This window comes from Cynocephalus volans, chromosome 4 (genome assembly GCF_027409185.1).
Source record: "Cynocephalus volans isolate mCynVol1 chromosome 4, mCynVol1.pri, whole genome shotgun sequence".
NCBI lineage: Eukaryota > Metazoa > Chordata > Mammalia > Dermoptera > Cynocephalidae > Cynocephalus > Cynocephalus volans.
The window spans coordinates 51,827,112-51,899,200 of record NC_084463.1 but is presented as its reverse complement, the minus strand read 5'-3'; the positions used below and the strand labels follow the sequence as shown (position 1 = coordinate 51,899,200).

Below are 72,089 nucleotides of genomic sequence, written 5' to 3'. Positions count from 1 at the left end.
TCAACAAATACCCAACCATCCCTCACTCATACCTCAGTTTTAATAAACACATTTATTTTTTAATTGCTGTTTTCATACTTTTAGAAATTTTATGTCTTCTAGACATTTTATGCCATGTGAATGTCAGCACTTGTGCCTTTTAGAATTTTGGTGTTAACTTTGGGAATATTTTCAGTCTTAGATCTTTGCCAAACTATGTGATTCATCACCTTGATAAAACCCTAAAAAGACCCTCACTTGCTTTTCTGCCTCAGTTGTTTTCCCCAATCTTTGGCATGGCAAGACAATACATTGGTCAGACTAACTCAGTGTATAGCTGGGGGAGGAAATTTGACTGATTGCAGGATATGTCACAATTCCTAGATCTATTCATGACTAATATATGCCACTAGCAATATCTGCTGCTCAGTTTAGATGTTCCTGATGTTACCACTTATCTGGAGCAACACTCCTCAGAATTGCCCTTCTGGGTCCAAATATTTAATCACCCCATACTTGTACTTCATGCTTCAATCTATTTCAAACCATAAACCTTGTTTCCCCAGGCCCGAATTTTAAATCAGTCCTCACACCTAGGCCACCCCAATATTATTCTCATTAGAAATATGTATTAAAAAATTGAACAACAGATACTTTTTATCCCAACTATTTCATTCACTAGGTTAATAGGTAAATGAATTTAGAAAGCACATAATAGATAAGATCCATGGTTTGATTTAGTATTATCAAAACTTCCCCCAAACAAATCCTTTAATGAAATCACTTTCTGGGGAATTACATGTGCCCCTTAGTATGCATTTTTGTATGTTGTATTGGTACAAATTCCCTAATTTGAGGTTGGGCTTATCAGCGTCTTCATAGCTGGCAAAAGGAAGGGCTATGCCCATTTGGACATTCCATATCCTTTTATTTCTTAGATAAAACTACTACGGGTGCATCCTTTTCTCATTATCTACTAAAGAAGAAGAGGGTTAAGTAAGCAAGATAAAATGATCACATTGGTCATAATACATTGGGACTAGTGCAGAAGTGTATGTCCACAGAGACATAGTTTGATATCCATATGTTGTCAAAGGCCAAATAGATGAATATGCTGTCAAAAGCATTGCTGCTCAACTAAAATCTCTTAATTGTTACAGATTGTAACAGGTAATAAAAGTGCATTAGACTATTTGTTAGCTAATCAAATCCTGATTCCTTTATACATTTTCTAAATTCTCTTTGGAAATTGAACACTTTCTGTACTTCATCTCTCTCCTATCATGTTGTCTCAAAGGCAGAGAAAGAAGACCAGATAGCACTTTGTGTATTCTTCCCAGAAATCTCTTTAGTCACATCCCTGAGACAGTGAGAGGCCCTTTCAAGTTTTCATGTTCTTGCTGGCAGTAGTGTTGCCAGTTATCCTGCATGACATGATCCAGGTTCACATAAATGATAAAATCAACAGGTTAGAGGCAAAAGAAAGCATCTAATCAGGAACAGGGATTACAACCCAGGTAGCACTTTAAGAATGCATCATTACAGAAGTACAAAAATTTATTAATGTTACCAAAGTTGTTTGTCAGATTATCTCATTAGTTTGCTAAAGAAAGAAGACTTTAATCATTAGTAAAATGGGGCATTTCTGTTCATGTGCACGGAGAAGCGACACACATAGGTGTATACTTAAAGATTAGATCAGTTTCCTTGTATTATACATTGTGAGGAGTGCAGACGTTAGTGCAGGGATTTGATTTCTCTTAATTTCTTTGTGGGTTTCACTGTTCATAAATAGTTCAGCTAAAGTCAGCATATCCAATTGGAGTCCCTGATGTCAAGACTTCAATAGTGCTAAGCTGTCATATACGTGCCTTTTTCTTCAGTTTACACTTACATTTTCCTCACTGCCTTGCAGTTCTTCTCTTGGTGTCTTGACACACTTCCAATTTGTGCTAAAGTTTTCCTTTGAGGCCCAGGTTCTGCTCAATGTCACAGCCAATGCCACGTCTGGTAGCTATTTATTACAGCAAAATCCCATTTCCAGGTACAAAATTTGCTTTCGGTTACCTATTCTGCTCCCGTTACCTAATCCAGCTCCAAGACATGGCAGTTTATGAGAAATTATTACCATGTTTGGTTAACTGGCTTAGGAAATCTTGCAGGCTGGCTTATCTCCCACACACTTGCACTAAGTAGGGCAGCAGCTGAGAAGGATCATGTGGAAGCACAACTGGGCTTGTGTCTAAGGAGCATCACTGGTGGCTGGCAGCACATGCTACTGGAGAATCATGGGGGCTGTAAACGGGCACACCTGCTCATGCTCTCTCCATGTGATCCTCCACCAGGGTGGTCAGAGGGTAGTTCCTTTGGAGTGAGGTGTGAAGGTGTGTTGGGAGCATAAATTGTATGTGCTCTGGGCATATGTTAAAAGACAGTTGGGTTTTTTTCTCAGTGTACATTTTTCTGAGTTTCCTCTTTTCCAACAAGTACTTGCTATTTTGAACCCTGGTGATGGGGCAAGATCACACTATTTACATAAAAGTAAAGTTGTTTTCCATTTAGCCTGGACGTATAAACGTGCCACCAGACATGTACTATCCAGACCTTGAGAAAGCAAGGAAGACATCAGTCAAGCTGTGTTGATGCTACCCCTATCCAAAGCAAGATCCTGCAGGACCCTAGGAGAGTGTCAAGGAGGAGAATGGGGGCTGGACAGAGACTTGGCAAAACCATGTGCCGGGCTTCTTGAGTAGGGTGTACACAGTGCACATCTCTGTCCTTCCTGCTTGTCATTTCTCACACTGCATTCCCTCAGCCCTCTCTTTAAATATTCCTCTTTAAATCTGAGTCTTTGATATGGCTTCTGTGTGATGGTTTTCCTTCAGTTTTAGCAGGCAGATGTGTTAACCTAACATCTCTCATGTCACTGCTTTTCCTGAATGGAAGTTGACTTCCATTTTCACCACCATTTGACTTTTGAGTCCTCTGGTTTTTTTGGGGGGGGGCAGGCCGTGGACTTGGGTTTGGTAAAAGATTCTTGGACAGCATTCATCCAGTAGCTGAGTACTGCCCCATAATAGGTTTTTGTAAACAAAGCCAGAAGAAGAGGGCCCTGGGTGGTTTTTCCTGCCAACTTCTGTGGGAGTGAGTCTGGGTCCACCTGTGGGTTTCACCTGCCTGGGCTAGCTGAGCCCTGAGGCTGGGATTTTGGGGACTTTCCCTGGTCTTTTAGCAGTGGTATCAACCACCAATGTCCCAGTCTTTGTTTGGTAGTGGAAGGCAGCATTTAAGGGACTGATGGATTCTGAGCTGGCAAGTCCCACTGGTAGTCCTCTTTCTACAATGCTGGTTTGTGGGAGGTACCACTGAAATGTCAGAAATGACTCTTTTGCACTTTTCTTTTTATTAAAGTTACCACTTGGGTGTGAGAAGTTACTCAAGGTCTAATAATCAGCTTTCTCTTTCAAAGAGATTGTGAGCTTAGTCTGTTTGAGTTTGAGTAAGTTTGTGCCTCTTAGTCAAAAGACACCTGATGACCAAAAAGAAAAGTTTTTACTGAGTTTGTCTTGGCTAGAGAAATATAAACCATTAAAATTGGCTAAGTGTCTCAGCAAAATCTGTCTATATGTGTACAGAGTTCTGCAAGTGTTAAAACAGAACTCACTGTTAATGGCTATCAAGCCAAGACAAGGAAAAAAAAGAAACTCTTCATTAGAAAGAATTGAGGTTACTTGTAGATTTTGTTTTTCTTATACATTTCAGCCAGTCCTAGCTATGTGTAATATTTGAGAATTTAACCCCAAACTCTTTGAAACTGAAAGATAAAAAATGAGCAAAAAGATCTGATTCAGACTGCTAGGGAAATTGCTTTACTTAAGGTTTGTTCCACAGCCATTATTTGATTACCTATTGGAGCAAATAAAGTTTGGCCACGTGAAAAGTTCCCATTTTGTCTGAAGTATGCTTTGCATTCAACTCTATGTTATGAACTAGTGAGTTTGTATTATTATCTCTTGACTGAAATGAAAGCTTTAAGGTCTGTAAGTGTACGAATATGTGTTTAGGTTTGTTTACACATTTGTACATTTATTATATTGTGTGATGTGTCTTGGAATTTGAAGAAGTTGCTCTGGTGCTAATGCTGCAAACTCTCTTTTCTCATCTTTTGGGCTCTTAAGTCATTTGTTGGTACCATCTGTTTAGTAAACTTGTTCTACCCAGTATTACTGTTTTGTTGTCTTTGAGTGTGTATCATTTTGGGTTTTTGTTGTGTTCTGTTTTTTTATTTGTTTTGTTTGTTTTTTGTCATTTAAAAAATCATATGTTGAATTTTTAAAATGGGATAAACTTGGATAAATAAAATATTGATATATGACAGAAAGTTTAATATTTCTTGCTTCCTAGGTTTGCATTGAAAATTGTGGTTATTAAAAGTTAAAAGTCTAATTAGTATGTATACTTCTGTAGAGATGTGTATTAAAAATAATAAGCTGTGTTTTTGATGAGAAATGCATCACTGTGTAGGAGAAGAGAGAGATATGAATAAAGCTATGGATACAAAGGTGTAGTTCTGGTTAGGAAGGTTAAAAAGAAAAGAGAATACTTTTGTCTCAGAACACATCTTTTGTAACGAATCTTTGTCCTTAAAATGACTGGTTGTTTAGGAAGGAGGAAAAATAAGACAAAACAGAATGTCCAAAGCATGTTATGAAAATGTCTAAGTCATAATAATGTATTCTGAAGGGTGAATTTATGAAAGAAAAGTGAGTGTGATAACCTTGGATGCAATTAGAAGGGAATTATTTCTACTTTTTAAAGATTTAACTTTACATTACAAAGGCACACATGTGGAACTAAAATTTCCCCTATATTAGAACATAGTTTTTCTGATGTCTCTTCTTAGTAAGATTACAAGAAGTTCTGATTTTTCTCTAAAGGCATCTACACTCAGACCATCTAAAAAAACTATAACAAGTATTTTAAAACAGATTTTTAATAATTTCAAGATCGAGGACAAATGAAAGTTTTGCCAAACTCTGATAAAAAAAATCTACTGGATTAAAAAACTGCTACTTAAGATCAATCAAGGCAAAAATTAATTACATGAAGTGAAATAATAAAGACAAAATTTTGAAACTTCCATTTTTGGTTCTTTACTCAAATGTTTTCTTTTTCAGATTTAAGGAACTTTTCTCTTTTAAGTTATCTATAACTTACAGCAATTTGGTAAAATATACTTTTATGTACAAAGATGGAAACATTTCCTTTTTTAAAAAAAGTATTTGAGTCCTGCAAAGTCCAAAACTGTTTGTATTTGTAGGATTTTTATGGCAAAGTGTTTATTTACACAAATAAGTTTCATAAGCATTTCCCCTCTCTTTATAACAAGATATAATTGGAAATATTGGTATCTATTGGTCCTTTGTACATATTTTTTTTTCAAAAATGTATATTCTCAAAAATTTAGCCAAATAGGGTTGTTTGTTCTTTACTTTTAGGGATTTGTTTTGTTTTGCTGTTTGTTTGCTATGGACCCGTAAAAGAATTTTTGTTCTTGTTGATGTTGTTTTTGTATTTTTTACATCATTCTTTTATCAAATACACAATTTGAAAATATTTTCTATCCATTCCATTTTATTACCATTTCACAATGCTGATTGTTTCTCTCACTCTCAAGATATTTTGATTTCTCTTCTGATGTCATCTATTTATCTAACAGTTTGAGTGTGTTTTTACATTTTTAAATATTTGTGGATTTTTGAGCTTTTCTTCTATTGATTTTTATTTTAAATGTATTGTGATTAGAAAAGATTTTCTATTATTTTGTATTTTTTAATTTGTCATGGATTGCTTTCTGTCCAAACATATAGTTGATCTTAAAGAATATTCCATAAACACTTGAGAAAATTGTGTTCTGCTGTTGTTGTATGATGTGTTCTATAAATCTGTTAAGGACAATATTGTTCAATATTGTTGTTCAAATCCTCTATTTACTTGTTAGTGTTTTGGCTGATTGTTCCATTTATTATTGTAAGTGGATTATTGAAATCTCCTATTTAGATTGCTTTTCATTTTTAAAGAATCTTTCATGTTTGGCGCATATGTATCTCTTGTAAATTGAGCTTTTTATCTTTATCTATTTGTACTTTTAGCTTTAAAAGACCACTTAATAATCTTAAGTATTTACAACTCATGGATTAAAATATTTATCAATTTATTACCAATAAGTTATTTTTAAGGTGGCTGGTTGGGATTGGGATCTGAACCCTTGACCTTGCTGTTGGAACACAGCCCTCTAAGGGCTGGCCTGTCACTCACTAGGGACAGCCTGGTGCTGACAACACCAAGTCAAGGCTTAAGATCCCCTTAACAGTCATCTTAAAAAAAAAAAAAAAGAACACAGCGGTCTAACAAACTGAGCTAACGGGCCAGCCACATTTATATCTTTATATAATCTTTTTTTAGGAGGTCCCAAGTAAATCCACACTTCCATTGACTTTGATATAAACCAGTCTCTGAGCCTCTATGCTCTCACCACTTGTGTCACCTTCCCAGCATTTTGATGTGTTCACCAGCCCAGAATCTTCCTGAACCCAGTCCTTAGGGATACTTAGGGAGGTTTCACTACAAAGGCATTATTAACTAAACCATTGTCCATTAGTGACAGAACTCAATCTTCAACCTAACAGAAGGGGGATACTTAGGTTTCAGGCTTCTATTATATCTCATCAAGTTCGAAAACCAGGACTGGTCTTAGCAATATATGGTTTCACTCTCAGTCATTTCATATAGTTGATCTGGAAAACAATATCAACTCTTGCTCTGAGTCTCCTCCAAGGCATTGAGGTGATACTGAATTTCCCTCATCACATAATTCATTTCTCAATTCTCTTACTTTCAGCCACTATTTCTCTTTTTCTTCATTTATACCCAAATTTATTCAACATTGGTTAGTTCATTAGGTTTGTCTCCTGTGCTGCTCCACATTGCAGGCAGCGGTTTTAGTCTAATACCCACTCCGTCTGCTAGTCCATTCCCATTCATACAGGACAGGTTTACACAGGTGCAGATTCACTGGGCTGTTTTATCAGCTGGCAATACAGTTTCATTGACTGTTAACCCCAGTCCTATCAGATAGCTTCAGAAGACAACATGCTTTATCATTCACTTAGGAATTATGACACAAAGATTTAAAGATAATATAAGTTCCTTGCCTTGAAATAATTTCTGATTCCAGCACTTGCAGTTGTAGCTCTGGTCCTGTGATCATAATATCAAGTATAAACAAGAGAGCTGAAACCATGTGGGGAAAAAATCAAAAAGTATACTAGCACCATTGCTCACCCCCTCATCTCCATATATACTTAAACAAAAATCTATCTACTGGGACCGTCCCTTTCTTTGTCTAATGTTGAGTGTGAGCACATACTGTGTGTGTGTGTGTGTGTGTGTGTGTGTGTGTGTGTGTGTGAGCCAGCCCCTTCATACCTATATTCCCCTCTCAACCATTCTATTCACACTTTGTAGAAGACTTTGGGTTCTGAGTGAGGTTTAGAGTAAAAAATCTCCGGCTCCCTTTTCAACTTTTATCATCATTAAACTGCTTGACTATTGCCTTAATTTCAGAGTTGATTTTTTTATAATTTTTTTTTCAAATTTCTCCAACTGGGATAAACAGAGTGGACTTGTTTGAGGTCCTATAATGTTAGGAGACAAACAGTGTGTCCGTTTTGCCTGCCCAATCTTTGATAGTGTCAAATTAAGCCATTTTATTAACCACACGATGTTCATTTTATAGGCCTTGTTTCTTAATTATCATCTAAAGATTTCTACCCTCCTGGGATGAGACTTTCCCCTTTGGTTTTCACCTTAGTTTCACATCTGTCAAAATTTTCTTAATTAATCTTAGGAGTATTTGTTAATAACTATTTAAAATTTTACCCCTTCCTGGGATGAATAATTATACTCTTCCCTCTCCCTTTCCTTATTCTCTTGTTAATCAATTTCATGATTTCTTTAACCTCTGTAACTCACATTAGGGAAAACTGAGACATCAAAGTCAGTATGGCTTCTGGGACGGTTACCAAATTTTGGTGCAGCATGTTACACTGGGTGACTATGCAAAGGGGGCCATGTTCACCACAATGTTTATTACAGCTGGATGCCAGTCATGTTACGCAGGTTAAGGCACACTAACAGAGTGCTCTGGCATATTTCAAAATGTTTTGCTTTTTGTTCTTCCCCTGCTAGAAACACGAGGTCCCCTTTATTCACTGGGATCCTGGTCAAGGTCCTGGAAGTAAATTTTACAATATTGTCGTGGCCTGCTTATGACTGGGTCCCCCTGGAATTAACTCTCAGAGCTGTCCACACTGAGCCTTCAGGAATTGGTCAGTCACAATGTCACATCAGGTCTTCTTTCTCCTGCACTCGTTCCCATGCTGGATTCCCAGGTGAGTCTCTACTCCTGTAAGGTGTGAGTGCCTCTATTCATTCCACTCTTTCTCTGAATTTGAGGACAGCACTTTTCCCTGTGTCATCTTCTCTCTTATGAATCCAAGAAGAGTTTTTGATTTTTTAATTTCTTTAGCCTTTACTTTTTGTTGAAGGAGAGAAATTACTTTTAAGCTCCTTACATGTGGAACTAGAAATGTGGATGGTGACTTATCATTCTATGTGAATAATCAAATATGTTCTTCACGGCATTGTAAGTATAATAAATTATATTAATAGCATTCTTAACATGGAGATTTTTTTAATTCATGGAATGAACTCAGAAAATCCTTGTCAGTCTTTACAATCTCTTTCTCCTTTTCTATCAGTAAATATTAGTTTTTCTTATAGCCAAATAGGAAGAATAAGTTCTAGAGTTCTATAATACAGTTAGGTGACTATTGATTAACAATAATTTATGTTTTCAAATAGCTAGACGAGAGGATTTTGAATGTTCTTAACACAAAGAAATATAATAAGTGAGGCGATACATGTACCAAGTACCCTCACTTAATCCATATACATAGTATGTGGTACATGTATCACAACATCATGCTGTTTCCCATAATATGTACAATTAGTTTTTGTCAATTAAAAAAAGAACTAAGAGAAAACATGTGTTTTTTCTCAGATTCTTTACTTGGTCTTTTTCTCTTTTTTCAACTTCTTAGGTTCTCTTAGAGCCATCTTATTCACTTGGATGACTTCAAGAACCACTGAAATCCTGCTCCTTTCCACATTTTTCATCCTTAGCTTAGATTTATGTAAACTGTGGAATTATATACCTATTGCCAGCTGAACATCCCATGTGCTGGACCACAGATATATCACGTATGGTGTGTCCACGTCTGTGTCAATTTTGTCCATCTTATTTTTTCATCTTCCAAATTTCATTTGAGAAGACCAGTATGTGTAGCTGTGATCATGCACATAGCCTGGAAATAAAACTTCTTACCTTCTGCTCAGCAAATTACTACTATATTCTGCTCTTTCTTTTTATCTTTTTTATACAATTTCTTTCCTATTCTGTAGGGTTGCTGCTCTGTGTCCTGACATAGGTGCTCATCTGTCACCTTGTCCTCTTCCCCTCTGACTTGCACATCCCATTCACTTTCTGGGGGATGAGTGTTAAATGCAAATCTGCTCATGTAGCTCACCTGCTTTTGCAGGACCCACTCATTATTATTGAAAAGTGGCACTCTTTCCAACCTGGGATAGCCACAAGCAATTATTTGGCATATAGAGAAAAATTTTCATCTGTCTATCTACATTCTTTTCATTTATAAGTAATTAAAAACCAACAATATGCACATGAAATGTTTTGCAGTTTGGGCGAAGTCAAATATTTTCATGTAGAACCACTACATAACTAGTTTCTTCAACATTTGTTCATTTCTTATCATGGTCCAGGACCATACACCTACACATGATGCTGTTTGCAGTTCTGTTAATGCAGGTTGTATTCTTAGTGCTCTTCTGATTGAACTTTTGATGTTGCCTCATAATCTTGAGAACACATTGTTCACTTGGAAGAATTTAACATCTTTGACATTGCAGTGAAGTGCAAACTGAATACACAATAGAATTGTATTCTTTTGCTCTTTCTTACATAAGTCTACATTGAAATTTTGTCTAAATTGGTTTATCTAACACATTATCCCAGGCATGTGTTTATACTTATGTCTTCATACCAGATTGTAATCTCCTTGGAAGAGCAGAATTGTATTCGTACTTTCATCTTTAGCAACTGGGATGGCTCAAGATTTATAATGTAAGTTTGTGATAGCATTGTTGGTAATTAATAAATTATTACAGTGGGTGGGTATTTATTCTGATTTTGCTTTCTCCCACCATATGATGTACAAAGAAGCCGCACTTTAAGTAAGATACATATAAGACACAGCCACACACAAAAGTGTGAACTTTCAGATTCCTGTTTTGGGCCCAAGGTTGGTGACTTGAGTTATGAAGAAATGTGCTGTTAGAGGGGTTGGTGTCATTTGAGAACAAAGCTGTGGGCTTCACCTGAGGAGTGCCACGACCTGGATTATGTTAAGAGAACCCTGTACAGGTTTGTGATGCTGGAGACCTACAGTGTGTTGTTGGGTGAATGAAGCTCATTAGTAAATCTCAGCAGCCACATTTCCCATTGGTAAACACAGGAATCATTTATAAACTTTAATGCTATGTGGAAAGATTCTATATCATGAAAAATATGACAGTCCCCCCTCTCTTACAAAAGGTTAAAATTGGCCTCTTTGAACAGCTTCTGAAGATGAGTTCATGTAACACAAGAATCCGACTAAGAAGTCTTACAGAATTCTACATTATTTTTCATTAACAGGGCACTGCATTAGCAAACTGGAGGTGATCTTCAAGTTGGAGCAAAAAGCAGAGCAATGGCTGGCTAAGGAATCTCCAAACCAGCACCTCCCAGCTCAGCCACCACACACTGGGCAGGGAAGCTGGGAAGTGTAAGGCCCAGCAGATGCTGGCCATGGTCAGCTTTTAACCAACTTTTTCATCAGTTCCTAGAGCTGACCATAGCTGGTCTGACTGTATCAAACATATGTGTTATGTAATCTCCAAAGTTGCCTCTCATATGTCTACCTTCACCTTGTATATTCCTGAAGTTCTTTTATACTTACCCCAAATCTAATTCCTACTTTCCTATTCTCAGGGTTTATTTATTTACATATTTTTGCTATTCACTCTCACTCATCTCAGTTGCTCTGTTTTCCTCCATTCTCATGCATATTTTTTTCAGACTGTGTAGGTTCATATTCTATTCCTCAGTAAAAACAAACAAACAAATAAAGCCCTAAGGCTGGGTAACTAATTAAGAAACAAAATTTATTTCTAGTAGTTATGCAGGCTAAGTCTAAGGTCATGCAGGTCTGTCTCCTGAGGGCCTTCTCTCTTTGGGGGCTTTCTGCAGATGTGATGTGTCACATGGTGAAAGTGGCCAAACTGTGTCCTCGTGTTTTTTCTCTTTTTATAAAGCAACTTGTCTATTTATGGACAACCCATAAAGCACTAACTCATCACTCCATGATCAATTAATGCATTTGTGGTGCCATAGCCCTCACTATCTAATTATGTTCCACATGCCCCATTTTCCAAATATCAGAGTTGAATTATCCATCTTCTTAACATTGCTACAACAGGGATCAAGCTTCAATCTGAGTTCTAGGGGGACATTAGAACTACACCAAGATATAAATTTATATTCTGCTGAAAACAGAGTGTCCTCAAGTCCAGACAGGCTGGACTCTTCTGAGGACATCACTACATTCCTCTTCCTGTAATTGCTACTGGACAAGTGTATTTTTCCTTTAAAATTTTTTTTTATTTTGTTGTGTTTTGGTTTGCTTACACTCAAATGGGAGGTGGGTTACTCCCATTTGTATTTAAGTCCTAAATTGACTGTATTTTTCAGGCCTTCCTCTTACCTGCTTTTTTTCTCACTGAAGTTCTTGCAGATTCTTTTACATATATGTGATAATGTCTGACATTATAGTAGCTTTCTACCCCTTTTGATATATTGTCAAGCAAATCTTTTCTTTTTCATTATCACTTTTACATTGATTCTTATTTTTATTTAAAAATCAGTGTCGGGCCAAGCCCGTGGCGCACTCGGGAGAGTGCGGCACTTGGAGCGGCGACGCTCCCGCCGCGGGTTCGGATCCTATATAGGACTGGCCAGTGCACTCACTGGCTGAGTGCTGGTCAAGAAAAAAAGACAAAAAAAAAATCAGAGTCAACTTCCTTTCCACATCCACAGATGCCTACCTGAATCTCATGTGATTTACATTCAGCTGAACTCTTAAAGGGCATCCACTGCATCTAGACTGTGTGGGCCATTCCTAGGACACCAGGTTAGAAATGCAGTGATGGGTGTACAATGTCTTACATCAAAAATGATGAGTATGAGAGGTGATAGACATGTTAATGAGTCTGATCTGCTCATTCCACAATGTATGTAAAAGATCATGACTTTTTTGCTTTCTATTTGTTTGCCTTTCATTTGTTTTCTTGTCCAATATCTCTGGTTAAAAATTTCTTCTGGAATTTTACAGGCTGTCTGGAAAGGTTTTAACTTTTCACTGCTTAGGATGGTCCTAGGTTTGGGCTTGTCATGTATGACATTTATTGTGTTAATGTACATTCTGTCAACCTAGATAAAATACAGTAGAGAAAAATACCTTCAAATCCGTCGTTTCTTTGTGAATATAAAATTAAATTAAAATCTGGAATGTATACTATGGCAAGCCACAAAGGCCTTCAGTAAGAGAAGGGCAAGAAAGAGCTTTTATCGGCATAATGTGAAAAGTTCACATAAGACAGAGTTCATTGTTTTTGGAGGCTCAGAGTCAGATTTGTCATAGGTTCATTGCTTCAGATGCCATTACTGGACAGATTCTTTTTGGAGCACCTTAACTGAATTACTGCAATGGCAAACAATGTCTAAGGATAAACTTCATTACAGAAATGTACTTTTGTATAAATCAAGAGATGCATTAAAAAGTGAAGGTTTTTGATGGGTTTTTAGAAGATCCCTGGAAACAACTCTTACCTCAGACAAGCAAGCATGAGCCCTCCTCTTGTGATTTTCCTGGCTCTTTTTTTCTCTGGATCTTACAGAAATTGATTTTATGAACTTTTACATTTCCCACTTTTGTTCAAGATCTTTCTTTGAAAATGTCAACAATAAATTAGACCACTGTCTGACTTTATGTGTCCCTTGATGCTGGGATGAACATGTTCCAGTCACTAGATCTGATCTCATATCAGGGGGAGGTAATGAAGGAGTGGAAGTCAGTGTCCTGACACTTTTAATTACATTTGACCAACAAGGAAGCCAGAAATAGGTGTTTTTTGCGTGCGTTATTTGGGTGTTATCTTTAAATTTGATTTACGTTTTGCAGTATTGGTTTTTATCTCAGAGCACTCACTGGGCAAACATTATTTTGTCAGTACTTGCATTTCTGCAGAGCTTTAATAGTTAACAAGCACATAGTCTAAAAAGGAAAGTATAAAGGAAAGATGTCAATTATGTGAACATTCTAGGTTGCATGATGGTTTTAAGCCATGAACCTACAGTAAAAGACATGCAATTAAATAGATCAAATGACAGTGGAGAACAAGGTGAAGCTTATGGTAGCCATGTGGCTTGTTCTATTCATTTGTACAACTGAGTCTCAACTTCCTCAGAGGAATTTATTTAGGTACATCTTGCAGTATTAGCAATAATGAAGGCATCACCTTCCTCAGTTAATAATCAAGAACAATTCTATCATCTGAGAATACCGAAACTAGAAGTGTTAACATGCTGTTGGGCAGCATCAGCCTTTGCAGTGGAGCCTGCAAAGATTCCTATGATAGCAGATAAGATTTCTTATTGTTTCTTCATTAGTGGCTACAACATACTTTGTTCAAGAGACCTGCCAAAAGAAGCAAATTCAACATTCCATGACTCACCAGGAAAGTCATGCTTGATGCTCTGTTGTAGTGAAAGGGAACTAGCCCAATATTATTCCAATGATTGCTTTTAGATCTGTTATGTATTGATAATAGAGGAATCCAATATCCCCATCCATATTGGTTGTAGGGCCCATTTTTAGGAGCAAACATTATCTGTGAGCCACATGGTGCCTATGGGTGGAGGATGAAGATGGCGCCCACGGGAAGTAGGAGAGCCATAACCCAAGATAGCGCTAAAAGGTTTCCATTGGTCCTCCAGTATTTCCGCACTCATGAACCCTGCGTGATCGCGATGCTCAACACGTTTGTACAAAATGCATGCCCATGTGATCCTTTGATTGGTTAGTCCATGGAGAGCCCCTACTTGCTTGCTTATATAAATTGCAGTGTAATGGCAATAAAGTGGAACTGCCCTGACAAAACCCCTGCCGCATCTGAGTCTCTCTTTCACGGGGCTGTGTTGGCGGGCAGCAGGCTCACTTTTCCCCGAGATCCCTTGGTCCCAACACCAGGGGTAATCCTGTCGGCTCCTTCTCCTTCCGGGTCTGCGGGAGGACCCCAGGCACCGCCCCGCACTTGGTCTATTTTTCAGCTGTTTAAACATCTGGAAGCCCATATTGATATATCCCACCTGCAAAAGTAAATGTAGCTGATAGAAGCACAGACAATTCTTTCATCTGTGAATTATTGCATGTGAAGGAAATAAATGAGTATGTTATATTACTGCATATTGCTAATGAGTCCTAAATTTGGGATTGGTTTCAGTAACATTTCACACACACACACACACACACACACACACACACACACACACACACACACACACACACACACACACACACACACACACTAGGGAGAACAAGGAATGATTTATTTTTATAAAGATGATGGGTAAGGGTATCTTAACCGTTGCTTTGCTGTTGTCAACACCAGGTAAGCCAGCAACTTGGTGGGGTTTGAAGAGAGAGACCAACCCATGCTTTCAGACTCCTGAGCATGGTTTCCACAAAATAATGGAAGAATGAGGCATAGTCAAAAAGTTTTACAACCAGTCTGAGGCCTCAAGCAACAAAACTAAATCTCAACCTCTCTTTTTTAAAAATACGATATAGGGAAACAACACCTGTGTTATAGGTGAAATCCTGACAGATGATCAAAATAATTTTACATTCAGTTGAAATTACAGAATACTCTGAATAACAGTACGGACATTACATGTAACAACTTCAATTTAGCTAATCTTGTGATTAGAAGAAATTTACAGGATCAAACTGAAAAGATTCTGCACAGAAAGTGAAACAAATATCGAACTGAGGAGACAACCTACAGATTGAGAAAATATTTGCAAGCCTTACATCTGACAAAGGCTAAATCTAAAGCATAAAAAGGACTCAAAATACTCAATAATAATAATAAACAACCCTACTCAAAAAGTGGTCAAAAATCTGAATAGACATTTCTCCAAAAAAGACTTCAAATGACCAACAGATGTATGAAAACTTTGTCAACATCACTAATCCACAGAAAAATGCAATTTTAAACTGCAAAGAGATCACATCAAACCTGTTAGAACAGGTATTATAAAAAAGATAAAAGATAACTCTTCATGGTGTGAATACAAGACTAGGTGGGAATGTAAATTAGAACACCACTTTCAAAAGTAGCATAAAGTTTTCACAAACAGCTATAAATAAAACTACCAAATGGTCCAGCAATCCCACTTCTGGGTATATGTCCAAAGGAACTGACATCAGTATGAGAAAGAGACATCAGCACTCCCATGTTTATTGCACCATTATTCACAGCAGCCAAGAAATCTAAACTACAGAGGTCCTCATCAATGAATAAATGGACAAAATAAATGTTTACATATAAAATAAAATTCTACTCAGCCTTTAAAGGGGTAAAAATTGTCAATTGTTACAACAAAATGAATCTAGAGTGCATCGTGTTAAGTAAAATGAGGTAGGCACAGAAAGACAAATACCACTTAATTTTACTTGGATGTGTATTATTAAAAGGTCAAACTAATAGAAATAGAAGAATGAAGTTTACTGAAACTGAGGGTTAGGATGGCATCAAAGATCAATGGGGACATGTTGGTCAAAGAGTACAAAGGTTCTATTCAGCAGGAGGAATGATTTCTGATTATCACACAGCATGGTGAATATAGTTCATAGTAATATATCAAAGTTGCTAACAGTGGATTTTAAATATTCTCTCTACAAAGAAATGTGTTACAGGTAATGCATATGAATCATTTCACAATGTATACATGTGTTGAAACATCAAATTGTACCTCATAAGCATATACCATTATAACATGTCAAATAAAACAAATTAAAAATTTTAAAAAGAATTGTCCATAGTATTTATTTTTTTGAAAAAGGACAAAAAAATCCCCCCAAAATACTATATACTGAGCACAAGAGAAACATGTTAAATTCAAAAACACCAACAGGTTGAAAGTTGGTAGATGGGAAAATATATATAACATAAACAGAAAAATAACACAGATTGACTGACCATACTAATATCAAAAAAATACAAAATAAAAAAAAATGAAACAAAAATGTTACTGGGAATAAAGAGGGTGATTTTATGACAAAAGTGTCAGCTATAAGGACACCATAATAATTATAGGTATACATGCAGAAAACAAAGAAGTCCAACATCAAATAAAAGAGAAATTAAGGGAGAGACAGACAGTTCTTATATTCAGCAACGCCAAGTGCAACTTTTGACTGTCTAGTCAAAAATTTCATTTTTAACTTTTGCAACTAGGCAAAAGACTGACAAGAGTATAGAAGTCTGGGACAACAGTATAAAACTTGATTTTACACATATGTATATGTAGAACACACCACCACCAAGAGGATACTAAATCTATTCAGTGCCCATGGAATATACTCCAGAAAAGACCATTTCTGAGGCCACAAACTATCCTCAATAAATTTGAGGATTCAAATCATAAGATGTATGTTTTCTGACCACACTAGATTTAACATGAAAACGATTAGCTGAATATTCCAGTAGTTCACAATGATGTGGAAGTTAAACAACAAACACCCAAACTGTCAGTGTGTCATTAAAAATGACACTAAAATTAGAATCATTTTGACATTGAAAACAGTAACACAACATACCATAAATAAGAAAAGGGTTAGAATAAACTTTACAACTGTAAATGTCTATATTTTAGAAAAGAACGATCTGAAATCAAAAATAACCTTCCAACTAAAAAAGTAGATAAAGGTGGAAAATTAAACCCCAAAAACAAAAAGAATAATGATTAGAGTGAAAAATGATAAATGATGGTGCGGTACTCTCTGACAACTTTCAAAAGAGATTTGGGGACACAATGGTGGCAGAAGGAAACAACCTACCTGTGCAAAAGGACCCCACAACCTCTGCCTCCAGCCACACCCCTCAGGATCTATGATGGACCCCATTTGCTCTTACTTGCTCTTACCTCTCCTTGGGTCCTGGGTCTCCCCCACCCCAAGGGCTCTGAGGGCAGATAGGTAGTCACCAAAGATTCTAGAAGACTCCTTAAGTGAAAACAGGCTCTGGGGCAATCTCTAGGTCTGGAGGCCTACACACAAACAGAGCCATGCACAAGGCAATACACAAGTGGAGTCAGGATTCACCTGCTAGTGGCAAGGTACAAAATACAAATCCATCACTTCAAGTACTAACACAAGAAATTTCTCAGGTACAGTGCGTGTGGTACACACAAATATCTGTGATTTAGCCCCATTTACAAATATGAGGAACAGGGATAAAGGACAAATATCCCTTCCAGATACCGCTTTTCCCTGACTGGAATAAGATAAATACTATTGCTTACAGCTGTGTAAATATGCTCAGACAAGATATTTACTATTTTGTGCATTCCCATGGAAATGTTTCTATTCAACTCACTGACTGGTTCTGTGTTAACTTCAAACATTAGAAAAAGTTACCTTTACTTGATAGTTTTGTAATACTGGTCACAGAAATTTACCAACAATAGGAGAGTAGAAAAAAACCTATGTAGTGCTGTACTTTACTTAATATATTTAACAAAATATACAAAAGTTAGAGTGGCATTTAAGGTCAAAAATCCTGAAGGATTCGAGAATACTATAAACAACTATACGCCAATAAATTTGAAAATCTGGAGGAAATGGATAAATTTCTGGACACACACAAGCTCCCAAAACTGAGCCATGAAGATGTAGAAAATCTGAACAGACCAATAACAATAAAGGAGATTGAAGCTGTTATCAGAAGGCTCCCAACAAAGAAAAGCCCAGGACCAGATGGATTCACAGCAGAATTTTACCAAACATTCAAACAGGAATTGACACCGATTCTTTACAAACTATTCCAAAAGATTGAAACAAACACAAATCTCCCAAACTCATTCTATGAAGCCAACATCCTGATATCAAAACCAGGTAAAGATATAACCAAAAAAGAAAACTACAGGCCGATATCCTGGATGAATATAGATGCAAAAATCCTCACTAAAATACTAGCAAACAGAATACAGCAACACACACATAAAATTATTCACCATGATCAAGTGGGATTCATACCAGGGATGCAAGGTTGGTTCAAAATATGCAAATCAATAAATGTGATACACCATATTAATAAAGTCAAACACAAGGACCATATGATCATCTCTATATATGCTGAAAAAGCATTTGATAAAATTCAACGTTTATTCATGACAAAGACCCTCTATGAGTTAGGTATAGGTGGAAAGTATCTCAACATAATTAAAGCCATATATGATAAACCCACTGCCAATATCATCCTGAATGGGGAAAAGCTGAAAGGTTTTTCCTTTAAGAACAGGAACTACACAAGAATGACCACTCTCACCACTCCTATTCAACATAGTGTTGGAAGTACTAGCCAGAGCAATCAGAGAAGAGAAGGAAATAAAGGGCATCTAGATTGGAAAAGATGAAGTCAAACTGTCCCTGTTTGCAGATGACATGATCCTATATATTGAACAGCCTAAAGTCTCTACAAAAAATCTCTTGGAGTTGATAAAGGATTTCAGCACAGTAGCAGGATACAAAATCAACACACAAAAATCAGTAGCATTTCTATTCTCCAATGGTGAACATGCAGAAAGAGAAATCAAGAAAGCCTGCCCATTTACAATAGCCACCAAAACAATAAAATACTTAGGAATTGAGTTAACCAAGGATGTGAAAAATCTCTATAATGAGAACTACAAACAACTGCTGGAGAAATTAGAGAGGATACAAGAAGACAGAAAGATATCCCATGCTCTCGGACTGGAAGAATCAACATTGTGAAAATGTCCATACTACCCAAAGTGATATACAAATTCAATGCAATCCCCATCAAAATTCCAATGACATTTTTCTCAGAAATGGAAAGAACTATCCACACATTTATATGGAATAACAAAAGACCACACATAGCCAAAGCAACGCTAAGCAAAAAAAAATAAAGCTGGAGGCATAACACTACCTGACTTTAAACTATACTACAAAGCTATAATAACCAAAACAGTATGGTACTGGCATAAAAAGACACACTGATCAATGAAAAAAAAAAAAAAATCCTGAAGGAAGTCAAACCAAACTATTTATTAGACTAAGTGTACATATTTCATTTGCAGAGTTATGCTGGGTTCCGTTAAGATAAATTGTCAATGAAGAACACATTTATGCATAAATGTTGCATACATGAGGAAGCTTTTTGGTGCACTGTAGGCTGTTTAGCGACATCTGTGCCTTCTTTCCACTAGACGGAGAAGTGCTTCATAACCTTCAGTTATGACAACCAAAAATGTGTAAGCCAAAGGTCCTGAGAGACAGTATCACCAATCATATTTAAATATTGGTATACACTCAAAACGTTAAAAATAGGTTTGATACTAATTTTATTTCTATTTCAAAATTTACATTAATTACATAAAATTCATAGTTTTCATTTCAAATTCTGACAAAAAACACGTTGAACGTTTTCTTGAAAGCATTAACACATTAAAGATTAGATGGATATTTAACTTTAACTATTCAATGAGGTGTCCCTGCCTGATACGATGTCCCATATTTATTGCATTGATTCTCCCCATAATTTGATTTTTCCATATACTGATTTGGTTATAAAAGGTGACAACACAGGATTCTCTTCCCATATACAAGGACTGGTAATGGCTCAGAAAGTTTGTAAAATCAATTAGCTGCAGTGGGATGGTTGTTTTGTACAAACAAAGCACACACAGAATGGCTCAACAAAGAGAATTTCTTATATAATGTATAAATGGAGGTTTGGGGATAGAGGTGGGAATATCTCTGGTTTCTTCAATTCCTTCTATTTTAAGTTAGGGTGGATTTTTCCCATCTGTGGACCCCAGCTCCACCCAGGAGTCATCTTCATTCAGTCACAGGGAACATGAGAAATCAGGAAAATCTGCATGGCATTTTTTTTTTTTTATTGCCTGGCCTGGAAGTAATGTTGATCACTTATATCTATGTTCCACTGAACAGAGCCAAATTACATGGTCCTCAACCCAATCACAGAAGGCTCAAATTGCAGGCTATGTATACAAGAGAAAAGGGTGGTTGTATTTAGAAAACACATAGCCAGTCTAATCCATGCCGAATTTCTCCACTGTGAAAATTCTCTAATGCTTGCATGATGTGACTCATTTTCTATTTTTATTTTTTCGTGAGTGGCTGCTATGGGGATGATTGTAATGATGGGGCATGACTGTGTCATGAGCACAATGCTATAAGCAACAGTGCTCTAACAATAGTCGGCCTTGAGACTTTGGAGAAAAGATGTTTTCACACTCATTACAGTCCTCCTTCCATGAGTATTACACATCGTGTTAGTCAACCTACTACTTATCAAATATCTTTAAAAATACAATTATGAAATAAAGGAAACAATTCTACAAAAAAAAAACAACACACTATAACAACTATTTACAGAGTACTCACATTTTCCCCAACATCTTAAGTAATGTACATGGCAGGACATGAATTGATAAGACACAAACACTGCACCATTTGAAGAAGGGACTCTAGCATCAGCAAATTTTTCTATCAATAGGGAATCCTCAAAACATTCCCCAATACCTGAAAACAAGTACATATTTGCAGGTCTCCTTAATGTAGGTTATCTGATCTATCTTGAGGTGTGACTTCTGGCACAATATTTTCCCATACAAATTACATCCACTGTGATTTTCCCCTGTGTGAATTCTTTTATGTCAATTAAGGGGAGTTCCAATAAAAGACATCATATTTGTTCCATTCATAAGGATTTTTTTCCTGTGTGCATATCCTGATGTCTTCTAAAGTGTGACTTTTTAAGTTTTCCACATTCAGTCCATTCATAGGGCTTCTCACCTGTATGAATTCTCTGCTGCAGGCTGACAGTTGGACTTTTTCAGTTAAAGGATTTTTCCATGTTTTTTACATTCAAAGGTTTTTAGTTTTACTGTGTGAGTACTCTGATGCACCAAGATGGATGACTTCTTTTTAAAGGTTTTTCCACATTTATGACATTTCTAGGCCTTCTCACCAGTTGGAATTTTCTGATGCCACCTGAGGATTGACTTTTGGTTAAAAGCATTTCCAAATTCTTTACATTCATAATATTTTTTGTGTTTGTGAGTACACCGATATATTCTGAAGTATGACTTGTAGTTATACATTCTTGGACATCAATTACATTCATAGGGTTTCTCACCTGGGTGCATTCTCTAATGCATGCTGAAGGTTGACATTTGGTTTAAAGCTTTTCAATATTCCTTACATTCATATGGTGTCTCACTGTGTGAATTCTGATGCCTGTTGCTTAAAACTTTTTCCACACTGCTTACATTCATATGTTTTGTCTCCTGTGTGAATTCTCTGATGTATGCTGAGGTTAGACTTTCACTTAAAAGCTTTTCCACATTCTTTACATTCATATGGTTTCTCACCCTTGTGAACTCTCTGATGCAAGTTGAATGATACCTGTTGTTTAACAGCTTTTCCACATTGTTTACATTCATGTGGTTTCTCACCTGTGTGAGTTCTCTGATGCATGATGAGGTTTGACTTTTGGATAAAAGCTTTTCCACATTCTCTACATTCATATGGCTTCTCACCTGTGTGAATTCTCTGATGCATGCTGAGGTTTGACTTTCGGTTAAAAGCTTTCCCACATTCTTTACATTCATATGGTTTCTCACCTGTGTGAACTCTCTGATGCATGATGAGGTTTGACTTTTGGCTAAAAGCTTTTCTACATTCCTTACATTCATATGGTTTCTCACCTGTGTGAATTCTCTGATGCCTACTGAGGGTCGACTTTCGGTTAAAAGCTTTTCCACATTCTTTACATTCATATGGTTTCTCATCTGTGTGAGTTCCCTGATGCATGATGAGGTTTGACTTTTGGTTAAAAGCTATTCCACATTCTTTATATTCATATGGTTTCTCACCTATGTGAACTCTCTGATGAAACCAGAAGGATGTCTTTTGGATAAAAGCTTTTCCACATTCTTTACATTCATATGGCTTCTCACCTGTGTGAATTCTCTGATGCATGCTGAGGTTTGACTTTCGCTTTAAAGCTTTCCCACATTCTTTACATTCATATGGTTTCTCACCTGTGTGAACTTTCTGATGCATGCTGAGGTGTGACTTTTGGTTAAAAGCTTTTCCACATTCTTTACATTCATATGGTTTCTCACCTGTGTGAATTATCTGATGCATGCTGAGGGTGAACTTTCGGTTAAAAGCTTTTCCACATTCTTTACATTCATATGGTTTCTCACCTGTGTGAATTATCTGATGCCTACTGAGGATCGACTTTTGGTTAAAAGCTTTTCCACATTCTTTATATTCATATGGTTTCTCACCTGTGTGAACTCTCCGATGAAACCAGAAGGATGTCTTTTGGCTAAAAGCTTTTCCACATTCTTTACATTCATATGGTTTCTCACCTGTGTGAATTCTCTGATGCATGCTGAGCTGTGACTTTCGGTTAAAAGCTTTTCCACATTCTTTACATTCATACGGTTTCTCACCTGTGTGAATTCTCTGATGCACGGTGAGGGTGGACTTTTGGTTAAAAGCTTTTCCACATTCTTTACATTCATATGTTTTCTCACCTGTGTGAGTTCTCTCATGCCTGCTGAGATGTGACTTTTGGTTTAAAACTTTTCCACCTTTTTTACATTTATAATGTTTTTTTCCCATTTGAGTACTCCAATGCATCTTGAAGTAGGACTTGTTAAAGGTTTTTTGACATCCATTACATTTGTAGGGCTTCTCACCTGGGTGAGTTCTTTCATGCATGCTGAAGGCTGACTTTTTGTTATAAGCTTTTCCACATTCCTTACATTCATATGGTATCTTGCCTTTGTGAATTCTCTCATGCCTTTGGAGAGCTGACTTTTGGCTAAAAGCTTCCCTACATTCTTTACATTCATTTGAAGACTCCCCTGTGTGAATTCTCTGAGTTGTCTTCAGATTTGACTTTTGGTTACATTTTCCACATTCCTTATAAATTCTTTCATGCTTGCTGAAGTCTGAATTCTGGTAGAAGGTTTTTCCACATCTGTTACAATCAAACGGTTTCTCAGCAATGTGAATTCTCTCATGATTTTTGAGTTTTGACTTACTGTAGAAAATTTGACTTTCTTCAAGCTCATATGGATTCTCACTTATGTGAATTCTCTGAAACACAGTAAGGGCAGAATTATGGTAGAAAAATTTTCTACATTCATTACATTCATATGATTTTTCACTTGTGTGAATTCTCTGATGACAGCTGAGAAATGAATTTTCATCAGAGTCATTGCCACACTTAATAAATCCATAGGACATTTCCTCTGTGTGAATTCTGCGATGCACAGTAAGGTCTGACTTCTGATAGAAAAATTCCTCCTGTTCATTACATGGATAAAGCTTCTTCCCTGTAGATGTTCTTTGATATGAAGTAGCATGTGATGTCCTAATAAAAGATTTCTGACCTTTGCCATATTTATCATGTTTCTCTCCTGTGTGTGTAATCTGATGTTGAGAAAGTTTAATCTCTTTATAGAACATTTTCCCACATATATCACATTGAAAAATATTCTTTCCTACCTGAGTTATCTCTTGGGCAATGGCAGCTGACTTATCACAGGCTTTTCCATATTCATTATATTTACAGGTGGTCCCACCCATATGCATATTCTCATATGTACGTTTCATTGGCACTGTGTTGGAGAATTTCCCTTTTCCACTAAATTGAAAATGTTGCCCAGTCTGAAACCTGGAATGCTGACTTAGATTCTCATGATGTTTCTGTGACTTCCCAATTATATTATGCTTATCAGATTTCTCTCCAGCATGCATGGCATCAGTCTCTGTAAGAAGTGTACTCTGACATACATTAAACTCCTCATGGCCCATTCCTGAATAGTTTCTATTACTTATAACCAAATTTAAAATATGCTTTGAATTCAAATTAAATGATTTTCCTAAATCAACTCTCTCCTCAGTTGATCGGTTCCCATTGAGGATTACACCTTGCCACAAGTATCTACCATGACTTTCTTGGCTGCTTTTAATTAGGTCATTAACTACCTGGAAATCTGAAATGACAAAAAGAAAAAAAACCCCATATCAATATTTCATTGCATACTTTTGTAAAGGTAGAGAAGCTTCTCACAATCCTACTAATAAACAATTTTGTACAAGTCAATAATGGGTATTGGTTTCATGAGTATATAGGGTTTTTTCCTACTGACAATGTTATGTTGTATTTATTTTCAAAAATTGCATCATGTTTTTCTTTGCTTCTTTATTCACTTTTTTCTTTTTTAAATCAAGAAAAAATATTTGATAATTTTTACCATCTTCCTAATTGTAGTTTGGAAATACTTGGTTATCACCATCCATTTGTTTACACTTCTTAGACTGTTTTATTTTTGTAACAATAGTGGTTTTCTCCTGCTGCTCTTTTCTCATTACTTTGTTTTGAATATGGCTACATTTTCCTTCATTGGCTAGTTTCAGATGCAGGGGCAAGCCAATTTTTCATTACATATTGAGGAAAATGACTTAGGTTAAGAATTTTTCATTCACATTATCATACTTTTTACTCTTCCATAGGAAAGGGCTACAGGTATATGTGGAAGTTTTTCAAATAAGAAAATCTACTTTTCTCCACTCTAAGCATAGCCACCCACAAATTACACATTAAACCTGACTTCATGTGCTTCTCAGAACCATTACTATACAGGAAACCTCAGTCCACCCATTGAGACTCAATTTTCCTGCTGGTCTAAACTATTTGTTTCTGCAACCAAGGATATGCCCACCTCCTTTGAAAAAGCTTTTTTTTTTTTTGAATCCTAAAATCCACTTGTATTGTCTTCCCAAATTCTGAAATAAGCACTTCCACTTGATAATTGCTCATAAAAGCTTTAGCATTATGCACTAGAGTTTTGAATGATGTACTCTCATAAAAAATGAAGTCTCCTGTACACCTCTCAATTTCTTTGTTGTTTTAAAATGATTTATACAAAAAGAAGAGGAAAATACTAACTTCAAATTCCACTTCAAAACAGCAATCTTAGCTTCTCAACTTGAAACCCATGGTTCACCTGGCCCTGGCACCCAGAGTCCCCTGGTTCTACAGAATTTCTCATATGGTGGTATACAGGGCTCACAGGTGAACCTTTTTTCCCTAAGTGATACCCTGCACTACATTGGGATTCTGCCAAGAATCCACACCAGAAACAAGAGCCTCACCACATGCAGCCCCTTGACCTCGGAATGCCCAAGGTCCAGAGCAGAACTGAAAAAGACACTTTGTTTCTTTATAAATTACCAAGTGTCAGATAGTCGTTTTTAAGCAACACAAAAGGATAGAGTCTGAAAAACCGTATCCATGAGAGTGAGGACACAAAGGCAACTGACAATATTGAAAAAGTGACCACCAAAAATAAATGTCAAATCAGAGAAATGTAGGGGTTATAATTTAAGAAAATATATTTTTAAAATAGCACAGTAAAATATGGAGATATGTATGCGTGAGTCCATCTAAAAGATTATATATGTATTTGATGCATGATGAGCCAGTCTCCACTCAGGAATCTGGGGGAAAATTGCTAGAAACAGCTGACAACAGGCAGGATCTGCTGGGTTTTACTTTTCCTGGCCTCTGCCCAGGATGTGTTTACTAACCTGGGAGGCTCTGGTTTGGGTGTTCTTCTATCAACCGTGGCTCTGCTCCTTTCTCCAACCTGAGGATCACTTCAGGTTCACTAATGCAGTACCCTGTTAAGAGGAAGTAACACAGGACATTTATAAAACTGCAAAGTGAGATCCTTAGAAGAATGACAAGAGCTCAGCTACAGAAAGTATGCAATAAAGAGGCCAATTGAGTCTTTTCTGAGATAAGGATGACATGATTATCATGAAATATACTCTTACCAAATAGTGTAAAACCCTATAAATTGTTCCTATATTAATTTTAAAAACTGTGCCTCCTGAATGTTACTGAAGAGTTTCACTCACCCAAAGACACCAGGCTGCTGTAGGTCTCCAGCATCACATCCTTGTACAAAGTCCTCTGAGCATCATTCAAGTCCTGCCACTCCTCCCAGGTGAAGTCCACAGCCACATCCTCAAATGACACCAATTCCTGTAATGGCACATTGATCTCAATTCAAGCCACCAGCCCTGGGTCACAAAACAGGAATCTCAAAGTTCACACCTCTTTGTGTGTGTGTATGTGTGTGTGTGTGTGTGTGTGTGTGTGTGTGTCTTATGTATTAAACAAGATGCTTCTTTTTGGTACTCTATATGGTGGAGAAAAACAACAACAAGAGGAATATCCTGTTACCGTAATAATATAATAATTACTAAATATATGATTCCAAATCTTACCTTATAACTAAGGACCATCCCTGTGGCTAGTGACAAAAGTATGAATAGAATGCTTTTCCAAGGAGTTTATAATCAGGTATGAAGACATAAGTGTAAATATATAACTGAACCAGTGTGTAAGATAAACACAGAAATGTATTTTGAAATTCACTGAAATGACAAAGACATTAAGCTCTTCCATGTGAACCACATGTTTTCCTTAATATAAGACAACAGCAAAACTGCCATCACAAGACCAAAGGAAGACACCCCATGTTAGTGGAACTACACACAGCACCATGTCTAGGTGAATGCTTGTGAGCTGTGATAACAAATACACACACTATTTTAAAAACTCATTATGAAATGATTCTGCATTTACATATTTGTCTATTTCAAACAGTAAAGCATATGCAACTGTTTTTTAATTACTTATAAACTGAAGGCACACATAAGTGCTTTCCAAAATTTCCTTCCTACATATCAAAAAATTGCTTGTGTCTGCATGAGACTGAACACTGCCTCTTTTGAAACCACAGGGTGCAAATAATGTAACTGATTTGTATTTCCAAAATCACATAACTAGATTTACAATATAATAGCTATCCACTAGAAAGAGAATGGAAAGAACCTTAGAGTCAGATGGGAAGAAAACAGGATGATGGAAGACTAGCTACATTAGAACATAGAGCAAGTCTGGTCAGTTAGCTCACTATGGAGAGTGTGGTTCTGGTAACACTCAGGTCACAGGTTCAGATCCCAGCACTGGCCACCCAAGAGGAAAACAAAAAAAAAGAACAAAAAGAACACAGAGCAGTATGCATCCAGAAGAGGGATGCAATACTACAAAAAAGAAAAAGAAAGAGAAATAAAATGCAGGAAGACACTGTGGTATTAAATTCCTGTGCAGAAAATGAAAAAGTGTTTTACTCTCAGGCTCTCTACATAATCATAGTTAGTTAGGTAGTGGCACTCTAAAGTGTAAATTGAAGAATGGCAGAAAAATATGATGGGCAGAAATAAAGCAGACTTGAACATATTATACTTAAAATATCTGTGGGTATGTCCAAATTGCAGTCAGATACATGATTCCAGAGTTGAAGTGAGAGACCTAAGCTGAAGATAAAGATTTGAAAATTTGTTAGTCCATTTCCAGTGCTTATAACAACATACCTGGAACTCGGTGATTTGTAAGAAAATGAAATTTACTGTTTGCAGACTCAAGAGCTGGAAAGCCCAAGGTCCAGGGAACACAGCTGGGGATGGCTGTGGTGGAGATGACAGTGACCCAGTGGTCTCATATGGCAGAAAACGGCAGAGGGGAGACAGGCTAAGCTCTCACATGCTCTTCTTTTAAAACCCTCAGAAGCACACTTCTGCCCCCCATTATTAACTTGTTCCTTATGGCATGATCTTACAATCTAATCACATCTTGAAGGCCCCAACTTTCAATGACCATAATTGGATTTCCCACTATCTTAACACTGTCAAGCTGGGGGTCAGGTTTCGGGCGGACATTCAGTACAAGGAAAGTATGACAATTTTAATGTTACTTGAAGACATCAGAATCAGTGAACAAACCTAAGAGAGTCCAAATAAAAAGAAAACAAATCAAAACCAAAAAAGAACAAGGACAGAGTCTGCAGAAGCACTTTATTGTTAATCGTAAGATAGAGGAAATGAAAGACTGTAAAGAACAAAAAGAAATCTTCTAAATTTATTACACCATTAAAGGAAAGCTCTGTATTAAGAAGTCTAACAATAATATAATTCATCTTATATTTACTTTTATTATTGTTATTTTTTTGCATTTGGTCCATTTTCAAATCCAACATATTCACTGTTCTATCAATGAAATTCCTTTAAATAATTACACAGACATTATAAAGATACATGGTGGGTGGGCAACTGACCTGTATAGGGATCAAACTATGGTCCTTGATATGACTGGCACCATACTCTCATGAACTTCACAGACTGAACACAGCTGAGGAAAAAAATCTCTTGGCTTGAGGATACATCAAAAAATTAAGAACTGAAAAGCATACACACAAAAGAAAAAGACAAAAAAGAACAGAACATAATATCTGAGGACAGAACATAATCTCTGAGGACTGGTGGACAATGACAAGAGTTGTAACAAAGAGTAATGAAAAAAAAACAGCAGAAAACAGATGGAGGGGAAAAACATAGAAGAAACACTTAAAACAATAATGTCGAAGGACTTCCATAATTTAACATCAAGCACAAAATCAAACATCAAGGGAGTTAAACACAGAGCCAGATAAATGCCAAAAATCTACATTTTCATATGTAGTTCTCAAACTTCAGAAAATGAAAAATAGAGAAAAAATCTGACTGAAGCCAGAGGGAGGAATAAACATCTTGCTTAAAAAGCAGCAAGATAAGAATTACTCCCAGCATCTCCTGAGAATCCACAGAAGGAGAGAATACTGAAATATTCAAACTGTTGATTAAAGCAACCTACAGCCCAGATTTCTGTACACTATGAAATTACGCTATAGAAAAGAAGAAATACTTTCTCAGGCAAAAGAAATTGAGAGAATTTGTTGCCAATACACCTGTGCTGGAAGCAAAGTGAAAAAAAAAAAATTCTTACAGAGAAGAAAAAAGACATGCATTAGAATCTGCATATCCATAATGGGAATTAAAGAAATAAGTGAAGGTACAATAAAAAGCATTTTAAGTTTTATTATTGCAACATAGTTGATTGTACATATCTTTGGGGTACAGCATTGAATATCAATACCTGTGTGCAATATGTGACATTAAAATCAGGATAATTAGTTGAGGACTTCTGGTCAAGATGGCAGAGTAGACGGTCACCAGTGTCACTCCCACAAATCGACAAATTTACAACTATAAAAATGTAACAGCCAAGCTGGTGCTGCTGGAGCTCAGGTGAAGAGAAGGAGAGACCTATGGAACTCATGAAGACTGGAGAAACCATGAAGAGAGAAAGAAAAAACTGCTCTCAGTGTTTTGGGCCATGGCTGCTTTAATGTTGGAGTTCATGGAGCAGGAGCTGGCAGAAGCCGCAGCTGTGCCCTTTAGATGGAATTACTTGGAGGTGGAAGGGGAGAAGAGAACTTTGGTGGCCCCCAGGACAGCAAGATCACTAAAAGGGTTCCCATGGACCCACACAGGACTGAGGAGCCAGAACAGCTGAAAAAGGGAAGCCACTCACACTGGTGAGTCACCACAAGGGTCTGGTGCAGGGCCCGTCCCAGGGGAAGTGTTTGGAGCATGGGTGGTTGGGGAGATGGGCCCACTGGGAGAACACTGGGACACAGCAAGGACAGCCAATCTGCCCCCCAATGAGCACAGGACCACTCAAAGGAGACTGGTCAGGAATGCAGAATTGCACGGGGTGCAGTTCAATGAACTCAGGCCCAGATCAGAGTTTTTACACGACCCAGGTGCACTGTCTGGAGAGCCGGAAGCACCTGTAAGGTCAACCATTAAAGCCTGAGCTGCACAAAAATTCTTCCCTAGGAAACAGCAGCAAAGCAGCAATTTACCTCAATCACACAGCTAAAGTCCTGATTCCCACAGGAACTTTCCCCAGGTTAGAAGCAAGCAAAGGACAAAAACTTAGTTCTGGGCCAGGCACACCACGAATGCCTTGGGGTCCACCATAGGACATGAGGCATGGAGCAAGGGGCCAGTAACCCCACCCACAACCACACACCACCAGCACCTCACAGCCCCACCTAAGAACCCAAGGATTGGAGCCAAGAACTGGATCCCACTCCAATATACAGGCATGCCAACAATGCCTAGGGTTCTGCCTTGGTACCCGGGGTTAGCAGCCAGGGACTGCACCCCCTTCCCTTCCCACAACCAGACACACTCAGTGCCTAGGGGTCTGCCTGAGGACCTGAGGCATAGAGACCAGACCCCCTCCAACAATCAGGCATGCTGGGAAGTGCATCAGGGCCAGCCCAGGGGCCTAAGGCATGGATAAGGGGACCAAACCTCCCTCCCACAACCAGGCACCCTATGCGAGCACTCTGGGGCCCACCCAGGTTATGGAACGTCTCCACAAGCAGGCACCCCATGCCAGTGCCTCAGGGCCTTCCCTGGGACCTGAGGCATGGAGAAGGGGACTGGACCCCCCTCCCACAACCAGGCAACCTGTGCCAGCACCTCAGGGCCCACTCAGGGACCCAGGGTATGCAGAAAGGGACCAGACAGTCTCCAACCAGGCACACTGCCAGCAGCATGGAGCAGGCCAAAAACATCTCTTCCATGTGGGTGGCCCACCACAGCCACCATAATAACCATGGCTGCCATGAAGGTGGCTAGATGCCACAACCACCACACAGATGGTCTGCCAGCCACCGGAGAGAGTTGACACAAGGAAAGTCACCAGCAGAGATAAAGAAAGGAGGAGGATGTCTGTCTCTACAGAGCCCATTTCATAGTGACGGAAGAGACATCTGCTCTACGATAGTATTTGGGGACCTGATTGTGCCTCTCAGCATTGGACAGATCATTTGGGCAGCAAATCAACAGAGTAACCATTATTGTTCCAGAGGGAGAGAAGAAATCTAGGCTGAATAGAGAGGGGAGGGGGGAAAAACGGATGGGGATAGACTGCACAAGAGGCATAAAGAATAACTGCAATTTGTAACACTATATATGCTAGTAATATTGATTTGGTCAACATATCTCAAATGTTGAGCCTCCAAAATATGTATAATCAATTTTGATTCAATAAAAATTTTTTAATTTAAATAAACAAAAAGGGTGATTACTATATTCTTCATTACACAAAGTAATCGATTTGGGGGTCCCTTTACTCCCTTCCCACATACATCTTGCTGTTTTCTACCTCTGGTAACTACACTTCTGTTTTCTCTCAAAGTTCAATACATTATTGTGATTCTTGTGTATTTCTTTTGATGCTTTATTGTTTACTTATGTATTTATTTATTTTATTAGCTCCCACATATATTTGAAGACATGCAATATTTCTCTTTCTGTGCCTGTCTTATTTTACTAAACATAAATTTTTCTAAGTTCTTCCATGCTGCTGTGAATGGAAATGTTTCATTCTTTTTATGGCAGAGTAATATTCCATTATATAAATATACCACAATTTCCTTATCAAATCATCCAATGATGAAAATTTAGGTTGGTTCCAACTCTTGCCTACTGCAAATGGAGCTGCAATAAACATGGGAGTACAGGTGTCCCTCCTACATGATTATTTCCATACCTTCAAATATATAATCCACAGTGCAATTGCTGAGTCATTTGGCAGTTCTACCTGTAGTTGCCTGAGGAACATCCATACCATTTTCCATAATGGCTGCACCAATTTACAGTCTCATCAACAGTATAGGAGGGTTCCTCATTCTCTACCTTCTCATCAGCATTTGTTATTCTCTGCTTTTTTGATAATAGCCTTTCTAACTGGAGTGAGATGATATCTGGGTATGGTTTTGATTTGCACTTCCCAGATGCTGAGTGATATTGAGTATCTTCATGTGTCTACTGGACATCTATATACCTTCCTTTGGGAAATGCTTATTCAGCTCCTTTGCACATTTTTAAAGTCAGACTATTTGTTATTTTAGTGTTAAATTGTTCCAGTTACTTGTATACTCTGGGAATCAATCTTTTGTCAGGTGCATAGTTTGCAAATATTTTCTCCCAATCTGTAGGTTGTTCTTTTGCCTACACAGAAGCTTTCTAATTTGATATAATACCATTTCTTTATTTTTTTCTTTGGTTGCCTATGCTGTGGGGATCATATTCAAACAGTCTTTGCCAAGTCCTACTTCCTGAAGTATTTCCCCTATGTTTGCTTTTAGGAGTTTTATAGTTTCAGCCCTTATTTTTAAGTTTTCAATCCATTTCTTCCAATCCAAGAGCATAGAATATCTTTCCTCCTTTTTTTCTTCCTTGATTTTTTTCAACATTGATTTGTAGATCCCAATGTAGAGATCTTTCACATTCCTCATTAACTGTGACCACTGTAAATCGAATACAGCTTTCTTGATTTCTTTTTCTGTGGGTTCAAAAACATTACTGATCTTTGCATGTTGATGTTGTATCCTGAAACTTTACTGAAACTGTTTACTGAATCTAAGAGGTTTTTATGTAGACTATTTAGGCTTCACTATACATAGGATCATGATACCTGCAAACAGACTATTTGACTTTCTCTTTTCCATTCTGGATGCACTTTTCCTCTTTCTCTGGACTGATTATAGTGGCTAGTATTTCCTATACCACATTAAATAAGAGTTGAGGGTAGATATCCTTGTTTTCTTCCCATTCTTAAGGGAAAAGCTTCCAACTTTTCCCCATTCAGGATAAAACTGACATTAAGTTTGTCATATATGGTTTTTATTGTGTTGAGATAATTTCTATACCTAATTTGCTGACAGTCTTTACCATGAAGTGATGTTGAATTTTTTCAAGTGCTTCTTCAGTGTCTGTGGCGATAACCATATGCGTTTTGTCCTTGATTTTGTTGATGTTGGGTAACACATTCATTGACTTGCATATCTTGAACCATTCTGGTGTCTCTGGGATGAATCCTCCTTGATCACAATGTCTATTTTTTAGGATGTTCTGCTGAATTCTATTTACTAATATTTTATCGAGGATTTTTGTGTCTATATTCATCAAATATAGTGGCGTATAGTTCATTTTTTGTGTGCGTGTGGCATCTTTGTCTGCTTTTGGATCGGAATGCTGTCTCCCTCATAGAGTTTCAGAGAATAACCTCTGTTTCAATTTTTTGGAAGTGTTTCAAAAGAATTTATATTAATTACTCCTTAAAGGTTTGTTACAATCCATCAGTAAAGCCATCTGGCCCTTGGCTTTTCTTTGTTAGGAGATTGCAGATTACTGCTTCAATCTTGTTGCTTGTTATCGTTTTGTTCAGGTTTTCTATATCTTCTTCATTCAGCCTTGGTAGTTTTTGTGTGTTCAGAAATTTGCCCATTTCCTCCAGGTTTTCAAATTTATTGGTGTATAGTTGTTTATAACAGTCACCAATGATTTTTGGGTTTCTGTGGTATAGGTAGTGATGTCCTCTTTTTCATTTCTGATGTTTGTTATTTGTGTCTTATCTCTTCTTTCTTTAATTAGCCTACATAAAATTGTGTCTATTTTGATTATCTTCTCAAAAAAACAAATTTTTGTTTCACTGATCATTTGTATCATTTTGGGGGGTTTCTATTTCATTTAGTCCTGCACTGATCTTATTTCTTGCCATCTATTAGTTTTGGAATTGATCGTTCTATGGTTTTTTGAGGTATTTTGCTGTTTATTTTCAGTCCTTCTACTCTTCCCATTTAAGTATTTATTACGGTAAATTTCCTTCTTATTATTGATTTTGCAGTATCGCCTATGTTTTGGTGTGATGTCTTTATTTTCATTAGTTTCAAGAAATTTTTTGATTTCTTGTTCAACTTCTTCTTGGACCCATAGGTCATACAGGAAAATGTTGTTTAATTTCCATGTGTTTGTAAGATTTTCAGAGTTTTGTTTGTTATTGATTTCTATTTTTAATCCATTGTCATCTGAAAATATATATGAAATAACTTCATATGTTTTGGGACTTGACTTGTGACCTAACATATGGTCTATCCTGGAGAATATTCCATATACTGATGAGAAAATATATATATTCTGTGGTTGCTGGATGAAATCTTTTTAGATATCTGCCAAGTCCAATTCCTCTAAAGTGCAGTTTAAATCTTGTGTTTCTGTTGGTTTTTCACCTAGATGATCTGTCCAATGTTCAGAGAGGGGTGTTCAGTTCCCCAACTATTATGCTATTAGAATCTCTCTCTTTAAGTCTAATAGTGTTTGCTTGATATATTTGTTAACTCTAAAGTTGGGTGCATATATATTCAGTATTGTTAGGTCTTCTTTCTCAATATATACTTTTTCGTTATATAGTAACCTTCTATATCTCTTTTTATGGTTTCTGGTTTAAAATCTAGTTTATCCAACATAAGAATAGCTACTCTTCCTTGTTTTTGGTTTCCACTCATATGACATTTCTTTTTCCCTCTGTTTACTCTTAGTATGTGTGTGCCTTTACAGGGGAGGTGAGACAGCATATAGTTTGCTCTATCCTTTTAATCCAATCACTCCATGTCTTCTGAGTGGGGTATTTAATCCATGTACATTAAGAGTTATTATTAAACTATGTTGACTTACTCCTGACATTTTATTGATTTTTGCTTGGATGCTTTGAATACATTTTTTCCTTTACTTCCATTTCATAGTTTGTCTTCCATGTTTGTTGCTTTTCTGAGGTGATTTTAGAAGTTTCTTTCTCTTTAACGTTTGCATTTTTCTTCTATTAATGGGTTTTGTTCTTTCTCATGTATCCATCATAAAGATGTTTGTTGTTCAGATACTGGATGCAGTACTCCCTTGAAGAAATCTTGTTGGGCTGGTTGTGTGGTGGTGAGTTCCCACAGCATTTGTTTTTGTGGGAAATGTATTCTTTCTCCCTTGTTTCTAAAGAATTGACTTCCTGGGTATAGTACTCCTTGCTGGCAATTTTTGCCTTTTAGTATTTTGAATATATCATTACATTCTCTTCTGGCCTTTAGGGTTTCTGATGAAAAGTCTGTTGTCACTCTGATGGGGGCTCCCTAACAGGTGACTGGACACTTTTGTTGCTTTTAAGATTCTTTGTCTTTGACCTTTGCCAATCTGACTATGATGTCTTGGAGAGGATGTTTTTGGATTGAATGAGTTTGGGGATCTTTGAGCCTCCTTGATCTGAACATGCCTATCTCTCCCTATACCTGGGAAGTTTTCTGCTTTTATCTCATTGAATATGTTTTCAATTCCTTTTCATTTTTCTTCCCTTTTGAAACACCCATGATTCAGGTATTTGTGTATGTCAGGGTGCCTGCTTGTTGTCTTAGACTTTCTTCTTTTTCATAAAATTCTTTCTTTTTTTTTTTTGGTCTACTTTGGTTATTTCAAAAGGCTGTCTTTGACATCAAAAATTCTTTCTTCTGCTCATTCTAGCCTGCTGTTAATGCTCTCAGTTCTGTTTCTTATTTCATTGAATAACACTTCCAGTTCCATGAGATCTGCTACATTCTTTTTTAAGCCCAATAGTATCTTTGTACATTTCCTCCTTCAGGTCCTGGATACTTTTTCTCATTTTGTTGTATCATCTGATTCTTCTTGTATCTTACTGAGTTTCTTAGGGATTCTTGAAATTCCTTTTCAGTCAATTGAAGGACTTCTTCAATTGACTATACAGTCTGGTACTTGAAAATCATTATATTCCTTTGGTGGTGTCATCAGTTTTATTTTTCATATTTCTAGCACCTCTATGTTGGTCTCTAGTCATCTTGCACAGCACTTGCTTTTTCTAGTACTCTGAAGTGGGCTTTGAGAAGAGGGAGTTGCTTTTCTAGATGTGTTTTATATTGACCATTGAATGGGGAGTTTTAAAACTGGCTTCTGGTAGCCACAGTAGTGTAGCCTCCATGTCGGTACTCTGGTGAAAGTCAGTATTGGAACTGTATTTGTGTGGGCTTTTAAAAAAAATATATCAAGAAAAAATTTTTAAATATTTTTAATAAACAAAAGTGAAAATGCAACTTACTAAAATTTGTGGGATGCAGAAATAGCAATACTTTCAAAATTTTACAGTATCGAATGCATATATTTAGAAAAGGAAACATCTAAAACCAATATTTAAAGTTTTATCTTCAGAAAATAAAAGAAAATAAAGCAAATTAATTAAAAACAAGCAGAAAAAATTAGAGTAGAAAGAAAATTGAAAAAGGAAATCAAGAGAAAATTATCAACAAAAAAGTTGATTCATCAAAAAGATCAATAAAATTGATAAGCCTAAAAGATAGTGAAACAGGACAAAAATTACTAATATCAGAAATGGAAGAGAGGACATCACTAGAGCCTGCAGACATTAAAAATACAAATACCATGAACAGAGCTGGGCAAAAATTTGATAACCCAGATGAAATGGACCAATTCCTTGAAAGACAAAACTCACACATAGTAAAGTGCAGTATTACAATAGGATTATATCTATTATGAAAATTGAGTAAACTGTAAATAACAATCCTCAAAACAAAGCACCTGAGCAAGATGTGTTATTTGGGCTTTCAAACAAACATTTAAAAGGAAGAAATTATACCAACTCCCTACCATCTACTTCAGAGAATAAAAGATGAGATACATCACAACTCATTTACAAGGACAGCATTACCTCAATTCCAAAACCAGACAAAGATAATACAAGAATGGAAAACAACAAGCCATCATCTCACATGCAAATATATTCAAAAAAAGTATACACAAACCTAATGGAACAATGTTTAAAAAGAACTATGCAGCACAACCAAGTGGCATTTATCCCAAGTAAGCAAGGATTGTTCAATACTTGAACATCAATTAATTCAACCCTTCACATCAAAATACTGAAAAGAAATTAGATGGTCCTATCAATAAATTCAGAAAAAGCCTTTGATAAAATACAGCACCCATTCATCATAAAAACTCTCAGTAAACTAGAAATAGAGAGGAGCTTCACAACTTGATAAAGATTATCTACAGGAAACTGTAGTTAACGTTATTGTTCATGGTGAAAAACTCAAATTTTTTCCAGAAAATCAGGAACAAGGGAACACTAAAAGTATTTCATACTGCAATAACAGAAGAAAATGAAACAAAATTACAGACTGGGAAAAATAAATCAATAAATGGGTCTTTGGTTGCAGGTAATATGACTATCTGTGTAAAACATTCTAGTAAATAAATGGAAAAACTCCTGGAAAGAATAATGGAGTACAGCAAGATTGCAGCATACAAGGTTAATAAAAATTTAATCACATTTCAACACATCAGCAATGACCAAGTAGAATCTTAAAAAATAATTGAAATACTATTTGCTAGAACCTCAAAAACTAAAATAGCTGCAAATCATCTATATCATAAGAAATAAACACCAAGAATACATAAAGAAAAAAACCTTTCACACCCTATACAACAACAAAACAAATAACCTGTGTATAAAACAAGCAAAAGAGTAGGTTGGCTGGTTAGCTCTGTAGAGGATTCTTAAATGTACTTCACAGGGCCTGGTTTTCCAAAGCCTTGCAGTTTCAAATACTGATCTTGCGGAGGACTGGAAATTTTCCTCAGGCTATAAAGTCTCTGCTGTAAGATAAAAGATTTGTAACAGCAAGGTTGCTGGCTCAAAAACAGACTATTTACTGATTGTTATGCAAAGATACTGAGAAAGTGCTGTAAGAAGGAATGTTTGCTAAGCTCAACCTTTTGTTAATGGATCACTTAATCTTCTAATGGAATGTCATCTGACTTGTTTCACTAAAAGTTACCAGCCTATATTGTTAAACTATAACCCCACCTATGTTCTCTTCCTCTAACTTCCTGGTCTGGAAAATAAATGCAGGAAGAGAACCTCAATTTGGGGTTAATTTCCCAAGGAAGGGATGACTCTCACTTGAGGATTCTGAGGGAGATTAACCACTTCAGGGTCTCTCACTGCTTGAAAGAGATGGGATTTGAGTAATCCTTTGTGGCTCCATCACCCAGGGGAAGTGGGGTGACAAATCCATGGGGGGCAAAGCAACATGGCTAAGTTGGTTAGAAAGGACAATTGTAACACCAAGTTACAAGTTCAGTTCCAGGAGAGTTCCAGTTAAGGTGGCAGAATAGGCTGTCCCCAGCATCACTATCTCCCCACAAATCAACCAATTTACAACTATAAAAATGTAACATCAGCCAAGCTGGGGCCACTAGAGCTCAGGGGAAGAGCAGGAGAAACCTACACAGTCCATGAAGGTGGGAGAAACCACAATGAGAAAGAAAAAACTGCTCTGAGCATTTCAGGCCATGGCAGCTTTAAGGCTCAACTTGCTGAGCATATGGAGCAGGAGCCAGCAGAAGCCACAGCCGTGCCTTTCAGATGGAGTTACTTGGAGGCAGCAGGGGAGAAGAGGCCCTTGGGGGCCCCTAAGACAGCAAGACCAATAATACAGTTCCTGTGCACTCATACAGGAGTGAGGAGCCAGAACAGCTGAAAAAGGGGAGCCATCGAGAGGCCATTGAGTCATCCTAAGGGACCAGTGCAGGGCCCATCCCATGAGAAGAATTTGAAGCATGGGTGGTGGTGGAGACAGGCCCACCAGAAGAACACTGCGACACAGCAAAGACTGCCAATCTGTGCCTCAATCAGCAAAGGATCACTCAGAGGAGAATGATCAGGAATGCAGAATTGCATGGGGTGCATTTGATGAAAAAATTCAGGCCTAGCTCAGAGTTTCCACACAACCCAGGTGCACTGAGTCTCTGAAGAGCCAGAAGGATCTATAAGGTCAATGATAAAACTCTTGGCTGCACAAAAAGCCTTCCCTAGGAAAAGAGCAGCAAAGCAGCAATTTAACTCAAACACACAGCTCAAGTACTGGTTCCCACAGAAAGTCTCCCCATTTTAGAAGTAAGCAAAAGACAAAAACTTAGTTCAAGATCAAAAACACCACCAGTGCCTTGGAGCATGCCAGGTCACAGGAGGCGTGGAGCTGAGGACTGGACCCTGCCCACAACTACTCACACCACATGCATCTTGGGGCCTGTCTGGTGACCTAAAGCATGGAGAAGGGGACTGAACAACCCTCCCACAACCAGGCATACCACGCCAATGCCTTGGGACCTGTCTGGGGGCCTGAGTCATGGAGAAGTGGACCAGACTTCCCTCCCACACTCAGGCACACCATGCCAGTGCCTCAGGACCCACTAGGGGACACAAGGCATGGAGCCATAGACCAAACCTCCTTCCCACAACCAGGCACAACATGCCAGTGTCTCAAGGACTGCCCAGGGACCCAAGGCATGGAGAAGGAGACTGGACATCCCTCCCACAAACAAGTACTGCACCAGCACCTTGGGGCCTGCTTGAGGACCTGAGGCATGGAGAGGTGACTGGACCCAATTTCCATAACCAGGCAAACTGCACCAGCACCTCAGAGCCTGTCCAGGGACCCAAGGCATGGAGAAGGGGGCTGGACCCAACTCCCACAACCAGGCACACTGCCAGCCCCTGTAACCCCCACCTGGGGGCCTGGGGCACGGATCCAGGGACTGAATGACCTGCTCACAACCAAGTACACCACCAGCACCTTAGGGCCCATCCCAGGGACTCTAGGCATGGAGAAGGGGACCAGATCCCTTCCCACAACCAGGCACAGTGCCAGTGCCTCAGGGCCTGCCTGCAGACCTGAGGCATGGAGCTGAGGCCCGGACACTCTCCACAACAAGGCACACTGCCATCACAGAGGAGCATGCCAAAAACAGCTCCATGTGTGTGGCCCACCACAGCCACCACAATAACCATGGCTGCCATGATAGTGGCTAGATGCTGCAACCACCATGAAGATCATCCGCCAGCCACTGGACTGCACTGACACAAAGGGAGTCACCATCAGAGATAAAGAAAAGAGAATGTCTATCCCCACAAATCCCATTTCAGACTGACAGAAATATCTGCTCTATGATAATATTGGGGGACCTGATCAAACCTCTCACCATTGGACAGATCATCTAGGCAACAAATCAACAGAGTAACCATTACACTTTCAGAAGCAGGACATCTACGGTAATTAGAAGGGGGAGGGGGAGAAAGACGGGGAATGGCAAGAGATGGACAAGGGGCATAAATTATAATTATGATTTCTAACAATATATACGTGAGCAATATTAACTTGATCAACATATCTCAATGTTCAGCCCCAAAAATATGTATAATCAATTTTGATTCAATAATAATTTTAAAAAGAACCTATTCGTTGAAATATCACAAGAGATAGAAATTTTTTTAAAGTTCAGTTTCAAATACCAGGCAGCCAATCTGACCCCATGCCCCCAAATAAAACAGCAAAGAAATTGAATACGCATATCTTCAAAGAAAATATACCAATGTCAAACAAGCATATGATAAGATGCTTAACATCATTAATCATTAGAAAATGCAAAATCACAAGGAAAAATTACTCCACAATCAATAGAACATAACAGGTTTCAGTGAAATTGGAAACTTACAATGCCGTGGGTGGCAATGTAAAATGGTGCAGTGCCTGTACCATTTAAACAACAAGTACAGTGGCTTCTCAAATAATTAAAGATGGAATTACCACGTGATTCAGAATTACAAATTCTATGTATTTATCATGAGTAATTAATAGCAGAATCTGCAAAAGATATATCCACACCTGTGTTCATAGCAGCATTAGTCACGTAGTGAAGTGGTGCAATTCAAATGTACATCCATGAATGAATGGATAAACAAATTGTGGTATGTACAGAGAAGGAAATATTATTCAGCCTTAAAAAGAAATACAATCTTGGCATATGCTATAACAAGGAACCTTGAGGTCATTACACAAAGTGAAATAAGTCACTCACAAAATCACAAGTATTGTATGGCCCCACTGATAGGAGTCATATTTTTAGAAACCAAAATAGGATGGCAGACACCAGAGGCTACAAGCCTGGGAAAACTGACATATGTCATTTGATGTATATAGAGTTTCGGTATTCTAAGATAAAAAAAACTTCTGGACATCTCCTGCACAACACTATGAATATACATAACACTACTTAAAGGTAAAAAAATGGTTCAAATGCTACATTTTATGTTATGTGCATTTTTCTTTACCAAAACTAAAATTAAAGTAAATTATTTTTAAAATCTATAGATGGAACAAATTAAAATATTTTAAAATATTTGATTAATGGAAAAAATTTTTAGGAAAAGCTGAAAAGCAAAGCATTAAGAGGCAGATTAGACAATAACAAAAAAGTAGTAAAATGGCAGACCTAAATCTAACCCTATTAAGAGTTGAAATAGAATTAGATTAAATCTTCTACTGAAGGCAAAAATTATCAGATTTGATAGGAAAGTAAGACCCAACAATATGTTAACCAGAGACATATACTTTAAACATAAAGACACAGACTGAAAGTTAAAAAGTAAAATAAAATTTAAAATATTACACAAACACTATGAAAAGCTTAAGTGGAAATATTAATACTAGTGAAAAGAAGTGTCGCCACAAAATATGTTACCAAAAATAAATGGAACACTGAAGGATGTGGGCCACACTATTGCCTCCCAAAGCATGGAAAGTGGAAAACTATCTCACCCTCTCAGGGGTCTGCCAAAGGAGACTTCTTTGAACAATGGTAAAAGTGCTACATGGTCTCCTCTCTCTGAAACTGGTAAAATATAAGAAGGACAAAGTAAAGAAGGCTGGCTGGTCAGCTCATAAAGAAGGATAAAACATGGTTTTAATAAAACCAAAGTCAAGGGTTGGATCCCCATATAGGCCATCTGCCAATAAGTAAATAGTTAACAATAAAATAAAGAAGGATGGTCAATTTTCAAACAAATTTAAAGAGAATATAAAGGAGCCAGAACTTGCTGAGTTGGAAATAAAACTGCTTTTCAATCCAAGTTTTTTCAACACAATATTTTCAAAGACAGAAACTACTTTGAGGCAAGAATCAAACTGTTTTGTAAACAAACAAACAAACAAACAAATGTGTTTCCAGCCTTTTAAGTACCATAGGGTGTGATACATAGATAGCACCTGATAAACAATAAAACTTTTTAAGTAATAGGTGCCTAAGAGAGAATGGAAGGCCAGAGAAAAAAGGGCCTAACACAGAGGTAGGATTGGTTGTATGGATTTTAGTACAATGAAAGTCAACGCTTTTTAATGATGTACAAAGGGGAATTTCTTTGGCCAGAATCCAAAAACAAATATTTTTAAAGGTCTTTGGATTTGCAATGTATTATACCAAAAAAAAAAAAAAAAAAAGACATTGCTCCACTGTAAACCCAATCATTTAATAAAAATGAATATAAACAGAGAATGGTGAGAGCCCGCAGGGCACAGTACAGAAGCAGGAAGCATCATGTACAGAGACCAACACGGGGCCCTAATCAAAGAACTAAACCAGGTGCCCAGTGGGCATAACTGCTCAGACCAGACCGTGCTGGATGCCAGCCCTTCCGACCTACCCTGCTGAAGGGAAGTGCCCACATGCTTATGCCAGTCTCCTCACTGTGATCTGGCCATGTGTTGAGGAGATGAAGAAAACAGGCCACTGGACATAATTTAATTGGGTTTACAGCCAATTGCACAACAGTAGATTTCTAGAGCTCTTGAGAGGAGCAAATTATATTTTGTATATGGTAGAAACTTATGGCCAGAGACCAAACCATGTTCTGTTAAAGACTGCTGGAAATACTTACTATTCCTTTTATTGAGAGGTAGGATATAATTGCCTTCCTCTTGAATCAGGGCTGGTCTTAGTGATGTGCTTGACCAAGAGAATGTGGTGGAGACATGCTTTGGGATCTGAGTGGAGATAACAAGAAGACTTGCAGCCTCTGCCTGGGCCTCTTGGACACTTACCCTGAAGAAGCCAGACTAATCTGACTACACGGAGACTGCCAGACTCTGAGGAAGTTCACCTGGCCACAAAGAGGGCCTGGATGTCTGCCCAAAGTCCCCAGCCACTCGTGTTCTTCCACTTTAGACCAGACACATCATGCAGCAGCCAACCCACACTACCCTGAACACTATACTTACCTACAACATTGCAACATGGAGTAAGGAAAAAATTCTTATTCTAAGCAACTATGTTTTGTGTCACTGTGTCATGCAGCTGATCACCGGAACACCAGACCAGTCATTAGAGACCACAGACAGTACTCTCATATGCAACAGGAAGCATGTAGTTTCACATTGATCAATAGATCCAAAATAAATAAAGCCAGCATTTCACATCTTGTTACACCTCAAAGTCTAGTTGAGAATGTAAACTTTCAGTTAACTGGTATGTCATTTTTCTTTCTTAACCAACTGTTAGCTATGGTTCTGGTTTATAAACATACTGATGACTAATGCACACACCCATTTTTCTCATTGATTTCTAAGTTATCAGCTGATATAGGAGAAGAAGAATATACAATCTGTAAAAAAGATTAAAAACATAACGGGTCTTCTTGAAGTAGAAACAGAGAACTGTACAGTAAGAAAACTACACACAGAATCAGATATAAATTTATATATGTAAAATGTACAAATTATAAAAATTTGCCATTTCTATTTTTCTTCTTCGCATGCCTTTTTACTGGCCCTTCATCAAACATGTCCCACTAACTCCTGAAGGCTCTCTCCCCTCACACTCTTAAGGATGTCACCACAGGTGCTGACTAGAAGCACAGGTCACCAGGGATTGAATCTCATCACCCAGGAAATATGCCCTTAGGTTTTTACATGAGTATTTACACTGGAACAAAGTTACTGTCTTTATAAGAGCCATCATCTCCTACCCCTATACAAGCAGTGTATACGGAAATTAGAATAAAATGAAAAGAACAAGCAAACAAAAGGAACACGAATAAACACCAGAAAAGACTAGACCCCAGAAACAGGGAGGAATCCAGGAAAAATCCCACTTCAGTGGCTTGGGTCACCGGCTGGGTGGTACTGTTACCACAAGTAAGAGAAAAGAAGTAGACGTCATTTTCATTTTGGATTCATTGGCCTTAAGGTACCTTTTAAATAGCTAGAAAAACCAGTCAACAGAGAGTTCTACCTATGATCCAAAGAAAAGGGAAGAAATAGAAAAGAGAAGAAACTAAAGAGAACCAAGAGTACAAACTACAGAGGACTGAATCAGTCAAGAAAAGGAGCACAGTGACAATAGTGCCCAGAGTGAAGCACTTTGATGAGCTACGTTAGGAGGAAAAGAGAAGAATTCAGGATCAACTAGAGAAAGCCATCAGTAAGGGCTTGAGAGAAACTGACAAACCAACACAGTAGAATTTCCAGAAGTCATGAATAGCAGTTTCAAAGGTGGCAGAAGATTCAACTTAGAAAAAGACTAGAGAATAGGCACTGGATTTCACTAATTTAGGTGATAATTCAAGTTTTTATCTGTGAATCAAGTCTTCCAAAGCTGTACACAAGCCACAGGACATGTGAGTGAAGTTATCTTGAAGCAACAGCCTCAGTCAAGGCACCAGGTGACTGGAGCTACATTTAGAATCCAGGCATCGCTAGCAAGAAAACTGCCCAGCTGAGTAAACCCAACATGTGGATCCATAGAACTTCAAGAAGATAAAATGGCCTGATATTTTAAGCCATTTGGGTTTTCATTTGTTCTTACACAGTGAATGTTAACTGACACATCTAAGTCCCCAGAACTCAGTAGGCTTTAACAAAATTATGTAGGGGAGAAAGTCTTACATTACATGAAACTTTACAGACTGCTTATTCAGGAACACATGCCTTAGCACTCACTAACCATTTCTTGTGCAGAAAGGTAAAAGTGTTCATTTCCAGGTTGGCAGTCAAACACCTTCTAATAGAGACAGTGTTTCAGAATTTAGTGCCAGTAAATCTTCATATCCCATGAGAATTTGGTATTTTATCTTATTAGTTTCCATTCCAGTCATGTAAAACAAGTGTCTGCCTTTTTTGCCACAACATCAGAAAGACCAGAGACAAACTTTTACTGAACTTAGATGACTCTGAGGTCTTATAACTTGCTATATCTACATGCAAACGTTATCTTACATATGTGCATTTCCTTCCAGCTGAGTTTTATTCATTTCTACTTTTCCATTTTAATTCAGGCTCCCCACAATAACCAGGTAATACAGTGAAAAAAAAAAAGAGAGAAATAAATAAATAGACTACTCACCAGAGAATTATTCATCCTTTGTTGCTCTTCAAAATGCATAGGGCACTCTGGCAGCTTAGATGGGAGAGAAGAGAATGGAGTGGATTAAGGAAAGAACTGTTGTGCATTGGCCCTGGATTCTCCTGCCCAAAACTCTCTACACAATAGCCAGGAAAGAGAAACAAACAAAATCCTCCCTATGAGACAACAATCTTTTATGGTCAAAAAGGTGCAACAAAGACCCATTAAAGTTGCGTCTACAAGTACATTAATTGGTACAAAAGAGACACACAGTTTATTTTGTTGTTAATGAAAAGTTACGTTACCTACTGATTCAGCAAGAATCAATGATATCTAAACATACAACTTCATCATTTAAACCAAAGAAAAACAGGGAGTTCCAGTCAAGATGCTGGAGTAGTTGGTTCCTGGTGTCACTCTCTCCCACAGAGTGACCAATTTGCAGCTATTGATGAGCAGCAATGGAGGACCCGAGATCTGTGCTGGAGTGAATGGCAGCTGTCCATCATGGGACCCCAGTTCAGGTTGCTCTCCATTCTGTAGAGAGACTTTAGAGCTTCTGGGCCCACACACCCTGAGCCTGCCAGGCTGGAAAACGCAAGTGGGGCAGGACTTCCAGCCCAGGTCAGTCCTACCACCAGGAGAGATGTAACAGCCTCAGGGCTCCCACACCCCAAGCCAGCTATCCTAGAGTAGGCAGGCAGGGCAGGAATTCTAGCCCAGGCTGGTCCTGCTACCAGGAAAGACCTAACAGCCTTGGGGCTCCCACACCCCAAGCCAGCCAAGCTGGAGAAGGCAGGTGATGTGGGACTTCTGGCCCAGACTGGTCCCCATCTCTGAGAGTGACTTAACAGGCTCTAAGCTCCCAGACATTGAGCCAGCCAAGCTGGAGAAGGCAGGTGGGGCAGGAATTCTGGCCCAGGCTGCCCCACCTCTGAGAGTGACTTAAGGGCTCCAAGCCCGCACAACCTAAGTAAGCCATTCGAACCAGAGTAGGCAGGTGGGGTGGAACACCTGGCTCAGGCTGGTCCGTGCCTCTGGGGGTGACTTAAGAGGTGCAGAGACCCCACACCCTGAGCCAGCCATGTCAGAGAAGGCAGACAGAGCAGAACTTCTGGCCCAGGCTAGTTTCTGCTGACCAGAAGCAGCAGTCCCTTCAGGATCCAAGCCACACATCAGGGTGAAACAAGTGCACTGTGATACCCCTGGCTGCAATGACAAAACACCAAAGGAAAGATAACAGAAATATGAAAAATCAAGAAAGTATATCAACACCAAAGGAAATTAATAACTTTCAAGAGCTAGATGCTATAGAACAGGTTATCTTTGAAATGACAGACAAAGAATTAAGAGCAGCTATTCTGAGGAAATTAAATGAGATATAAGAAAACTCATTTAGACAACACAATGAAATGAGAAAAAGTATACAGGATCTGAAAGAAGAAATGTACAAAGAAATCAAAGCCTTGAAAAAGAATGTAGCTGAACTTGTGGAGCTGAAGGATTCATTCAATGAAAAACACAACAGAGAGTTTAACCAGCAAACTTGAACAAGCAGAAGAGATAATTTCTGACCTTGAAGACAGGCTGTTTGAATTATCACAGGCAGACCAGAAAAAAGAAAAAAGAAAAAAATTGAAGAATATCTAAGAGAGACTACAGACAACCTTAAGCATGCAAATATCTGAATCATGGGAATTCCAGAAGGGGAGTAAAAAGGAAATGGCATTGAAAACAGATTCAATGAAATAATAGCAGAAAACTTCCCAGGTACAGAGAAAGTCACAGGTCTCCAGATTCAGGAAGCCCAAACATCACCAAACACATTCAACCCAAAAAGGCCCTCTACAAGACATATGATAATCAAACTGACAAAACTCAAAAGACAAAGAGAATTTTAAAAGCTGCAAGAGAAGCAGCAAATCACCTATGAGGAAGCCCGAATCAGAATAGTATATTTCTCAGACAAACAAAAACTATGGGAGTTCACTACCATACGACCAGCCCTGTAAGAAATTCTCAAGGAAGTACTAGATTTGATACCACAAAAACAACCATCACTGCCATGAATATGCAAGAAAAAAGAATACCTACTAGCAAAATAAAAATGCTAGCAAAAGAAAAAAAATAGTTTATCTATAACCTCAAGAAACCAACAAATAGAGAAGACAAACAGAAAATTAGAAAGAAAGGAAAAGATACTTAGTATATCTAGACAAAAATCAGTAAAACCTAGGAGTAAGTCAACATCTTTCCATAACTCTAAGTGTAAAGGGATTATATTCCCCATTCAAAAGACACAGACAGACTGACTGGATTAAAAAGATGGATCCAAAAATCTGCTGCCTTCAAAAGATTCACCTCACCTGAAAAGACACACATAGACTAAGAATGAAAGGATGGAAAAAAGGGGCTGAGCCCGTGGTGCACTCGGTAGCGTGCTGCACTAGCAGCGCGGCGACGCTCCCGCCGCGGGTTCGGATCCTATATAGGAATGACTGGTGCACTCCCTGGCTGAGCGCCGGTCACGAAAAAAAAAAAAAAAGAAAGGATGGAAAAAGATGTACCATGCAAATAGGAATGGAAAATGAGCTACAGTAGCTATTCTTATATCAGATAAAATGACTTTAAAGCAAAAACCATTAAAAGAGATAAAGAAGGCCACTATATAACAATAAAAGGATCTATCCATCAAGAAGACATAACAATCATAAATATATATACACCTAATTTGGAGCAGCCAGATTAATAAACCAAACACTATTAGATCTAAATAAAGAGATAGACACTAACACCATAATAGCAGGGTACCTGAAAACCCCACTGTCATCATTGGACAGATCATCTCGGCCAAAAATCAACAGAGAAACACAAGATCTAAACAATACTACAGACTAATTGGATTTGGCAGATATCTACAGAACATTCCATCCAACAACCTCAGAATGTTCATTCCCCCCATCAGCACATAGAACATTCTCCAGAATAGACCACATGTTACGTCACAAAGCAAGTCTTAACAAATTCATAAAAATTGGACTCCATGTATTTTTTCTGATCACAACAGATTAAAATTAGAAATCAATAATAAACAAAACTCTGAAAAATATACAAACTCATGGAAATTAAACAACATTCTACTTAATGACATGTGGGTCCAAGAATAAATTAAACAGGAAATCAAAAAAATTCTTGAAATTAATGAAAATAATGACACACCATACCAATACCTGTGGGATAATGCAAAAGCAATATTAAGTGGGAAATTTATCACACTAAATGCTAACTTTGGAAGAATGGAAAGATGGCAAATAAACAACCTAACACTTCACCTTAAAGATTTAGAATAACAAGAACAATCTAAATAGTAGAAAGAAATAATTAAGTTCAGAGCAGAACTAAATGAAATAGAAACAAAAAACAATACAAAAGGTCAATGAAAGAAAAAGTTGGTTTTTTGAAAAGATAAATAAAATTGAGATAAAAAGATAAACAAAACCCAAATAACATAAATAAGAAATGAAAAAGGTGATATTACAACTCACATCTCAGAAATACAAGGAATCATTAGAGACAACTCTAAGCATCCATATGCCAACAAGGTTGAAAATCTGGAGGAAATGGATAAATTTCTGGATTTATACATATTGCCAAAACTGAGCCAAGATGATATAGAATATCTGAACAGACCAATAACACTGAGAGACTGAAGCTGTTATCTAAAGTCTCCAAAGAAAAGCCCAGGACAAGATGGGTTCACTGCAGAATTCTACCAAATGTTCAAAGAGGAACTGATACAAATTCTCTACAAACTATTCCAAAAGAATGAAACAGAGGCAATTCTCCCAAACTCATTCTATGAGGCAAACATCACCCTGAAACCAAAACCAGACAAAGATGCATCAAAAACAGAAAACTACAGGCCAATATAGATGCAAAAATCCTCAATAAAATACTAGCTAACAGAATACAGCAACAAAATTATACACCATGATCAAGTGGGATTCATCCCAAAGATACAAGGTTGGTTCAACAAACACAAATCAATAAATGTGATACACCATGTTAATAAAACCAAAGACAAAAAACACATTATCATCTCTATTGATGCTGAAAAAGCATTTGACAAAATTCAACATCCTTTCATGACAAAGACTCTTTACAAGTTAGGCATGGATGGAAAGTATCTCAACATGATTAAAGCCATATATGAGAAGCCCACTGTCAATATCATCCTGAACAAGAACTAGACAGGATGCCCACTCTCACCAATCCTATTCAACACAGTTGGAAGTCCTAGCCAGAGCAATCAAAGATAAGGAAATAAAGGGCATCCAGATTGGAAAAGATGAAGTCAAACTGTCCCTCTTTGCAGATGACATGATTCTATATATCAAACAGCCTAAAGCCTCTACAAAAAACCTCTTGGAGTTGATAAATGATTTCAGCAATGTTGCAGGATATAAAATCAACACTCAGAAATCAGTAGTATTTCTATACTCCAACAGTGAAAATGCAGAAAAAGAAATCAAGAAAGCTAGACTATTTACAAGAGCCACCAAAAATACACACACACACACACACACACACACACACACACACACACACACACACACACACACATAAATAAAATACTTAGGAATAAAGCTGACCAATGATGTGAAAATTCTCCACAAAGAGAAATACAAATGACTGTTGAGAGGAACTAAAGAGGATACAAGAAGATGGAACGATATCCCATGCTCTTGAATTGGAAGAATTAACATTGTGAAAATATCCATATTACTCAAAGTGACCTACAGATTCAATGCAATCCCCACCAAAATTCCAATGACATTTTTCTCAGAAATGGAAAAAGCTATCCAGACATTTATATGGAAAAACAAAAGACCACACATGGCCAAAGCAATCCTGACCAAAAAAAAGTAGAGCTGGAGGCATAACACTACCTGACTTTAAACTATATTACTAAGCTATAATAACCAAAACAGCATGGTACTGGCATAAAAATAGACAAATGGATAAATGGAATAGAATAGAGAACCCAGAAATCAATCCATATGCCTACAGCCATCTGATCTTTGATAAAGGCAGCAAATCTTCATACTGGGGAAGAGACTGCCTTTTCAACAAGTGGTGCTGGGAAAATGATACTCATATATAGAATGAAATGACCCATACCTTTCACCATATACCAAAATCAACTCAAAATGGATTAAAGAATTAAATATACATCCCGGAATAATAAAACTCCTTAAAGAAAACATAGGAGAAACACTCCAGGAAGTAGGAGTGGGTACAGATTTCATGAGTATGATCCCCAAAGCACAGGCAATCAAAGGAAAAATAAACAAACAGGATTCTAACAAACTAAAAAACTTCTCCACAGCAAAAGAAACAATCAACAGAGTGAAAAGACAACCAACAGAGTGGGAGAAAACATTATCAAAATATACACCTGACAAAGGATTAATATCCAGAATATACAAGGAACTCAAACAACGTTACAACATAAAAACAAATAACGCAATTAAAAAATGGGCAAACGAGCTGAATAGGCATTTCTCAAAGGAAGACATATGAATGGCCAACTGACACATGAGAAAATGCTCAACATCACTCAACATCCAGGAAATGCAATTCAAAACCACATTGAGATACAATCTCACTCTAGTTAGGATAGCTAACATCGAAATGGCTGAATATGATAAGTGCCGGAGAGGTTGAGGAGAAAAAGAAACTCTCACTCACTGTTGGTGGGGTTGCAAAATGGTGCAGCCTTTATGGAAAATGATATGGACTTTCCTCAAACAATTACAGATAGATCTACCATATGACCCAGCTATTCCACTGCTGGGAATATACCCAGAGGAATGCAAATCATCATGCCGAAAGGATACCTGTACTCCAATGTTTATTGCAGCACTATTTACAATAGCTAAGAGCTGGAACCATCCCGAATGTCCATCATCTGATGAGTGGATAAGGAAACTGTTGTATATCTAAACAATGGATAACTACTCTGCCTTAAAAAAAAAAATGAAATACTACCATTCGCAACAACATGGATGGACTTCAAGAAAAATATATTAAGTGAAACAAGTCAGGCACAGAAAGAGAAATACCACGTTCTCACTGATTTGTGGGAGGTAAAAATAAATAAATAAATAAACACACAAACAAGTAAAGGGTCAGGGGGAGAAAACAGAATAACCACAAAAATTCCATGAACTTTTAAGTCAAGTGAATGATGTGCAGGGAGAGGAGAGGGGGTGGAGAGGAACGGGTAAAGGGGCATGAAATCAAGTACAATGTATTTTGAGAAGTAAAAAAAAAACCAAAGAAAAACATATCATGTCTTTACTAAAACTGTTACAGAAATACAGTTAGGCTATATTAACTATTTTCATATTAATATAATGCCTACATAAACAACTCCAGTGATGGAGTTTGGATGTGCTGTCCCCTCCAAAACTCATGCGAATATTTGATCCCCTATGTGACAGTGTTGGAAACTGAATGAGTCATGGGGACAGATCCCTCATGATTGGATTCATGCTCTCCCTGGGGAAGAGAGAATTAATGAATGAGTTCTCCTTCTATTAGTTTCCTCCAGAGCTGACTGTTTAAAGGACCCTGGCACCTCCTCTTTCTCTCTTGCTTCCTCTTGCTGTGTGATCTGCTTGTACCCACTGGCTGCCTGCCACTTTCTGCCATGAGTAGAAGCAGCCTGAAGCCCATGCCAGATGTAGCTGTCCCAGAATCATAAGCCAAATAAACCTCTTTTCCTTATAAATTACCCAGTCTCAAGTATTTCTATTATAGCAACACAAATGGACTAATAGAGAAAATTGGTAACAGAAGTGGGGTGTTGCTATACAGATACTCAAAAATGTGGAAGAAGCTTTGGAACTGGGTAATGGGCAAAGGTTGAAAGAGTCTGGAGGACTTAGAAGACAGAAAGACGAGGAAAACTTTGGAATGGCTTAGAGACATATGTGGTGGTGAGCAGAATGCTGATAGAAATGTGGACAGTAAAGGCCATGCACATGATGAAGTCTCAGATAGAAATGAGTAACTTATTGAGAACTGGACAAAAGAACACCCTTGCTACACCATAGCAAGGAACCTGGCTGTACTGTGTCCATGCCCTTGGACTTTGTGGAAGGTGGACCTGAAGAGTTGTGAACCAGAGCATTTGGCAAATTTCTAAGCAGCAAAGCATTAAGGAAGTTGCATGGCTGCTTTTAAGAACCTAATCTGAGTTATGGCAGCAAAGTCATGACGTAAAGCCAGAATTTAAAAGGGAATCAGAGTGTAAAGATTTGGAAGATTTGCAGCCTGGCCATGGGGTTGAGAAGTGGAGAGCTGGAGAAAAACGCAAGGGTGAAGCAGATAAACTGGTTGCTAAAGACATTATCATAGTGATGAGGAGGCCAGATGCTAACAGTGGAGACAAGGAGAGGAAAGCCCTGAAGGCATTTGAGAAGTCTGGAAGGGTGCCCCACCTAACACAGACCCTGAGGCCTAGAAGGACTGAGTTATCCTGGAAGACAGACCTGGGGTGCAGCTGCCCTTGGGATCCTGCTCCCTGCATCCCAGCTGCTCTGGCTGGAGCAGCCCCGAGTGTGGTTCACACAGCATCCCTGGAGAGTAGTGGCCTGAAAACTTGGGGGCATCCACATTATGTTGTCTGCAGGCTGGCAGGACATGAGAGCAGTGGAAGGGTGGCAGCCTCCATCCAGATTCCAGATGATGTATGGAAAAGCCTAGGGACCCAGACAGAGTCTTCCCGCAAGGGCAGAGGCACTGCAGAGGACATCTACTAGAGCAGTGCTGAGCAGGAAAGTGGGGCTGGAGCACCCACAGGGAGCTCCCACTGGGGAAATGTCTAGAAGAGCCAAGGCAGCAGGACCACCATGGAGACCCCAAACTTATAGAGCTACCAGAGTGGAACACTGGTCTGGAAAAGTTGCAGGCACCAGCACAGCCCACTTGGCTGTCCCTGGCTGTGGGAGTGAGGCTGCCTGATCCTTTGGGGGCCCAAATGCCCCACTGTGCCCAGGATGCAAAACTTGGAATCAAAAAAGATTATTTGGGAGCTTTAAGATTAGTGTCTGTCCTGCTGGGTTTCAGACTTGTTTGGGACCTGTTTTTCCTTTCTTCTGGCCTATTCCTCCCTTTTGGAATGGGAATGTATACCCAATGTCTGTTCCACCATTGTATCTTGGTGGTAGATAAATTTGGCTTTGTTTTTCAGGTTCACAACTGGAAGGACTTTTGCTTTTGGTATCAGATGAGACTTTGGACTTTTAAGTTGGTGCTGGAACAAGCTAAGAATTTTGGGACTCTTGGGATGGAGTAATTGTATTCTGTATATGAGAGTGACATGAATTTTGGGGGCCAGGGGCAGAATGACAGTTTGGAAGTGTTGTCCCCTCCAAAGCTCATGTGGAAATTTGATCTCCAATGTGGCAGTGCTGGAAACTGATTGAGTCATGGGGGCAGGTCCCTCATGAATGGATTCATGCTCTCCTTGTGGGAGGGAGGATTAATGAGTGAGTTCTCACTCTATTAGTTCCCTCCAGAGCTGATTGTTTAAAGGATCCAGGCACCTTCTCTCTCTCTTGCTTCTTGCCACATGATATGTTTGTACCCACTGGCTGCCTGCCACTTTCTGCCATGAGTAGAAGTAGCCTGAAGCCCATGCCAGATGCAGCTGTCCCTGAATCATGAGCCAAATAAACCTCTTTTCCTTATAAATTACCCAGTCTCCTGAATTTCTGTTATAGCAACACAAACGGACTAATACATCCAGAGAAGTGTTTCCACTACAACACATCTTATTTATATATAACTAAATATCTAAATAGTATGCATCTTGTAATCCAAAATCTTTTGCCCATCATTATATAGGTAAAGTAACATACATAACGTATATTTCTCTTGGGACACCATCCCTGTGCCAGCGATGGATCTCCCTGCACCAAAACCCTCAGATAGTATGCTCTGACAATGGACTGGGCTTTGCTATGTGACTTGCTTTGGCCAAAGGCACATTAGAAAATGTTATGCAAACATGTTTGATGAGTAATGGCCACTGATGCTTGCTTTCTTAAACACAATCATGGTGTGAAAAAGCCTGAGGCTACACTTTTGGAGACAGGGAACCCAACCAAGAGTCAGAAGAAACCACAGGACATGTGAGTGAAGCCATCCTGAACCAACCAGCCTCAGTCAAGGGACCAAGTAACTAAAGCTGAATTTTTAATCCAGCCAACACTAGCTGCCCAGCTCAACACACCCAAAATGTAGATTCTTGGTACTTCAACATAATAAAATGGCTGGGTTTTTTAAGCTATTTGGGTTTTCATTTGTTCCGTATGTGACAAATGCAAAATGATACATCTAAGTCTCCAGAACTCAATATGTTTTGAACAAAATTATGTGGGTGAAAAAGTCTTATATTACATGTTAAATACAATCAATATACCTTCACAACCACAAGGAGTTTTGAAAATTTCAATGACTGTCAACTAAAAGGACTACTTTATTGAAGCCCCTGATGTTAATGGAGGCCATGTGAATCATAAAAAGCAATTTTATACACATCAGTGAACTACGGAGTAAGACTTTCTGTTATTCTTTTCTTAATATATCATATAGAAGTTGTTTACTTTAAAAATATAAAAAGGGTCTGTTTCTTATAAAGTAGTAGTGAGCCATACAATGGTACTTTGAAAAGTTCATGGGAAAAGATAACTAAAAGTGAAAAGGAATATCTCCATGAAGTTTTTGAAGCACACGAGTATTGTAATTTTCCCATTTAAGTAATGTAAAATTGGATCCGATATACATATATGCAACGTTTCTGATTTTCAAGAACAGAATACTGACATTAAGTTGGAAATACTTAATGTTATTCACTTTGTGGTGACATGATTCGCAGAAAGCACTGGAGATAAAAAAAGGATAGGGATGTTTTAAACAGTGTATGTTAAAGCAATGTTTGCTCTAAGTTGACTTCATTCAGCATTACAAAAGTAATTTCAATAGTGAACAAGCACTTGTTTTTGACTGAAGTGTGGCAAAATGGAGAACAGCCAAAAAGTCAGGAAATCTAACATCAATAAATCATGTGACCCTGGGCAAGTCACATTTCCTAAAATCTACTTATTTTCACTTTTCTTACAAGGTAGAAATACCAGACAAGCCATTCCTGAACTACCAGAAAAAAACAAAGCAGATACAAAACCATAAGTATATTTCTAGATGTCAAAATTGGTGATAGTCTAGGTTTGAGAGAGCTCAGACCCTGGGAACAATGAGGGAAGACTGAAGGAATGGGACTCTGTTCAGAGAGCACTGTAGACAGAGTCTCTCATCTATGACAGGTTATTCCTGTACCCCAAAGAACATCTTCAGACCCCTTCAATAAGTAACATTTGCTAGGTCCTTGCCTATACTCAAACTCACTCACCCTTTTCAAAGTTGGACCAAACCTTCCCATGTCACCAAGTCACAGATCGCTGCCGAATGCAGTATTATCTGTCAACTCTTGTGCATTTGTAAGCACTACGCTGAATAACTGCGTGGGCTGTGCAAAGCTACACCTGTCTGGGACTCTTCTGCCTCTGCTCTGAAGCAGTACTGAGAGGGTTCAGGCCACAATGATGTTCTCCCAGGCGGGATTCCTATTCATCGGGCGCCCTCCTTCAAACTCTTGTCACAGCTCTATTACCCCAAAGAAAATCAGAATGTCATGCAGAGCCTCAATCTCCCTCCACAAGTTACTGTCCCTGAAAACTAGGTCTTGTATTATCTTCTGTAAACTGAGACCAGGAGTGGTAGGCAGGCTACACAGTGCAGGAAGGGAGAGAAACCTGACTTCCTGAAGAGACATCAAGACTCCCCACAAACAAAACTGACACAGAGTATCAGCCTGCACACACTTCACAATTATTTCTATGAGAATCTGGGGGCATTACACTAACGTCAACACGCTCATGTTACAGACGGGTAAAATGAACGTCCCATAGGTCGGTACCAGGTTCCTGGACGGCGGAGCTGGAATGTGGCCTCCCGCACACCTCCCAGGCTCGCTGTCTTCACACCCCCCCACCCACGTTCCTGTGGCCACTTGGACCTGAGCCCCCGTTCTGGGACATCTGGAACCGGCTTCTGCACACCCGGCAGCGCACGCCCGCCTTCCCGCAGCGCAGTCCTCTGACGGGGCCGTTGTGGAAAGCGCAGCCCGGGCGCCCCTTCCCCCGCCCGGCCCAGGGCCCCGCCCGCCCGAGGGCCACAGCGCTGCTGCCCAACAAGTGCAGGGACACCCGTCCTGCCCCCAGGGTCGGGAGGCGTGCAGGACTCCTCTTTCACCCTCGAACCCACCTTCAGGGACGCGCAATCCAAACCCAGGCTCTGAGAAGCAGCGCTGGGAGGGCAAAAGCGACCGGAAGTTCCAGACAAAACATGGCGGAGTGGGCGTGGCAGCTCATGCGCAGTAGAATCACGGAAATGCCTGTCCCGTAGTAGTCCTCGGAGGGGAGCGTCATTGCTGGGCAAAACTACATTTCCCACATGGCGCAGTGAGTAAGGATGCGCAGGGGCAGAAGTACACCTGTGCCTGTGATGTTAATGGCCAGCGAGACTACATTTCCCAGAAGTCGCTGCAGCCCTATACTGGGAACCAACTGCGAAAATTGTTAAAATTTTCCCAGCTGAAATCTTGTTACTGGGAGATAAGGCCTTGTTGGATCAAGAGTGGTCTCTACACACGTGATAGACTAGTCTCCGTTCCAGTGAGGTTTAATTCTGATTTTTTATGAAGTCTTGGTTTGACAACCTAGGACATTGTGGCAGTAATGGGGAAACTCAAATGGGGCCCAGGTGTATGTGTTATAAAACCCAAATCTACTTTTAAAGATGCATTTTAAAGTATGAAAAAATCATATCTATTTTACTTTAAATGTGTTAAACAACAAATTGATGTAGTAATTTTCTTTCAAAATATTAGAAGATGTTTCTTCTCATCCAGCAAACTAATTTGTGAGTTTCAATGCATTTTATTACACAGTTAGAAAAACTGCTCTGGTGTTTACAGTGACATAAAGGAGCCAGGTCACAGGGTAGGTGCATTTCTTAAGCCTTCTTCCAATTTACACTTGCAGGGTCTGATAATTAATTACTCAGAAATTCCCGTGTTCCATGAACCTATCCGTCCATCTATTAAATCAATTTCAAGTAACTTGGGTGTGTGTGTGTGTGTGTGTGTGTGTGTGTGTGTGTGTGTGTGTGTGTGTGTGTGCGTGTGTGTGTGTGTGTGTGTGTATGGTGGACAAGAACGTTGCCTTTTCTTCTCTGGTTTCTGCAGCAAACTAGACAAGGACATCTGTACATGGGTTTATAAAAGTTTCTGCTACACTGAAGTTCCTTTTAAAACAGGGAAATAAAGTTGGCTGGTTAGCTCACTTGGGAGAACATAGAGCTCATAACACAATGGTCAAGAGTTCAGAACCCAGTATTGGCCAGCTGCCGAACAAGAAAACAAAACATGGAAAAATGCCCAGCTTCAGTAATCAGGGTTGATGCGGGTTGGAGTGTTAGAATGTGGGGCAGAGTGAAAGAAGGGCAAACGTTGGGGGTGTGTGGATGGTGCGTATGAGAGGCTGCAGTCATGCTTATATCCTATCTCTGGTTTTCTCTTTTCCTAATGTGTTTCCTGCCTTGTCGTAATTCCTGTGCTTTCCTAGATCCTTCAACTTCCCCTCAGTGATTCTATTTGCAGATGCAGGGAACTCAGCATTGATCTTCCCACAGCCCTCTTGTCTCGGATATTAGAATCTATAGACCCCCATCTTTGAACTCCTAAATTCCATGCCTCTCAAACCCTTATTGGTATGGTATGTGGGGATCCTTTAAACACAGCATGATTGGCAGGGATTGGGTGGTGAGAGTCACTGCCTGATCTTTCACACTCTGGCTAGAGTTTGTCATTCCCTCTCTTTCTATGTATGTCTCCTATCCATAAAAATGGATACACTAAAACACATTTGGATATGCCGAACTCACCCCGAGCCCACCTCTAATAATATAAAGGTCAAGGATGCAATCCGTTTTCTCCCCCATGAAGGTAAAGTTCTCAGAGCCAAGGAGAAGAGGCTCAGGGATAATACCTAAGTGTTTCCATGCTACCCATGTACTGTGGCTTTCCACGTTCAAGTACACACTTCTATTGTTAAACTTATTTCTAGGGATCTTATTTTGAGTCTATTGTAACTCAACTGTTTCTTCAATCTCATATTTGTATTATTTATTTTTGTGTACAGAAATACAATTGATTTTTGTATATTGATCCTGTTACTTCTCTGAACTCTAATAGTACTTAGTGAATTCCTTATGATTTTCTAAATACAAAAACATGTCAACTGAAAATAAAGAATGTTACACTTTTTTTCCAATCTAGATGCCTTTAATCTACATCTGTTGCCAATTTTTCCATCTAGTACAATGATGAAGAGGTGTAGTGAGAATTGATTGTTTATCTTGTTCCTGGTCTTAGCACATAAGCATATGGACTTTCACCACTAAAAATGTTACTGGACTCACGTCCGGCTGCCCACCCCTTTGAAAAAACCTCAGAAGTCAAATGGTTGGTGTGAGAAAAGCAGATGTATTCAGCTGAAGGAGATGGCAGACCACCCCATCTCAAAGATTTACATTTACTGAGGGGTTTTTAAAGGAAGGGTTGAGGGAATGGGATATGGAAGGTGAAAGTCAGGAGAACAGGAGATGTGAGTTACAACAGGTCTGTGTCTGTGAGTCAGGTAAAAGGTCTCGACAAGGCTTCATCTGGTTTCTGTTCTCATCTTCGCTGTTAACTCAGGACCCTGCAAGATTTTGATTTGCACCAGTGTACGTGGCTAGTGCCCAAGGTCAGCATCAGTCATTTGGCCTTGATCATTTCCCAAAACTCTACAAGTCTCAAAGAAAGAACTGTTAGCTTTGCAAAGTACTAATTAGCTTCTCGGCCTTGTTTTTCTAATTAGTGAGTGAAATAAGAAAGTAAGCAAGAGTGGAGAGAAAAAAACTGTCCTTTAAAAGAATCCTCCCCACCTCTGCAGCCCAGGCAGCCTTAGGTCCCAACATGGCTTCAGTCTTGCTCACTCCAACAAAAATACTGTGAGCAGTGTGTTCTTCATATGCCCTTCATCAGTTTGAGGAACTTCCCTTCTATTTCTACTTTGTTGAATGTTTTCTTCATAGAAGGAGGTTGGATTTTGTCAAATTTGTTTTGTACATCTACTGAGATGTCATGTAGTTTTGTTTATTCTTTTATTGACATAGTGTATTATATTGTGTAATTTTTAGCTATTAGCCAAATATGTAGTCCTGGGATATATGCAACTCTGACTTGGGGTATAATTAGTTTTATATGTTGCTTGACTCTACATACTTTAATGTTTTTACCTAATTTTCAATCGACAGTCATAAGATACATTCTTCTGAATTTTTCTTTTCTTGTATCTTCGTTTTCGGTCATATAAGTGTATTTTCTAATGTCTCTTTTGATTTATTTGAAACATTTATGATTCTGGAGTGGTTTGTTTACTTCAGATAAATTTATTTATCATAGAAATGTAATGCAAAAGTATATATCAGACAGTATCACATTACTTACAGTTAAGTTTTCTGTGTGTGATAATGTGCTTCAATTGTTCAAGGTTCGACAGGTCTGTACTTGGTTGTAATATAAATTGTATTTCTTATCATGGACTGAATTTCAAAAATATCTGAAAATCACAATTTATTCTTAGTCACTCGTTTTGTCTTTGAAATGTGTTAACGCAGTTGCCTCTTCATTGTAATATGATCCCAACACAAATCTACCTGTAAAAACAAAGGTCTTACTTCATACTGTGTTTGCATGATGCATGTCTGTGTGTGCGTGCCTGTGTGCATGCGAGATACTCTATTGTACCCTGTGCTGGAGTTGCCCACTGCTCCTTGGCGCCAGGTGAAAATAAAAGTGTCGGCCCAAATGAACCTGAATGCATTATTCAAACAGAATTTGGGGAATGGAGTCACTATAGGTAAATGTGTACAATAAGATGAAAAAGAAAGGAGCCTCAGGTGCCTGGGATTACAGGGAAACTTGGGCTGATTCAGATGTGCCACAGAATGGCTGAATCCACCCTTATCAGGAGCTCTCTATTCTCTCCTTTTCCAAACTCTTTCATCACCTACACCCTAAATCTTAATGCCTCTCCTCTTAAAAATCTAAACACTTTCTCCCTCTCTGACTTGTCTATTCCCATGCAGTATGAATGAGGCATTGGGGCTCCAGGACCTGCAGGCTGTGATCAGAACACAGCAAAAGCAAATTGTGACCCCTTTGCTGTCTCTTTCTTCTCACTTTTAGTGTGTGGAATCTCCCATGTGCTTCTTTCCCACACTCAGTTCTTCCTGCTACTCCTTATTACATAGTTCACAGGCTGGTTGAGGGCATAAGTCTTGAAAATCACCTCACAGCAGACAGAATAAAGGGTTTACCAACAAGATAAGAAAACAATGGAGGTAAAGTAGAGGTTAGGATTTCCATGTCTACCTTCACAAGTTTAGGGCAGGAACTTTTCTGTATTAATGTCCTCTGAGTGACAAAGTTTCTCTCCTTGACCACTCTAGCCTGTCCCCTCTGAACTGTCTTGTGAACTAGGCCTCAACCTTGGTATATAAAGGCCTGTATAAAACATCAACATAGTTTCTAACAGTTAAAGTGTCTACCATCCAGGGATGCCTTCAGCACCCATTAAAGTGCCCACCTGAGCAAACTGAAGGCTGAGACTGTGTCGCCTGTTTGTTCCAGACAACACCTGGAGATAGGCCCCGGTCTGCCAGCCTGGGATGGAGGATAGGAGCCTGACTTCCATAAACAGCAATTAGTTAACTCAGATGCCTTTTACATGAGCCAACCCCCTTCCTCCTTCTGAAGTTTTTTACAGTCCAGATGCCACTGATCCCCTGTTTACCCTTTCATTTTCATATTCTTTTTAAAATACCCAGTCTCCTTTGGACTAATTTGATTTGACTAAATTGATTTGATTTTACCATTTTTCCCATTATATCAGTTTATTACTGATGACAGTCTGTCCTGACGAATGTGAATAACGTCCAGCTTTATTTTTCTTCAGGGCTTACTTTTCCACTAATTTAGGGGCTGAGAAATTTACTTCTGACTTAATTTTGGATAGCTGACGTCTCCTGTCATGGTCTGAGACCATGCTAAGTGAGTTGAAACCATGGTGAAAAATGGTCAGTCCAAAACCCATGTTTCTAAGCTCCCTTACAATTACACAGGCTCAGAAGTCTAGGTATGGCTAATGTATGAGCTCCACTAAAGCCTAGAAGAATCAGCGTCCAACCTGAAACATGCTCCAGATGAAGCAACTCTAAGAGTTCAGAATCGGAAACAGCCTAGGTCACTGAATCACTCTGAGCAGCCACATGCAACCCTTGTTGACCTGCATGTAAAGATGAGTGAGAAATATGTTCTCTTCTCAGCAACCACTGAGATAACATGATTTTTTAAATGGAGAACAATAACCTCAAAACTGGTGGGTCTCACAATCTGCTCCAGCTCTCCACACCACAGAGCAGGGAGCATGGAGATGTGCTGAGTTGAAATGACAGAAGTGGGGGTTCAGAAAGTGAAGCCACAGGAATTTACAGACAGAATTCTGGAGAGGAAGGAGCAATGCAGAGAGAGAGAGAAAGAGGGAGAGGGAGAAAGAGATATCTTCATATGTGCATCTCCTCCAGATTGTTTGGATAAACACAGCACGCCACATGCATTGTGGGGTTGGGAGCAGGTGTTGTGGAGGGGAAGATTGAGATGCTTGCAAAAGATAAAGAGAGCAATAATTGGAACACTACAGGGCTCTAGGGGGTCTGGAAATGTTTTACATGCCTAGTCAATCTTGCAGGTGAGATGCTTCATGTAGACTGGTCTCTGTCTCCTGCTCTCCATCTAGACTCAGCTCTCTCTCTTCATCTAGGTCTGTCTGGGATCAGTGGCCTCCAAATGCCCTCCATTTAAAATTTTGAGGTGTTGCACACTGTTGTCATCTCCCCATCTCTGTTTCCCTCGGGGCTCCTACATCACTAGCTTTAGTCTGCAGGCACAGGGGCCTTCTCCTATCCCTCATTCTCCTGTGCATTAGCTTCCTTCTCTCAAGTTCTGTCAAGCTCCCTGAAATATCTATCTTCTCCTGTGCTATGGGAGCAAGACCTTGTGAGACTGAAGGAGCCTCTTTGCTTGAACTCTGAATGTTTTCTATGTGAATGGGCTTGTAAGACTTTTAACATTCAGGAGCTGGATCAAAAGCTTTTGCAACCGCAAGCCAAGGAATACCTGCAGCCATCAGAAGATAGAAAATGTAATGAATGATTCTCACCTATGACCTTGGGAGAGAGTGTTGGTCTGACAGCACTTTGATATTAGTCCAATGACACTGATTTTGGACTTCTGTCCTTCAGAATTGTGAAAGAATAAATTTCTACTCTTTTAAGCCATTATGTTTTTAATGATTTCTTAAAGAAGCAATAAAAAGTTAGAGTCGCTTGCAGCTTAATTCTTCTATTTGTATCAAGCAGATGTAGCCAAAATTTATTGGGACCTATCAACAGTGATCAGATCCGTTTGAAAACATAACAAAATAGATTTTAAAACATACAAACTAAATAGAGAAAATAAGGAACATTTTATAATTATGAAAGTGTCTATCAATAAGAGGAATAAAATTTTTGAAAGGCTGCTATAGTGGTGACTATATGTAAATTTATACATGAATATGTATATTTAAAAAACGATCTCAAATCAATAACCTAAGCTTCCACAAAAAATATACAGAATAGTAGGGCAAACACAATCTAAAGTAAGCATAAGAAAGGAAAAGAATAAAATTACAATAAAAAGGGCAATGGAATATGAAATTAAAAACAATAAAGAATAACAATAACATTAAAGGAGGTTAGTAAAAGACCAAAAAGTTGACAAATCTTTAGCTAGTCCAAGGCTAGAGAGAGAGAGAGCGAGAGAGAGAGATCTCAAATACCTAAAATCAAAAATTAAAAAGGTCTTTACTACCAACATTGCAAAAGTAAAGAAAATATTAGAGAAGAATAATATGAAGGATTACATGACACAATTTTAGATAATTTAGATAAAATTGAGAAATTCTTAGAAAGATAAAAACTGTGGAAACGTTCTCAAGAAAATAATAAATATTCTGAGTGGACATATTACAAGTATTTTAATAGTAAAAATCTATACAGAATGAAAATTTTACATTCAGAAACATCACTATTTAATTCTATCAAACATTTGGAGAAGATTTAATATAAAGTCTTCTTGAACTGTCCAAAAAATAGAAAAACAGTAGAGACACTTTTACATTCATTACATGAGGTCGTTTTACTATGATACCAAAAGCATACTGAGATATCATACACACGAAAAAAATTCAGGACACTTTATCTTGTAAATATAAGTGGAAATCCTTCAAAAACAATATAACCAAACAGAATTCAGCAACATATAAAATAATTATTCCCCATTACCAATTTAAATACTCAGGAATAGACGGTTGGTTAACACCTAAAGATCATTTAGCATGATATATCATATAGATAGAATAAGACACAAAACCACATGACCATCTCAACAGATGCACAATATGAAATTGACAAAATTCAACATTTTTTTATGATGGAAATATTTAACATAGGAATAGAAGGAAACATTTTTAACAGATAAAGGGTATTACAATTAAAAATTCCACAGCTAACATCATTCTTCATAGGTAAAGCCAGTATACTTTTCCTAGATCAGGAAGAAGGTCAATATATCTACTCACCACATCTACTTATTGCTGTACTAGAGGTGCTAGACAGGGCAATTTGGCAACAGAAGTAAACAAAAAGCATCTAAACTGGGGAGGAAGCACAATCATCTTTATTAACAGATGACATGTTCTTGTATTTAGAAAACCATGAGGAATTCAGTAAAACATACTAAAACTAATAAACAACCTGAAGAAAGTAATAGGATAGAAAAATCAATGTACAGACATTCCTCAAATTTCTTTACATAAGAATAAAGTGTCCCAAAATAAAATTAAGAAAAAAATTTTACGTACAATATCACAAGGAAAAATATGAGTTACTCAAACAAAAGAAGTGTAAGCTTAAACAGTGAAAACTGCAACACATGGCCAGTGTGGAAAGACTTAAACATCACTCCTGAGCCTCCTGTACTTGGCTCTGAGAACTGTACCTTAATAGACAGAGAAAAGAGATTTCACTCATGAACTTTATATTACTAAAATGGGCTCAAGGTGAGTCTACACATCCAAGTGTGTATTGCTGTCTCCAGTTTTATGGACAAAAGACTGAGGCACATAAACAAAAGGAATGAGAATCTAGATTTTAGAAGATGGAATATAGTCACTAGTTGCCCTCACCAACCACTGCTAATCATCCTGTATTTAAAGGATCCCGAGATATCATATCAAGTGTTTGGTGTTTTCATTATTAATACATTTATTACTGTAACATATATGTAACAAACGGTTTGCCATTTGAAGCATTTTTAAACATACAATTGCATAAAATTAGATACATTCCCAATGGTGTGTAAACATCACTTCTATCGATCCAAAGCTTTTTTTTTTTTTTTGACATCCTACGTATTAGGTTTGGGAAAAAATACTTAAGATGGTGTGTAGAGCTAGAGCCAGGTTCTGGGGCTTACAGATCCCTCAAGCCCATTCACAAACCCTTCACAGGCAGTTCTATGAGCTAGGTAACCAGATAAAATGTTGCTTGGAGCCTTGGCTGAAGTAGGAATAGTCTTTTTTCAGCACACACACATCTCAGAATTAGGCCACACAGAAACTCAGAAACTCAGCTGCTACCAGCAAAGTCCAAAGGAAATCTGAGCAGCTGCCAGCAGAGTAAACATGCTCTATTTTTAGACACGAGCTCTCTGCTGGCCAACCCTGCTTCACAAACTGAAGAACACACAAAAGCAACAAAACTAAACAGGTACATTGGTGCACATGTGCACTAACTCTACACACACACACACAACTTGTTTACTAGAAATGTGGTTTTTGACCCCCATCCAGACCTGAGTTGAGGGAGCCTGATTCAACTATTCTATTTTCCACATATGGTGCCACCCAAAGATACTCAAAATGGTGATTCCTTTCCTAAGGGACTTTCTCATAAAATCAGAAGACAAGAGAACTCATAACTGCAACAGAAGTCCAAGTCATTGGTCACCTCTCAAACTCTACTTTAAATGCTAAGGGAACCAATAATCATACACGGGAAAAAACACCTAATTAACATAAGGCCTCAACAACTTCCATTGGATATTTATTTAACTCCTATTTAACATAAGCTATGGCCAATCACAACAACACAACTCAGCACAAGAATAAATAGAACCCCAACCGCCAGGGGGGTGGTTATTCTGTCTTGTACCTATGCCTCCTACATGCTGCCTATTCCAGGCCCCATGCTGCTGCATGGGCAAATGAAGCCTTCTGAGCCTGATTACTTGTCTCACTACCAATCTTCACTAATCATCAACTTTTCATATTTGATGTCAAAACACGGGAATTGATGAGAAATCCATATGAGCTCAGCATTTCCATTCCTTTCTGCCCACCCACTACCGGTCACTGACTTGGGGTGAGTACAGCTAAAGCCCTCCTCAGAGTTCTCCTTTCTCTTTCTCTATCTGCCTCAGAAATCCCATCAATGGGTCAGAGATTTCCCTGGCCAAAATGGAGATCAGATCTCCTGGCTGGGTTGTGCCTGTTTCTTGGAGACACCTGAGTTACAGACAATCCACTCACTTCTTGGACTCACTGTCCTCTCTGCTGGAGTTTCAAGATTAAGAATGAATAATGCCTCCTTCTTATCTTGTTTCTCCCTGGGCTTGGTTTTCTACTCCTTCGTCCATTTACAGATATCACTAACATGGGGAACTCCCTCTTGGATGCTGTAGTGGACTGAATGATGTCTCCCCAAACTCACTGAAGCTTGAATTGTATCACCCAAGTTTTATGTGTTAGAAACTTGGCCCCCATTGCAACTGTCAAGAGGGTGGGAAATCTTATTATGGTAATTGAAAGGTGGGGCCTTGAAGACATGATTAGATTGTATAACCATGCTGGACTGAATCAAGGGTGGTCATGAGTGTGGTTTGGAGGGCTTTTAGAGGGGAGTGAATGAGCAGGTTAGTCTCTCTCTCTTTCTACTCTCTCTGCTCCACCATTTTGCAATGTGATACCCTGCCATCACTGTCAAAACCACCAAAACCTGCACCAGATGTGTTCCCTGGACTTTGTATTTGTTAGCCTCAGAAACTTAAAGCAATGAATTTCATTTTCTTTATAGATCACGCAGTTCTGTGTATTTTGTTCTAAGCAACAGAAGTGGACAAATACAGATGCCTTATACAAAACTTAAAATTCCTGTACCTGGGAGGGGAAGTAAGTCCAAAAGAGCTGATATTTTCCTGAATTATGGTCTGGCCCCAGTAATGTCAGCTCTTGCTGAGTGACAGAGATGCAAAAGATTACAGAGCCCATGTATTCAGAGCAATGAGAAGCCCAAAGGGACTTTACCAAGGGAAAACTCCTTTAAGAGAGCACAGCCCAGGCACAGCCCCAAGTCAGTTTTTGTGTCAGTGTTTATTGTTACAATAAGAAAGTTGCAGAAGAGAAACAGGTGGTTAATTGGTCACAGTGAAAACATAAACAAACTGGCTATATGACAATCTTCATTAAAGCAGATGTAACTTTAAATAGTTCAAGCAATTTACTATCAAAGGAGTCATAAAACTAAGCTATGTGTTATACAAAAGGAAGCAATGTGATAATCACCAAAGTGCCTAACACCCCAAGAAACTCAAAGAAACAGTCTAGGGCAAAATGAGGAACATCCCTCAAGCACTAACTGGCAGCATGTCCTTGAAGATTTTAGCTTGCATACTTTCCCAGCACTGGGTTTAGCTGAACCAAGGACAACTGCCCTCAGAGCAGTCACTTTTTGCTGTAGTCTCTTATCTACATCAAAGGCTTCAGTCCTATGAAAGTTTTCAGATCTTTCTTAATCTTAGCAATTCTACATGTTTTCCTAAAGGGTTGGGCTTTGAGCTCCTAAGCTAGAGGCTCTGGCCTCCTAAACTAAAGACTTTGGTCTTTCAAAACTACAGGCTTTGGCCTTTCTACATTATATGCTAAACCATGGAATTTGGTCCTTCTAAACTACAGGCTTTGGCCTTTCTACATTGTATGCTAAACTATGGAATTTGGTCCTTCTAAACTACAGGCTTAAGTCCTGTGAAATACATGTGTTTCATTTCTATCCCATTAATGTCAACCTCCTCCACATGATACAAATTGGTTATTAATAGCCAAAGGGCAGAAAATGACACTTTTGGTTACCAAAATTTGAGAGGCCTAGACAACATTTGCAATCACAATGGAAAAATCATCTGAAAACCCTTATGCCCAGGCTTACTTTTATTTGCACAACAATAACTCTGTTCCTCCTCTATGCCCATTCTAAGTGAGACCAAAAGAGGTCCTACAACTATATTGATCCCCAGTCACACAGACTCCATCCTGCCACAGGCCCTCCTGATTATAAGACAACAAATATGTCATCAGAGAAAAGATGGGAAATGCCACCAGAATCCCAAAAGAAACCCCACCCCTGGGATGTACTTTAGGTAACTGGAAAGACTTCAAATTGGATGACCTAAAGCAAAAGAAGTTGGTATTTCTTTTCACAATTGTGTTTGGACCCAAAAAGTGATACCCCAAATTAAAGACCTCAAAATCAAAATTTCCCTCTGACCTTCTCCTGCCCTCCTGTCTCTTAGCTTCACTTTCCCCTGAGGCAAGCCATGGTAACTAGAATCCTTTTCCCTCAAGGTGGGTCATTAGATATACTCAATCCAACGCCCACACTCACATTTCTGAGTTAGAGCAAGCGGTAAAGAAATTCTCTGACCTACCTTGTCTGATTTTAGATTGTAAGACAGCCCCATTCCAGAAAGAGTCCTGTCCTACACCTTGCAGGAATGAATGCTACACAGATAGGCCAAGAGGAATCTGAACAGACAGGCCTTGCTGGGCTTCTGCACTCAGTGTATTAGCATTAGATCATTACTACATAGCTCTGCCTGCTTCATAGAACCTAAGCATAAATATGGACAATTTTCCATATATCTCTGAGTCTTCACTCTGACAGCTCCCATGTCACTTAAATTTATGCTGTGTTTATCAGTTGACTTTTGGAGAACCTCCAAGGTGTTGGAGGGGATGTCTTCCCTTGGCCCCTACAGTTATGGTGCTGTAAACAGGATACCCAAGCCACCTTGCCCTTCTGGTATCCATAGCCAAGAGAGACCATAACTTGAAAGTGAACAAAATAGTAAGCCTTTCTTACATCTCAACTCCCAGTCTTGAACTCTATATCAGATGGGGGAAAAATCATTGAATGTTTATCTCCTTTTCCAGAATTTTGATTAATAGAATGAAAATGATTTGTGTGACTAGTCTGTGGTATAGAAACTCTGCTGTACATTTAGTGTGAATATTCATATTATCTGATTCTTCACCCACCAGAAATAGTCTATCTTTCCTTTCTTTTTGCCTACTAACTGGCTCTATGTCCTCAGTTTCTTTGCAGCTCTGGTTTTGTTTGAGTATATTTCCTTTTTCTTAAATCTATGTGCATTTCTTGTTTGTCAAAGACTCTGAGGCCCCATGAAAAATGCAGCCCTGGCATGCCGACTGGACCTCCTTTTTTGTCTGCTGCCTTCCTCTTGAAGCTCCCAAAGTCGAATGGCTTTGGCTCTGCATGTTCATTGGCTCAACCCTTAGCTCAGTAACCCATTTGAGGAACAAAGCCCATATTAAAAGCACTATGTCTGGGCCAAGCCCGTGGCGCACTTGGTAGAGTGTGGCGCTGGGAGCGCTGCGACACTCCCGCCGCGGGTTCGGATCCTATATAGAACTGGCCGGTGCACTCACTGGCTGAGTGCCGGTCACGAAAAGGACAAAAAAAAAAAAAAAAAAAAAGCACTATGTCTAACTAGATGTGAGAAATGCCCTCACCTATCCAACGCAAAGGATGGACAGACAGACATGAGGTACAGTGAAGCGAGACTTTAATAATGTCCTTGCAAGTCCAGGTGTCTGTGAATGGGACAGGCACATGGAAAAGGGCTGTAGCAAGCAATTCATTCACTAGTATGCAAGTCCCTCCCCCCACTTCCTCATAGGCTGACCATACTACGTGATGCACGATCTTCCCAAATGATGCCTAAGATTTATTACCACCTTGCATGCAATTACTTTGTCTGGGGGCTGAGGGCAAGCCCATGAAAAAGGCCCACTAAAGCCCTGGGAAGGGAGAAATACCAGGGAATGAAGAAAACAAAAGGGGCTAGTAACTAATTACCACCTCAGTAAAACACCCTCAGATAAGTCATTTCTGAAAGTGAATCACTTAGAATACTTTCTTACAAATTCCCTCCTCTCCTTTTCTGAAAACTACTGATTCCATTTCATTGTATTTTTGGCTCTCTTCAAATTGTCTTAGCATTTGTTCGCTTTCCTCATCATAGTCTGGGTAAGCTGCCATCAACGTGGGGATATTTGTGACATAGGTCATGGACATTTGTTTATTAACTGTGGCTTCTATAAAACTTTGTGTCACGCCTCTGACACATGGAGTAATGCAGCACCGGATTGCTGTTAAAATTCTAGTGACGATTATAAGGGAATTTTGGACTGAGGCTACCAACCCCATCCATTTCCCAAACCATCCTTCTAACCAATCAGTAAATGGATCATTAATGCCTGCATTTTTAGCCAATTCATTTCCAATTCTGTGAGCCTTTGTAATGCTTTAGTGATGGTCCCATCCAGGGCAGTATTATTTGGAATAAAGGTGGAGCATTTTCCTCCTAGCATGACATAAACTCCCCCTTGGGACTCCTATTAAATTCATGTATATATTTGAGTCAAATGACACCTCTAATGCTCTCTGCTTTCAAGGATGAACACTGTAATTTTCAGCTGTGACATGAAATTCCAAGGTGAATGGAATTGCCACTTGGACTAAAGCAGAAGTTACAGTCCATTTGGGTGGCAATAGATGATGCCGGTTTTTCCTTCCACAGTATGATCAAACATCCGCTTGAGGGATGTGGAGGTTGGAATAGTTGAAATTTGACTCACCAAAGACATTTAGAATGTGGGTAGAAATTGATAGATCTCCTATGGGTTTATTGAATATTTCCCCCCTGCCGGGAGAGGCCAGAGGAATGATTTACCACACCTATGGAGAAGGAAGGGATGACCTTTAGATCTGACCTTCACAGTGCAGGGAAAAGTAATGACAGGATTCTGCAAAGTTCATTTCCCCCGTGCATCCTTGCCTTGGTATAGACCCATCATACAGCACATTACTATTGTATCTGTATCCCAACAAAGAGGAAGTGTGTCTATCCTACAGCGCATGTGTAGCAATCACTCTTCCTCAATACACGCACAGAAAATTTAACCCATTCTACCCAGGCATTTATATCCCCATATCCTGTTTCAATCTCCAGAGTCTCTCTCTGATTTTCTAAATTACCACAGGAGAGGATGTGACATGCATCACATTGAGGTCTTTGTTATGTTGATAATTAATTTAGGCAGTTGCCTCAGGCAGTAATCTCCTATATGAATCACTTGGAAAGATTGCCCCAAGCTTACCCATGTTAAAATCCATCATGTTTGGACCCAACCCATAATTTAAGGGACCTTTCTTAAAATTACACTTAAAGACTCTCCCATGGGCCCACATATTTCCCACCGATCATTAGGTTCCTTGTGTTCTGTGTGTGAGGTCTCTAGTCCCTTGACCCTAGTATAGTGAGTCGACCCTTTTTCAGCCGTTTGCACAGCAGTCTCAGTAGTGAGCAGCACCTGGTAGGGACCTTCCCAGCTTGTCTGAAGTTTATCCTCCTCTCAGGTCTTGGTCAACACCAGGTCACCAGGACGGAAATGAGGGAGTGTGAATCCAAGGGACAGGGAATAAGAAAGAAGCCCTTTTAAGCTGAGGAAGGCAAAGTAGAGGATATGGCCAGTATAGAGTTTTTAAGAAATTGATCTTTGGTTTTTCCTGTGTCAAAATTTGCCTCTTCTTCCTTAGGTTCTGATAGATCTTGGACATGGCTGGTGCCATCTTGGACGTGGTCACATCACCTTGGATATGACTGACGTCATCATGGACGTGACTGGCGCCATATTGAGTAGAAATGGCCACCAGTCTTTAACCCTACCTGGTGGTTACTTCAAAACAGAAAAACCT

At 38.7% G+C, this 72,089-nt stretch overlaps 2 protein-coding genes across 2 annotated transcripts; both read right to left on the bottom strand.

Annotated features, from left to right (window-relative positions):
- Positions 1–19,985: 19,985 nt before the first annotated feature.
- LOC134375643 (zinc finger protein 260-like) lies at positions 19,986–23,861 on the bottom strand. Its single transcript, XM_063094277.1, has one exon. The coding sequence runs from the start codon at positions 23,817–23,819 to the stop codon at positions 21,879–21,881; it is 1,941 nt and encodes a 646-aa protein (XP_062950347.1). The 5' UTR covers positions 23,820–23,861; the 3' UTR covers positions 19,986–21,878.
- Positions 23,862–23,886: 25 nt separating this feature from the next.
- On the bottom strand, positions 23,887–45,689 carry LOC134376131 (zinc finger protein 717-like). Its single transcript, XM_063094795.1, has 5 exons — positions 45,639–45,689; positions 26,502–26,628; positions 26,169–26,261; positions 24,081–24,571; positions 23,887–23,946 (listed from the first exon to the last, which is right to left on the bottom strand). Exons 1-5 carry the CDS (start codon positions 45,675–45,677, stop codon positions 23,887–23,889), a joined length of 810 nt encoding a protein of 269 aa, XP_062950865.1. The 5' UTR covers positions 45,678–45,689.
- Between the last annotated feature and the right edge of the window lie 26,400 nt (positions 45,690–72,089).

What these genes read in the sequence shown, in the direction of transcription:
- LOC134375643 (XM_063094277.1), bottom strand. Translation starts at nt 23,819, where the DNA reads ATGTCCTATGGATTTATTAAGTGTGGCAATGACTCTGATGAAAATTCA.
- LOC134376131 (XM_063094795.1), bottom strand. Translation starts at nt 45,677, where the DNA reads ATGCATTTTGAAGAGCAACAAAGGATGAATAATTCTCTG. An exon ending in AAAGGATGAATAATTCTCTG is followed by an intron (nt 26,629 to 45,638) that starts GTGAGTAGTCTA and finishes GTGCCATTACAG; the next exon opens with GAATTGGTGTCATTTGAGGA. An exon ending in CAGCAGCCTGGTGTCTTTGG is followed by an intron (nt 26,262 to 26,501) that starts GTGAGTGAAACT and finishes TCCTCTTAACAG; the next exon opens with GGTACTGCATTAGTGAACCT.